We start from the raw sequence: 72,089 nt of genomic DNA, 5'->3' as shown, positions 1-72,089 counted from the left end.
GTTATGGACAGGCAGAAATATTACATCAGAAGGAATAAGTTGTTCTAAAGGTAGATTAAAAAAACCCAAACCAACAGGTGATTGCAGTTGATAGGAACTGATAAGTTACATTTCTCCCTTTTAGATCCAAATGTACAATCTGGCTTGACACAGAAAATATGCTAGGAACAGGCAACAGCTGTGCCCAAATATCAGCAATTTGCTGTACCACTGAAGTGGAGGCTGGGCATTAAAAGCTGCTCAGAAAACGTTCTCCATGATCTGAAGTCATTGTGTATCCCTACTGAGAACTAAGACCAACAGGGTTCACTTGGAGGCCAAGTACATAGGACTGTAGCTTCACACAACAATATAAAGCAGGTTTATTTGGAAATTAGTTCCACCAAGCCAAACTGGATATGATGTTAAATGTGTTTGGTGCGTGTGTTTGTAAATGCAAATAGCACCCACTGAAAGACCCCTGATAATTATTCAGATCTTAGCAGGTTGGTGTGGAAAACTTAACCTGTTCTGCCCAGGCTAAAGTCTTTGCATTGAGAAAATATTTAATTATTGAATGAATTTAAATGCCTCTGTATTTTCTTTCTGCAGTGACTTACAACAAATTAAACAACATACAAAATTTACAACCATATAAAATATACAATGCAGTCTGTTCTCCAAAAAGCGTTAGATTAGCTTCAAAGGATGGGAGTGAAATGATGTTAATGAAAATGAATATTAGGATATTGGCTACTACAATACCAGTCTAACACATTGGTCACAAGTTGATCTGGAGAGAGTGTGTAACCTATTAGAGGTGGAATAAACATTACTCATTAAAGATTTACCAGTGCTTTGGGTAAACCCTAAGCATATTTATTTGGAGGATGGATAGCGGATAACAGAACGAGGTTGAATTCTGACAAGACAGAAGTACTGTTTTGGGGTGACAGGGGGTGGGCAGGTGTGGGGGACTCCCTGGTCCTGAATGGGGTAACTGTGCCCCTGATGGACCAGATACGCAGCCTGGGAGTCATTTTGGACTTACAACTGTCCACGGAGGTGCAGGTCAATTGTGTGGATCTGGTTACTCCCAGTACTTTCCCAAGCACAATTCAAAGTGTTGCTGCTGACCTTTAAAGCCCTAAATGGCCTCGGCTCAGTATACGTGAAGGAGCGTCTCCACCCCCATCGCTCAGCCCAGACACTGAGGTCCAGCTCCGAGGGCCTTCTGGCAGTTCCCTCACTGCGAGAAGCAAAGTTACAGGGAACCAGGCAGAGGGCCTTCTTGGTAGTGGCACCCGCCCTGTGAAAGACCATCAGATGTCAAGGAAATAAACAACTATATGACTTTTAGAAGACATCTGAAGGCAACCCTGTATCGGGAAATTTTAAATGTTTAATGTTTTACATTTTTTATGCATTGTAAGCTGCCCAGAATGGCTGGGGAAACCCAGCCAGATGGGTGGGGTATAAATATTATTATTATTATTATTATTATTATTATTATTATTATTAAGTAGCCATTGAAATTAATGTAACAACTCTATTAAGTAAATGGGCTGAGGGTGAGGACATAAGTCTGGTTTTCGAGTGGTAAAAGGGCTGTCTTCCATGTACAGAATGCTGGGTTTTTGTCTTCTCTTACCATCTGGTATGAATCTCCTTCAGATGCAAAAGAGGTGGAGCAGATTCTGTGGTCTGAATGAGAGAATAACTTAATAGCTGCCAGCTCATTCCTAAATAAGCTTTTTTTTCTTTTTACCCATTTCTTCAAAGCGGGCGTTTTCCTTAGTGTGCAAGTAATTAACACAGAACCAGAAATACTTTTGTTTCTTGCTATGCCGTGGCATTAGAGTGACATAAAATGTATCAGAACACTTACAGTTAGGTAATAGATATTTCTCCCTGCTGACAGCACTTCAGCCCAAGGGCTGGCACAAATGTTATACTTGCAGTTGGACTGACACTGAGAGTGGCCTCTCCATAGTGAATCATCCCTGACCCTTCAGAATGACTGCAAGTACTCACCAGGTGGACCAGTGCCATCAAGTTACAAGTCTCTATGGGTACCATTTCATCTGTCAATTAAAGAGGACAAAGAAAGAGATTTCAGTGGGAGGCTGGGGTAGGGCTCTCAAGAAAATGCAGCCTGCTCTTTGATCTTTGTAAAGCTAAGAAGCCAAAAGGAGTGTGTATTTTGTAAAAAAAGAAAATGTGTTGTGGCTACTTTTCATAATAATAATAATAATACAGTGGTACCTCGGGTTACGAACTTAATCCATTCCAGAGGTCTGTTTGTAACCTGAAACTGCTCGTAATATGAGGTGCGCTTTCACTAATGTGTATCTCAGTGGCGGAGGAACCCTCTCCAGCACCAGGGCGAGGCAGCCCGTACGGAGTGCGCAGGTGGCATCCCATACGGAGTGCGCATGTGCAGCATCCCACACATGCACAGAGGCTCACGCCCTCAGCCACTCTACAGCTGGGGGGAGGCAAGGGCCATCTTGTCACACACACACACCCAGACTGGCACCTGGGATGGCCTGCCCCCTCCACACACACCCTTCCTACGCCCCTGCTCCCGCTGCTGCTGCGCCACCAGCACGCAACTTCCACTCGCATCCTGGGGCAAAGGTCGCAACCAGGAGCATCTACCTCTGGGTTAGCGGAGCTCATAACCCAAAGCATTCGTAAGGGGGACGGTACGTAACATGAGGTACCGCTGTAATAGTAATGATGATGGTGGTGATGATGATGATGATGATGATAATAATAATAATAATAATAATAATAATAATAATAATAATAATAATATATATTTAAAATACTTCACCTGGATTTCCCCAGCCACTCTGGGTGGCTCCCAATAGAATATTAAAAACACGATAAAACATCAGACATTAAAAACTTCCCTAAACAGGCTGCCTTCAGATGTCTTCATAACTATGGCAGTGCTATCAATACAAATCTAACATGTGCGCACACACCTTTTTTCTTTTTGAAGGGATTTGTGTGAGAGAGGAAATAAAAAAATAAAAAATTGCCCTTGAGCACCTTATAGACCAACTAAGTTTGTTCTAGTATAAGCTTTCATGCGCTTGTGTGCTTTCGTGTCTGGTGACTTCTGCTTGAGTGTATCTGAAGAGGTGTGCATGCACATAAAAGCTTATACCAGAACAAACTTAGTTGGTCTCTAAGGTGCTACTGGACAATTTTTTTATTTTATTTTTTTATTTCAACTGTGTCAGACCAACACAGCTACCTACCTGAAAAGAGGGAGGGGGAAGTCAGTGAAGTTCTTACAGATGGGATGTCAGGTTTTTGCTGTACTTACTTTGCTTTTGAGGTGGCTGAAGGGTGTTTGTGGGTGTTCTACAAATCATCTAACCAGCTGTTTGCCTTCCTGGGTGCCACTGATTCAATTAAAGCCAGGGGAAGGTGTCATGTGATAACTCCTCCTTTGGGGCTTTTTTAGATCAGGAAGTGTGGGCAGCCAGGGAGGCTGCAAAGTGATGGAGAAATATTTAGTATTTACTGAAAAGAAAAACAGACTTCTTACCCTCAGGTACCTAGCAATAGTAAGGTGAGCTCAAAACCCTGCAGCAACTGAAATTCTAAATAAATTCTCAAGTGCCCTGAACAGAAAAATGGAAGCATTTTATTTTTTATTTTTTTACGAAAAAAGAAAAAATTGAGGAACTCTAAAGATGGATTTTGGCACAGAACCAGAAAATACTCACTCAGTGTGTCAAACCTGTGAGTTGTTAGGAGCTATTTGTGCTCCTGGAAAATAATCAGATGTGGTTTGCAACATGTGGGAGGATATCTGTATGAAGATCCTGCTCAGAACATGGCATGGAGATGTGGAAGGTCACAATATAATGGTGCTGATCTAATATGTAACCAGAAGTTGTAGAGATACTTGTAGATGCACTGCCGGATGGTCAGGATGGAAAGACATTTGGAAGGGGCTGGGTTTGTCGGCCTTCCCGTAGCATGTGTACTCAGGCTCTAAGACTGTGGGCACACCATATATTTAAAGTACACCCCCCCCCCCAAAAAAAAAATAATTCCTGGGAACTTAGTTTACCTCGTACACAGCTCACAGTCCCCAGTACCCTTAACAAAGTAGAGTTTGCAGGATTCCTGGTGGGGGAGGGAAATGTGCTTTAAATGTATGGTGTGCATGCAGTCGAAATCTCCCTGCCACATTGAGCTTCTTGTTAGCTAGCTATTCATCCTTTCCCTTGGGGCTTAAGTTCCAAATATCTGAGGGGACGTTTTTCTCTCGAAACAATCCCTGGCTCAACAGTAGTGTTCCCATTCCTTAAGAAAGGACAACACAGCTGGACAAGTCCAGGATTCAGTGTCTTGGTGTTTAAAAACAAAGGGATGAGAGGCAAACACAGTCCTACATATCTATTTAGGTGAGGACATATTTTCATATGAATTCTGGAGCAGAATGTAGCTGTCTCACCTCAAACACACACCTCTTTTGTTAGGCTTTATCAAACAGTGTGCAGATTCTGAGTCAACCGTTTGTGGTGAACCATTCTGTAAAGTTAAAATTGGTCCTTTAAAATGTAAGATACAGCTCTTATTTCCCCCCCTGTGCATTCCCCCCTCCCCACCAAGCCCCCAAACGTTTTATGCAAATCAATCTCAGATTTATCTGAGACATATTGCAAAAACTACTCTCAGGAAATATTTGTTGTTGATTAAAATTCTGTGATTGAATAAATATGTCAGATGGTATCTTTGTTATTCACTGGGCCTTTTCCCAGTATGAAAGCTGTGAGTTTCTGGAATGCCTCCATAAAAGATTTCCAAAACATAAAAGTGGTCCTGTTTGCTTTCGCAGTGGTTTGAACAGTTTTCTGAAATGGTGATTGCAACTGCTAGATGTGGGGGTTGGGAGGAAATGGCAACACAGCATGTTTACTTACATGTGAAAACAGCCTTCTCTACACTCACTTCCTTTCCTCATCCAGCCTTATCTGGATGAATTCATTCAGATGCCATTGACTTGATGACATGAGTTTGTCATTGTTATATCCCCAGTCCCCCAGTGATCATGCCTTTTGTGTAGCAGGCCTCACCATATGGCATCCACTTAAAATATCTTGCCCGTCAACTCTACCTGTGTCAGGAATTGATAGTGTGTATAATCAGCTCTCCACTTGTTTAAAGTTGACCAAGGCTCTGCTGATATTTTTGCTCCATTTTTATTGGACTGTGTGCTGCAGGAAGGGTTGAAAAGGCGTATTTCTACAGATAGGGGCATAGCTGGGCCACCAGCTGAAGAGGGTGGAAGGCACTCCATACCACCAAGACCACCTGGGCCTCAAGGGACAACAATGGACCTAGGAGCGCACCCCCCCAGCTATGTACCTGTTCCTTTAAAGAGAATGTAACACTATAAAGAGCAGGCCACCTCCCATCTACCTCGTCTAGGGGACGATGCACTAACAGTGTGTCAGTCTTATCTGGACTGAGCTTCAGTTTGTTGGCTCTCCATTCCTGAGGCAAACCAATGGTCCAACACACCTACTGCCACACCTGCAGATGCAAATGACAAATATAATTGTTTGTCATCAAAATATTTGGCCCACCGGGCCAAAGAGCACTCTCCAAGCATCACCCTCTGGAACCTTCTATCTAAGTAGGACCAGAACCCTCGCAAAGCAGTGCTGCCTACCCCCAACTTGGAGAGCTGCTCCAGAATGATGCCATGGCTGATGGTATCGGAAGCCACTGAGAGGTCAAGCATAATTAACAGGGACACATTCTCCCTGTCTCTCTTCTGACAGAGGTCATCTGATGATACAGGGAGACTAAAGCAGTTTCTGTGCCAAAACTGGGCCTAAACCCTGATTGAAATGGATCTAGAAAATCAGTTTCCTTCAAGAGTGCCAGGATCTGGTCCACGACCACTCACTCAAGAACCTTGCCCAAGCAGGGAAGATTGGCAGCTGGCCAGTAATTACTTAGATATTCTGAATCCAGGGAGGGTTTCTTAAGGAATGGTCTTACCACTGCCTCCTTCAAGCAGGCAGGGACCACCCCGTCTCATAAGGAGACATTAATCACCCCCCTGGCCCAGCCAGCTTTCACTTCCCTGCTAGTTTTAATCAGCTAAGAGGGGCAAAGGTCCAGTGCACAAGCCCTGACTGATCCAAGCACTTTGTCCACATCCTCAAGCCTTACCAACTGAAGCCCATCCAACACAACAGGACTAGCCAGTGCTCTGGATACCCCTTGAGATTCAACTGCTGTAACAGTGGGGTCAAAGTCCTGGAGGATGCAAGCAATCATATCCTCAAAATGCTTTGCGAACAAATCAAGCCAGGCTACTGTGAGTTCTGCTACCTGTTCCAATCCATCCAGCCTCCAGTTCCGAGCCAAAGGTATTTGTTTGAAATCTTCAGACAAGAAGCTATGAAGCTTCTGGACAAAGTGCAACAGGAAATAAGTCACTGTGGTCCTGGGGTGCAAATGCAGTGTCACTTTTGCTTCAGTAGACTTTGCATCAGCAGACTATTTGGAATTGGGTAGCAAATGCCTTTCTCTATGAGAATATTATTCATGGGTTTCCTACGTTTCGTAGAGAGATGTTGTGTGCAAAATACTATCCAGCTGGCATAAAAATGAATCTTTGCACCCAGGGAAATGCAGTTTAAAGAAAGTCTTCTGAAGACAGCATCCAAAGAGCTAAAAATTAAAAAGGCTCGGAATCCAATGGAGGAGATGGATCTTTTTCCTGTAGGCTGTCAGGCTGCTTCAAAAAGAGTAAACAAAGAATATTTCTTACTGACGGGGTCAGTTACAGTTTTCTGTAGGCTGAGAAGGGGATTGCAAAGCCTGTGAAACTGCAGTAGACTTTTGTTCCTCTTCCCCCACCCCCAGCCCAGCAAACGCACATGGCTTGACAAAATGCCACCAGAACATGCTTGAAAACAGTGAGCTCATTGTGAAAGCTCAAGCTTCAGCCGAGTTGGTTGATTGAGAAGCACAACATGCTCAACAGATGTAAAAAAGGAGGGGAGGATATAATTCATGATTTTCTCAAGTGCAGAATGAGTTTCTACAGCCAGTTTCTAAGCCACAGCAAGAGGTGTAAAATATCTAGCGATTTCCTATATGAGTGCACCAGCTATTCCAGACATATGCTTGGGTAGTCTGGGCCACCAGGATTCATTTCCCCTGCTCTGCAGCTTACTTATAGTAAGCTATTTTAATGAGTGCATGGAGACTTCATTCACAATTTTAAGGCCCGTTCAAATGAATTATGAGCCCGCCACCTGCCTGTAGGTCTTGCACGTCAGCGGGAAGGTCTGGCTGGCCACACCAGCTCACTTTTTGGAGCTCAGTCTCAGACCTCCCTGAGAGAAACTGAAATTTCCACAGGCTGTGGGACCATTAACTCCATTTAGAAATCTGATAGCTAAAAAAGAAACCCTAAAAAGACACCCACACACCCACAGTGTTATGATCTTCTAAATCTGAGAAAGAGAAACTCTTAAAAATGTTTCTGCTAATTGCAGAACTGAAACAATAATGTACAGTATTGTAGATCCTGTACAATACAGTATTTGGCAGATACTTTTGCAGTATCTGCAAAAGTCAGATATCAACAATATTATTATTATTTCTCTCCTAATGCTGAAACAACACTATGGTTCCTTGCTCCAAACTTTCCAGCTGCCAGAGGTGCAGCAGGCAATGATGAGGAGCAGGGGCTTCTCAGTGGTGACACCCACCTTGTAGAATACAGTTTCACTTGAGATCCATATTGTCCCTTGACTTTTGCTTAAAACTTGTTTTTTTAAAAAAGAAGGCTTTTTATTAAGCACTGTATTTCCTGTTTCATCATATTTTGTCTGGTATGCAAAACAAATATTATAGAATATTTTCTACCCTCTTGCCTGCTGTTTCCTTTTCTGATCATTGTTTTATTAACAGCTGTTTTTTGTTCTTGAATTGATTTCTTGTTATCTTAGCTGCTCTTTGTTGACCGTTTTTATGTGTTGTAAGCTGCCTCGGGTTCTTTTTTTGGAATGTGGAAGGTATGAGTTTTTAGAATTAGTAGTAGCAGTATGGGTAGTAATGGGAGTGGTAGTCGTAAAAGCATATTGCAATCATGTCTTAAACATGCCAGTACATCAGACCCATATATCAGTTGCTTAACTAGCTGTGTCCTGTAGATCACCAACAGTCTAATTTTTTTATTTTTACAAATCTAATAATTTTGGTGCATTAGGGAACAATTAATTAACCAATGGGGGAAAATGCTATTGTAGAAGAGCTAAGAAACAGTGACTTGACATTATTCAACATTCATTGTTCCCAGTATTGAAATGAGGCCACTTAAATGCAGCTGTTTGAATGTCTACATATTCCCATGCTTCTCATCCAGTAAGTACCATAACAGGAATTGTTACTCATGTGACAGGAAAGATTTAAGAAGTCAAAAGGGCATGGTGAACAACAGGAGACCCAATACCACTGGGACTCTAATTGATCTTTATTAGTGAATCCAGATATCCCTCGTAGTCCTAATCCATTTTTCCCATAGCAAATTAATACTTGCTAACAATTGTGTAATTGTGCCATTCCACAACTAAAGGATGTACTAATGTGTATCTCTCTGTGTGTGTTTAAGTTAATTAGTATACTGTTTGGCACATACTTTTCCCCCACTGAAACATTTCACATAATGATTGGGGTTGGGGATTACGGGTGAGGTATCTCTCTCCCAGGGTGCTATTTCATAAAATAAAAACTCATGCTTTGAAATGTAGGATAACTGTTCCACTTCATAGTCTTCCTGCTTTCCCATTCATCCCCATCTCAAAATACTAGTGATGCAACAGCAGCAGGTTGTGTACCATTGCATGTTTTGCTGCTTTGTTTTTGAAGGTATTATTAAATAGGTTTATTAAACAGATACAGAAGATAAATACAGAGATGAATATAGCAAGCACATTGTTAGTTATGGCATAGTTTGTGCTCATGGATGTTTGATTTGCATAGCTGACACTGGGACAAGATTCTACTTGTGGTTTTCTGGATCAAAGTCATTCCTTTTTTTAAAAAAAAAATAATAATTTTTATTAACCGGCCAATCAAATCAAATCAAATCACATCACATAAATTCCGAATTACAAAGCCGAATTTTAAATTTTGTTGAGGGGACCCATAGTTCAAGATCCGAAGGGGGATTCTGATCATCTTCTTGCTACTGCGTTAATGTCCAAATCAGTCCAAACAAAGTTCATAATTCTATCCAGTCTTATCTTGCTGTTTCCACATCACCTCTTGTTCATATATTTTCTCTTTTTTCTTTATGATCTCTTCTGATAGTCTCCTTAAGCCGATAAACACCAATAATAATCCTGTGTGAATTTTTCCGTTCTTCCAATCCTCAAATCGAGATGGTTTCCATATATCATCGCCTTCATAGATAACAGCGCTCTTTCCATCATTAATTACAGAACTGTCGTTCTTAAGTCCCACTGAGGAGTTTCACCCACAATAGAAAAACAGCTCTATTTCTCTATTTCTCCTCTCAGACTTAAGTCCTCCGACAGAACTTCCCAATATGGCGACGGTACTTTTAACTGCGTCATTCCAAAGCCCTTATACATTCCACGCTCTTCTCAAAACATACTTTGGTTTGAAAGTTTATCTCCACACAGCCTTAAACCCACAGCTTAAGTCCTTAAAACGACATTTCTGGCTTGTGGGGGGGGGGTTCTTGTTTAATCACATATAAGAAAGAAAGTAAGGTTTTTCCCCCTCCCCCATCAGTCCCTTTGCCATACTGAGTCTTGGCGTATCTTCTCGTGATTTATACTTGCTCCTTCGACTCTTCTTGTTTTATCAGAGATCTCTTCTGTTAGCAGTCTTTACTCCCCCTTCTTCCTTGAAATATGTGCATTCGCTTCATCCAAATTGTTTCTTTTGAAGTTCTTGCAGCTAGTGGCGCAGATCAGAGACGGCGTCCAGGAGCGCCGAAATCCCACAGGAGGGCATTGTGCCTAGTGCACCCATCCCCACAAATTCGGGGGTGGTATAGGGCACAGCAGGCAAGGGCAGTCCCACCCCACAATCCTGGGGGGGTAGGGAGGCTATTTACTCCCATCACAGCCTCCAAATTACCTCATGTGGGTCGGAGAGATGTTATTGTCAGCCATCTTCTGATGCGCCCCCAGTGGCCCCCGGATCAAAGTCATTCTTGAGTAAAGCCTTTGTGCATGCAAACACAATGGTCTTAGGACTTATGGTCTTAGTTTAGTATAGTCTATCCTTCTCTCTCTCTCTCTCTCTCTCTCTGTGTGTGTGTGTGTGTGTGTGTGTGAGTGTGTGTGTGAGAGAGAGAGAGAGAGAGAGATTGAGAGAGAGAGAGAGAAATTATGACTGCCAAAAGGGGAGGGCATTTGACTATGGAACACATGTTACCTTTTAGAACAGACAATTGTATTCAGTTAAACCCTACTCAGGCACTGACAGATTTATAGGCACACACAGTATGTGCAGAATTAGGGCCTTGTGCAGCTTAGGGGCCCCTTAGTAAGTAGCATACATTCCTAACTGAGAGGATACTTTTAAAATGTGTCTACAAACAATGAATTGCCATTGCTGCATACTAGCATTTTAGTTGGTCCATACTGTGTCAAATGTCAAGCACGTTTTTAAAAGGTTTTCCCCCAAAATCCTCCACAAACTTCTATAATCTATTTGAATTTACAGAGGCTGAGGAAAATATTTCTGCCAATCTCTAATCAATCAGTTTTCTGCACTACTCAGCTAATCTAAGTCCAAACATTTGCTAGGGACAGGTTGTCTCACCCACCTGTCTCCAAAACAATAGAATAGTAAATTCGTATGTTAATGGAGCTACTATGTCTAAGTCCTGGTTGTGCAATTTCTCCTTCCCTCCCATTGTTATGATGGCAATCTAGCGAGTCTAGTTTTCTGGTAGAATCAGTAGCCAATACATCTGTTCCAAGCATGCTCAGAGCTGTTTCCTTGAAGGCAACACCTACAAAGTAACAAAGCTAGGTGATTAGCTGCCTTGACCAACCTTGTTATTTGATTCTATAGCCTCTGGGAATTGTATAGCCTCTGGGGGTTTTGCTCATTGGTGAAAGAGATTTGTGATTCCATATGGTAGGGGGTAGAATCTTGTGAAAGCAAGAATTTGAGGCCTCAGCATTCTAGTCTCCCCAGTCTAACCAAAAGCTCTTCCATTCAACAATCAACTATGTTAAAGCTTTGTTATAACTAAAGGGGTGGAGGAACCAAGCTGTCTTGTACTTCCTTTTTGAAAACTGATAATAACATTTTTAAAAATAATTATCCCGGGGCATAGTCTAAAAGCACATGAAGCCAAAATTTTGCTGAAGCTAAGCAGGTCTGAGTCTGGACAGTGTCTGGATAAATGACTGCTTGGGTTATCACATGTCTTACCAACTTGACTTCCATAATGGAAGGTAGACAGAATATAAATGTAAGAAAATGAATAAATTGTACCAGGCCATATTGTCCACAATCCCCTCAAACAAAAACTCCTCTTCCTGCCACCTCCCCACAACCCTGAACAAGGTTGAGTAATGCTGTTTTGTGCAAATGAAAAACAAGAAGTACAGGCAAGCCTTATCTGGAAAAATGACAAGTATATGTAACCTGAAATATCTTTCTCATTACTGAATATCACCATGTTCAGTTTTTGCCCTTAGCTTGGCAACACCTTTCTCTATATATTGCTTTTTATACACTACACTGTTGCACAAAACAATAAAAAGAAAATTAAGCAAATAAACAATTACATATCCTCTGTGCAGAGCAGGTTGTATGCTCACTGAGCACAGAGAAACATAAATCATCTTTATAGCAAAGTATTTATGTCAAAGCTGCAAATAGGGTACTTCTGCATGTCTCGTCAGTTTCTGTAAAATTAGCCCTGATCCAAGCATAAATATTTCAGATGTTTACACAAATACCTTGAAATATCTTTTACATGTCAGTGGCCTAATAAACTCCCATTTATAAGTAGGGAGACACATGCACCAAGTGACCAATTTCATTTTAGGAATACGCATCATAGTGTAATACCATTAAGCCTCAGCTTAGGTTGGCTACCATCACCTAATGAGGCTGAAAATATCACACAATTTACCTTAGAGTAATTGTGACTATACAAGCATAAGCAAACTATGGATGCTTTGCTTCATAAGGTGCCCTAGGCTTTGCATTTCATTTTGCTGTACAACAAGGATAGGGACCAGATGACCTGTAGGTGTTGATGAACTACAACTCCCATCTACCCGACCATGGGCCATGCAGGCTGTGGCTGATGGGAGTTGGTCCAGCAACTTCTAGGCTCGTAAATCTGGCCCGCAGACCCTGCCGCCTACTTGGTCAGTTCCCGACGCGCTGCAGATGCATCGGCTTCTGTGTGGGCAGCAACGCTGGTGTGGCTTCGGATTGGCTGCAGGAAGCTCCTGCAGCCAATCCGAAGCCGCGGATGGCTCTGGGCAGGCAGCGACACTGGCGCGGCTTTGGATTGGCTCCAGGAAGTTTCTGCAGCCAATCCAACAGTTCGCTGCCCGCGGCTGAGGTAAATCCAGTGCAGTCCTGGACGGAGAGGCCGGCGGGCAGGCAGAGGGTCTGGGCCGTGCCATGGGCATCATGACAGGTATGTCACAAGGCTTCAGTCTGAGCTTGGTGTACCTGCTGGCCCCACACCTGGTGCCCAGCTCAGCACTGCTGGTGGTGGCACACTCCTCTGCCCAGCTCTCCGTGTGTGTGGCCTGCCCGCTGACCTGGCCACGGACGATGGGCCCAGCGCATGGTGCATGCCATCTGGGAGCTCTGCAGGGATGGGCCGATGGAGCGGCTGCTGCTCGTCAACAACGCCAGTGAGCGGGCAGTGCCGAGATGCGCTCCTGAGTGTGTGCAGAGTGCGTTCCTCCTCCCGGTCCAGAGGCAGCTGTGGGACCAGCTTGCAGGGTATTTATATTTTTCAAAATATAGTCCAGGCCCCCACAAGGTCTGAGGGACAGTGGACCGGCCCCCTGATGAAAAAGTTTGCTGTTCTAGAGGGCCAGTTTCCCCATCTCTGTTGTATAGCATCCAAAATGTCTCCAGAATTCTTTTTTTTCTCCAGCACACTTCCTACTTGTAGAATCATCAGGAGAGAGGTCGATATATTGTATTTGATTTCTATGTGTGTGATTTCTAAGCTTCTTCTATCTATGCCTATGTATTGCAAATTTCATGCAAATCGGTGTCCCATTTTCCCTATTTTTGTGATACATTTCTTTTTACTGCAGGTAGATAGTCATCACCAAAACTTTCCTATTCTACACAAGAAGGTTGGAAACAGAGAGAAGAGGGACACTGGGAGCAAGGTGGCATGTGCCGCCTCAGGTAATTGTTCTTGCATTGGCATAATAACTGTGGAGTGCTAGAAAAATGTACAGTTCTGGAAATGTCCTTGGAACCAGAGCAACAGCCACGAAATAGGCCAATGATGTGATTCAGTAAAAGGCAGCTTTTGGTGTTCCTTAAGAGATGTTCGAGGCAAGCACAGTCGTTTCACATTTATACTCCAGGAAATTTGGGAATAGAAGGAGGGGTCAAGGAAAGAAAGGGAAAAGGATGTTAAAATGACATGAGAGAGACAAATAGCTAAAGTGTTTGTTTAATCTTTCTTTTTTTAAAAAAAAAAGAACTTCTAATGGCTTTGGCATCTGAACTGAAGTGTCTAGCATAGCAACACAAGGGAAGAAAACTGAGTATCATTACCATATGTTTTAGATGTTGTCAAAAGAAAAGCTGGTGAAGCTTAAGGAGTGCTGGGCTTCAAACAGCTGTGGCTGTGTTTGTTGGCCTAATCAGCCATCTAATTATATTGGAATGCAGCTTAAATTTTTTTATTTTTTTTTGACAGCTCAGGGTTCATGTTTCCCAAAAGGCAACTAATTAGGCTACAGAGGAAAAGAAAGTTACCTTTAAAAAATTAATTATCTGCAGGATAATGGAATATGGACTGATTTCTGTCCTTAATTCCAGCCTTACTGATTGCTACAACCCAGGGAAATTATTATTTTTCTTAGGGCATATGAGTGAACGATCCTTTTGTCAATTGCTACATTCTGCTGCTTTGGGATTTGAAATCTTAGACCATGCAAACACCATTCATAAATATAACATGTAGCCATTAACTTCCTCTTGATAAGGCCTTAAAGCTAAACCCTGTATAAATCAACTGAATGTTACTGAAATGTGGAACCACACTGGTTGACTTCAGATAAAGTATCGCACAATTTTTGCATATTGATTTTCTGATACCAAAATACAGTAAATACTGAATAATAAGAGTCAAGGTCTCCATGAAAAGAAAAGAAAGAAGAAGGCAAGCATGACTGTGGAAGAGTGAAATTATAATGGGGCCATAGCTCAGTAGTAGAATGGAAGCTTTGAATGCATAAGATTCCTGGTTTAAATTGTGACATCTCTAAGTATGGCTGAGAAAGACTCCTGTGATGGCCTGGGATTCCGATTCAGAGGCTGAACCAGAGGAATCCCAGCCTGCACAGGAGTCCCCGCCTCCAGGGCCGGCTGAACTGGGGCAAGGCCTAGATTCTGAGGAGCCTGCACCTGTGTCAGATCCTCAGGAGCAGGCACCAGGTGAAACCCTTCTGGCCCCAGAGGTGCTTGAGGACTCAGTGGCTACAGGTGAGCCTCCTCCGGGGCCCAGTAACCCTTCGGCCTCTCCTGAACTACAGAGGCTTAGGGCAGAGAGGCGAAGGGAACTGGTTGCTCCCAGGAGGAGTGCTCGCCTTAAGGCCAGAGGAGGCGGGGCTCCTGGGGACCGGGACCGCCCCTGGCCTTAGAAGAAGATAAAGGTCAGTCAGCCCGGTCCCAGGTTGAGGGAGCAACGTCGTTGTTGGCTTCAGATCTTCCAGTGTTCCTGTTCCCTGCCCGGCCTCCTGCTTCTGACCTTCCAGCGTTCCTGTTCCCGCCCGGCTCCCAGTTTCGGACCTCGCCTCTCATCTTGTGAACTCTGACTACGATCATGGTACCTCCCCCCCGGGGCCAGCACAGTTTGCTCCCGCCACACCCGCACTCCCCCTTCGTTGGGGTGCGTTCGGGAAGAGCCAGAGGCCATGGCTGACCAGGCAGCTGCGCTGGTGGCATTGGCCCAGGAAAACCAGGCCTTGACCCACACCGTTCAGCAGCTAAGCGATGTGGTTGCAGCGCTTCAGCAGCGGTTGGAAGCCTTTCCAGATCCTGGGGCCGACGCCCTAGCTCCAGGCAAGTACCCAGTGGCCTTGCCAGAGAAATTTGATGGGACCCAGGCCAGTTTTCCCATGTTCCTCGCCCAGGCCAAGTTGTACATTCAGGGGCGAGCCCGGAACTTCCCTGACGACCGCGCCAAGGTGCATTTTTTAATCAGTTTGTTAAAGGACCAGGCGGCCAAGTGGGCTTTGCCACTGCTCCGGCAAGACTCTCCTTTGCTAACGGACTATGTGGGGTTTTGTAACCACTTAGAGACTGCGTTTGGTAACCCTCTGAAGGAGAGCCAAGCCAATCGGGCGATTCGTCGGTTGAGACAGGACAAGTCCACAGCTGCCGCCTACGCCACAGAATTTCGGCTGTTGGCACAAGACTTTTCTTGGAATGACTCTGCACTACGGGACCAGTATCTTGAGGGACTGCCGGATGAGATACTGGACCAGTTGGCCATGATGGATCGTCCCACCACACTGGATACCCTCATTCAGCGGAGCCTGCAGATAGACGATCGGTTGGAGGACCGTCGCCAGGCCCGGGACCGCCAGCACTCCCGGCTCCTAGCGCCAGTCCTTCCCAGCAGGTCCACGCCCACAGCCGAGTTGCCAGTCGAGCCAACGCCGCTCGGGGCTGCTCGACCTCGGCTCTCCCCCTCGGAGAAGTCGCAGCGTCGGGAGGGGAACCTGTGTCTTTACTGCGGTGGGGGTGGACATTACGCCCGTTCCTGTCCCGAGAAGCTACCAGTCGCAGGGAGACCGCCAACCTCGGTAGCCGAAGGCCCTAGCAATGTGGGGTCCCAAACCATGCAAGAAGGGCCCTCACCAGTGGAATTGCGACATCTCATGGTACCGGTGCATCTCTACCCTCCAGGTGGGCCCTGGATTCTTACCCACGCTTTGGTAGATCCGGGGGCAACCCGCTCCTATATGGACGCTGCCTTTGCCGCTCATCATCAGGTGCCACTTCAGAACAAGCCAGAACCGGTACAGGTGGAGGCAATTGACGGACGGCTCCTGCGTTCGGGTGCCATCACTCGGGAGACCCAGCCCTTGGTCCTGTGTCTCCAGCAGCACCGGGAGGTGCGAACCTTGGACATTGCCTCCATGCCCCGGTTCCCCCTGGTGCTCGGAATGGACTGGCTGGAGGCTCACAACGTTCAGATTGACTGGGTCAAACGGACCGTGCACTTCCCAGACCCATGTTCCCATGCTCAGTCCGAGATGCTAGCGGCCGCACCCACGGAGGAGGCAGCACCCACGCTCCCAGCCGTGTACCAGAACTACCAAGACGTGTTCGAGAAACGGGGGGCAGACCAGCTGCCGCCGCATCAGTCTTTTGACTGCGGCATAGACCTCCAGCCCGGAGCGCCCCTACCGGTGAGTCGCTTATACTCTCTAACAGAGCCAGAGCGCGAGGCTTTGCAGGACTTCTTGCGCAAGAACCTGGAGCGTGGTTTCATTAGGCCTTCTACCTCGCCCACCGCTGCGCCAGTGCTCTTTGTTAAGAAGAAATGTGGGGAGCTCCGCCTTTGTCATGATTACCGGGCCCTGAATAAAATTACCATCCCAGACCGGTACCCCTTGCCCCTTATCTCGGAGTTGCTGGAGCGGGTGCAAGGGGCACAGGTGTTCACCAAGCTAGACCTCCGGGGGGCCTACAACTTGATTCGGATCCGAGCCGGGGATGAGTGGAAGACAGCATTCGGGACCCGGTACGGGCAATTCGAATACCTGGTTATGCCTTTCGGTTTGTGCAACGCGCCTGCTGTGTTCCAACGGTACATCAACCACGTGTTCCAGGACTTGCTAGACAAGTACGTGGTGGTGTACTTGGATGACATTCTGGTTTACTCCCGTGACCCGGCTCGCCATGAGGGACATGTCCGGACCGTGCTGCAGCGCTTGCGCGAGCACCGTTTGTATGCAAAGCTCAGCAAGTGCGAGTTCCATCAGCGGTCTGTGGACTTCCTTGGTCACCGGCTCTCTCCAGATGGGGTGCAGATGGATCCTGGGAAGGTGGCAGCGGTTCGAGAATGGGCGGCACCACGGAACCGCAAGGACCTACAGCATTTCCTGGGGTTCGCCAACTATTACCGGACCTTCATTGCAGATTATGCTCATCGCACCACCCCGTTGACCCGGCTACTGCGCCCGAAGATGCCGTTTTCCTGGGACAAGGAGGCAGAGGAGGCGTTTCAGGGGTTGAAAGCCTGTTTCCAGAGAGCGCCGATCTTGCAACATCCTGACCCCTCTTGACCCTTTGTGGTGGAGACTGACGCCTCCAGTACGGCTCTCGGTGCCGTCTTGTCTCAGCAGTATGGACCTGAAGCGCCACTCCTACCCTGTGCCTTCTATTCCCGCCAGCTCCTTCCAGCGGAGCGTAACTATACCGTGTGGGAGCGGGAACTACTGGCCATCAAGGTGGCCTTTGAGGTCTGGCGCCACCATCTTGAGGGGGCACGACATCCGGTGGAGGTGAGAACCGACCACCGGAACCTGGAGTACCTCCAGACCACCCGCAAGCTGAACCAAAGGCAGATCCGGTGGGCATTGTTCTTTTCCCGGTTCCAGTTCCGGATCCGCTACATCCCTAGCTCCCAAAACCAGAAGGCGGATGCCCTGTCCCGGAAACCTGAAGACAACGCAGACACGGTACAGCAAGCAGTACCCACCACGATCCTACCACCAGCTGCATTCCTGGCCACCCAGGAGGCGGAGCCACTGCAGGCTCGGGTGCGGGAACAGCAGCGGGTCGACGCTTGGGCCCAGGAACGACTCCGGGAGCTGGCTGAAGGGTCCAGCCCTCAGTATCCGGGGCTGGTCCTGCATCAGGGCCTTCTGCTGCACCACGGTCGCCTGTACATCCCGCCAGGGCCACTGTGGCTGGAGGTTCTCCGGATGACCCATGATGCCCCAGCAGCGGGGCACTTTGGATGGTATCGGACCACCCATCTGGTAAGCCGTGAGTTTTGGTGGCCCCGCCTGAAGGCTGATGTGGCTCACTACGTTGCTGGTTGTGATGTCTGCCGGTGGGCCAAGGGCCCTACCGGGCGACCCCCCGGCCTACTTCAGCCATTGCCAGTTCCACCACGTCCTTGGCACACGGTTTTGTAGTGGACTTACCCCCGTCTCGTGGCTGTACCTGCCTTCTAGTTTTCTCCGACCATTTCACTAAGATGGTGCACTGTGCCCCCTGCCCATCTGTACCCACAGCCAAGGAAACCGCTCAGCTGTACCTTCAGCATGTCTTCCGCCTGCATGGCCTACCTGAGCGTGTATTGTCCAACCGGGGCGTTCAGTTCACATCCCGGTTCTGGCGAGCATTGCACCAGACCCTCGGGACAGAGGTCTGTCTCTCGTCAGCCTACCACCCACAGACCAATGGCCAGACGGAACGGGCGAACGCGGTGCTGGAGCAGCATCTCCGGTGTTACTGCAGCTACCAGCAGGATGACTGGGTCGACCACCTAGCATTGGCGGAGTTCACCTACAACAACGCGGTGAATGCGTCCACCCAGCAGACCCCGTTCCAGGCCAGTTACGGTTATCATCCACGGCTGTTTCCAGATGCGCTGCCGGCATCCGCGGTTCCTGCGGTGACGGAGTGGCTTCAAGAGCTCCAGTCCCAGCAACAGCTTTTGGTGGAGCAACTGCACCAGGCCAAGGAGGCGTACAAGGCCCAGGCCGACCGTCACCGCCAGGTGGGGCCGGAACTTCGCGTCGGTGACCTGGTATGGCTCTCCACTCGCCACCTCCACCCCTCTCGACCTTCGCGGAAGTTGGACGCCCGTTTCACCGGCCCGTTTCCTATCGTGGACCAAGTCTCACCTGTGGCATTCCGTCTCCGGTTGCCCGCAACCCTGAAGGTTCACCCGGTCTTCCACAGGTCCCTTCTGAGTCCGGTGACCCCACCCGACGAGTTCCACCCGAACCGTCCCCGACCACAACCAGTTTTGGTTCAGGGAGAGCCTGAGTACGAGGTGGAATGCATTCTGGACTCCCGATACCGCAGGGGAAAGCTGCAGTATCTCATTCACTGGAAGGGGTATGGACCGGAAGACCGTTCCTGGGAACCAGCGGCCAACGTCCACGCGCCTGCCTGCCTCTGAGAGTTCCATGCGGCGTACCCCGGCAAGCCGGGTCCGGACCCTCGATTGAGGGGGGGGGCTGGGAGGGGGGATGGTGTGATGGCCTGGGATTCCGATTCAGAGGCTGAACCAGAGGAATCCCAGCCTGCACAGGAGTCCCCGCCTCCAGGGCCGGCTGAACTGGGGCAAGGCCTAGATTCTGAGGAGCCTGCACCTGTGTCAGATCCTCAGGAGCAGGCACCAGGTGAAACCCTTCTGGCCCCAGAGGTGCTTGAGGACTCAGTGGCTACAGGTGAGCCTCCTCCGGGGCCCAGTAACCCTTCGGCCTCTCCTGAACTACAGAGGCTTAGGGCAGAGAGGCGAAGGGAACTGGTTGCTCCCAGGAGGAGTGCTCGCCTTAAGGCCAGAGGAGGCGGGGCTCCTGGGGACCGGGACCGCCCCTGGCCTTAGAAGAAGATAAAGGTCAGTCAGCCCGGTCCCAGGTTGAGGGAGCAACGTCGTTGTTGGCTTCAGATCTTCCAGTGTTCCTGTTCCCTGCCCGGCCTCCTGCTTCTGACCTTCCAGCGTTCCTGTTCCCGCCCGGCTCCCAGTTTCGGACCTCGCCTCTCATCTTGTGAACTCTGACTACGATCACGGTACCTTCCCCCCGGGGCCAGCACAACTCCTGTCTGAGACCCTAGAAGGCCTCTGCTACCAGTTTACACAAGTGGTCATGGTGCCCTCCAGAAGATGTTGAAATTGCAACTATTGAATTATTACTATTGGGCCGCTTCAAGCAATAGGATGAATAAAAACTGAATCCTCTTCGAAGAAAAATTGTCCAGACCATAAATATGGTTCAAAAGCTTTACTAACAGAACTTATTCCAAAACAGACACAAAAACAATCAATGTAACAAACAGATAGTTGCATAAAATCATGTGCTTGTCCAAGCACAGGTACATCTTCTTAGTAATATTAAATTACTCCAAACAGACCTAAAATCAAAGGTCTTTCTCTTCCCACAGAGACTCCATTAGCCTGCATTCCAGCCCGAGGCTGTTTTCTCCAACAGAAACTCATTTGCACACCTTTCTTCTATGGTGTCTAAGAACAAAGACAACTCCCTCAGAATGGAGATTTGCAACTGAAAACCCCTCCCACTTGATCTAAGTTAAACACCACCTGAGAGAGCAGACTAGCGAAACATCCTAAATTAATTAGTAACCCATTAGTTACTCAGAAAGTTCTTCTTCTGGAATTTCCCCTATGTTTCTTTACCAATAGAGTCATTTTCCATTTCAATGTACAATTAAAAACTTATACTTAATAGCAGCTCCCATCAGCCCTAGCCAGCATTACAAATGATCAGGGATTATGGGACTTGTAATCCAGTAACACACTGGGCAATTCTGGGCAGGGTGAACAAATGGTGTGATATGGAAGAAGGCCATTTCTTACGTTCCTAACTGTATTATTTTGAGGGTATGCTAAGAAATGGAGAGGCCATTGCTCTGCTCCCTATGTTTCTGACCATTTATATTAGGGATTATTACCCAACGAGCCGCTCCTTATGTAACTTAAAAATTGAACTGTTGCATAACTCCTTGAGTAGCAATGCAATATAGCACTTTATTATTCCCAGCTTTCCCCTCCACGGGAAAGCAGATAAGCTAATAGCAAATAATAGCCCCAATTTCATGACTGCTTGTGTCTGCCAGCTCTTTTTGACAGTTAAATTCAAGCACACAGTGCTTGACACACACAAAAAATCCAGTCAAAACAGTAAATGAAATTGACCAAATACCCTTGGCAGATTAAAAGTATTCATGGGAGCTTTGGTCTCAATAGCAGTGTTGAAGGCAGGGTCAATTTTCATCAGAATCTCAGTCAGGAAGAAGGACTAAGCCACCCTCCATGCTAACTACTGTAACGATCTTGGTTACAGGGGCATGAGGCAGCCATTTCATTTAAAAGCATGAATGTTAATTGCAGCAACACATTTATTGTCATGCCTAGTTTGGTGCATAGTGGTGACGTAAGGATTTTGCATAAAAACTTGGAAATGATTTAGCAATGTCGCTAAAGTTTTAAAAGACCTGGACAGAAGGACATACAAATACTGAGAATGTTTCCAGAATTACAGACTTCTGGGGACTCCATTACCTAAGTTATGTTTTCCTCCCACACTTGGTATTATTGCCTTTAATGGAACAGACACACATTCTTTTTGCAAACCATAGATTTGTTTTCTGAACTCTGCAGAATTAATGGGTCTTAATGCAGATTCCATTTATCTTTGGATCAGGATATGAAAGAGTCCTACAAAGACATTTCCCAACAGTTAAATGCTAGAAGAAAAGAGAAGATGGACACAGGGGTGGAGGAAGGGGAGTGCGGTAGATGCGGACTGCCCCAGATGTCACCACTGAGGGGAGTGACAAAATGCCAGGCAGCACTCACTGCCGGGCCTGCAGCACGCCCAAGCCACACGTCTTTCCTGGGAGAGACACGGTGGCTTGGGTGTGCACAGACTCGGCGCTGCCCAAATGATCCACCCCCTGCCTCCCCCCCCCCCAGCTGTAGGGTGGCTGAGTGGGAGGAGGCAGGCAGACTCCGGAGGCCCCACCCTCGCCCCACCCCTATGGGCAGCTCACCCTGCCCCTGGGCGCACCGCCCCAGGCGCCCGAGTAGCTTCCTCCACCACTGGATGGACCACATTTAATCTGGAAAGTGAATTGCCAGTCCCATGGCTAGAGGAATATACAACTGGAATCTGAGAGTCAGATTCAACTGCATGGTTCCATTAGCAGAAACCACTGCATGGACTCCAGTGCAACAGGACATCCTCCTCACCTCTCCAGAGTTCCCTCGGAAGAGGGATTGATGGTTAACCTACTCTAAGAATTGTAGCTCTGGGATGGCAAGAGGGGTCTTCTAACCTGTATGGGGGAAAGGCAGGGTATAAATGAATAAACAACAACATCAGCACTCAGTACCCTTAACAAACTCCCATAATTATCTGGGGGAAGCCATGCCTGTTTAAAGTGGTACCATAGCACTTTAAATGTATGGTGTGAATATACCCTAAGAGGAATGTCTTGAGGATTGCAGTGGAGGATAAAGAGAGAGGGAGGTTCCTAGCATATGCACAGCACTTCATACTTCAGCTGTCGCTTACTCTAGCTGCTGGCTTCACTGCGTGAGCCTGGCTAAAATATGAAATATAGTAAGACTGTCCCTGGTGGGGAAAACATCCTACTAGAAAGCATTTCAGTGTTGTTCAGCAATATATTTTTTCACCTCATTTAGCCCCATCTTCTCCAAATAATAGCTGGCGACTTGGAGCTCTTCTGCTGCTCTTACACCCAGATGGCACACTGCGTCCAGCCATTGTTTCCAGTCATCAGGACTGTTTCATACACACCCTGACAGCTGCAGAAGTTTTCAGCAAAAACAATAATTTGACTTTTCCTTTCCATCCGCTTGCAAATGGTTTAAGCCTGATCTATCAAAGGAGATAGCCAGCAGTTTTGCAGAAAGGAGATGGGGAACGGAGTGGGGATTCCTGCTGTGGTAAAATTTTAGCACCACTTGTTTCCTATTTTAAAAAAATGGGACACTTGTGGCTCTTTCAGGAGGGTTTGTGTCATTGTGGAACATAGTGAAGCCACGTAGCGCTTCATTGCCTGCATTTTCCTTTAAGAGTTCTTCATGCTGTCCTTTCAACCAGAGGGAGAATCACCAGAAGTGCCTGAATTTGGCACTGCTGGAATCTTTAGGATTGTGACCGTCAAGCCACTTGCCATATAATTCTCCTTTGCTCACAGTCACTGAAATACAGTGTAGGGTGAAAAAAAGGAACTACAGTGAGGCTTAATGTGAGGGTTGTATTGTACCTGGCTGAACTACTTGACTGAGATATAAAAATCCAATTAAACAGACTGCATTTTGCAACACTGCCATCTTGCATACATTGCTAAACAAGTTTGACAATGAAACCACAAGGCCATAGATTATGAAAAATTACCATTGTGTTGGACATACCCCGGGGATGACAACCCAATCATAGGGGCATAAGCCATGAGGCAGCTAATTTAATAAACTTGGTGGGATGTGTAGGATGTTTTGATTTAGTTTTTTTAAAAACCAGAATGGTCTTTTAGATTTTTTTTTCTTAATGCTGGTTTTAATGTAAGTTTCTGTTCATTTATAATCATTGTTGCCATGAGGTACCATAGTGAAAAAGTGACCAAAAAATGTAATAATAATAAAAAAAACTTAAAGAAGGGTTAGCTCTAAGTTGGTCCACCCCACATCTGCTGTTCCAGTCATGGGCTTAACTGGAAGCATGTATGGGTGTGGGAAGCTACTTGTCATGCTAAATTTCTCACAATTCCCCACAGTATCCAAGTAGCAACATAAGGTAAAGGTAAAGGGGGACCCCTGACCATTAGATCCAGTTGTGACCGACTCTGGGGTTGCGTGCTCATCTCGCTCTATTGGCCGAGGGAGCTGGCGTACAGCTTCTGGGTCATGTGGCCAGCATGACTAAGCCGCTTCTGGCAAACCAGAGCAGTGCACAGAAACGCTGTTTACCTTCCCTCCAGAGCAGTACCTATTTATCTACTTGCACTTTGACGTGCTTTCAAACTGCTAGGTGGACAGGAGCTGGGATCGAGCAATGGGAGCTCACCCTGTCACAGGGATTCGAACCGCCGACCTTCTGATCGGCAAGTCCTAGGCTCTGTGGTTTAACCCATAGCAACATAGGGAATGTGCAAATATGCTCTTTCTCCTTTGTCAGAGGCCGTATGCTTTGGAATTCCAACTTCTGGAAACTGCAGAAGTCCTGCTCGTTTCCTACAGGCATCTGGTTGGCCACTGTGAGAACAAGATGCTGGGCCACTGACATGATCCAGCAGGTTCTTCTTTTGTTCCTGCATAGGCAGGAGGACCAGGCACGTTAGCATTGATAGGCAGCTACCAAAAACTGCCAGGTGCATTGCCTGCCCAGGTAGATGTTCCACACATATACTGTTCTATGCAAATGTTCTTATCTTGTGGGTCAGTTGACTTGAATGTGATACATGGAGACAGCCTTCCCCAAATTGGTTGCCTCCATGGGACTACAGCTCCCATGATCTCTGACCATGGGCCATGCTGCCTGGGCTGATGGGAGTTGTAGTCTAAAACATCTGGGGAAGGCTGACATGAGGAATTGGCAAGCCAGTGACTGATGTCCTGGGCAGGTGCACCACCAGAAGACTGTGCATGGGACAGCTTATGTGATAAGTGCATTTATATGCAATGGAACACCACATGAGAGCATTACATGAGCATGTTCCATGTTTCTTGGCTGCTGTCAATGTGTTTTGGCTCCAACTCTAGCTCCTGAGAGAGCACAGCTGTGATGAACCCCTGCATCTGCTCTGCTGCTCTAATTCTTCTCTGAGGAAACCAGGCACGGGCTGATTAGGCTCTGATGTATAGGAGCTAGTAGGACAATTACTATTATTATTATTATAACTACTATTATTATTATTAGTCAACTCAATTTCTCTTCTGTTCAATTATCACAATACATTCAATCAGTGCATTGAGTGCAGGAGATGTGAAAATAGGAATCGTTCAATTTTAGAACTATTCGTTTTAAAGAATTACAAGACTAAAGAAAGTTGTTGTGTATGCAGGAATTCATGCATGTGACAGAACTATCATGCATGTAAGAAAGTCAGACTGGGCTGCTGAAAGGTGGCACTTTGGCTTCTGTAGAAGGTCGGCTCTCTTACACTTTACAAGCTTCTCCTATGCTTCCAAAATGGAGAATTGCTCCAGAAATAAAAAGGTCTCTCTGTTACATATGGGGATTTGCATCATTTAACCTGTTTTGAGAAGGCAGGTTCTGTTTTAAAAGCACACTCCATCCTACTTCCAAGGGCAAAGCTGCTGTGCCATCATCTGTCAAGCTAAGTGTCTGCCTGTTTTGCAGGGAAACCAGTGGAGAATTACGCAAGCCCTTCTTTTGTCGACTGAGAGAACATCCCACAGCTGTTAGCCTTGTTTTGCATGTTTTGCATATTTACATACCCCAAATATTTCCAAACATCACATCCCAGTGTTTATTTTAAAATCCATCACTAGCATGTCTGGCAATACAGGCCTTTGTGGATTATATATTCCCAAGGTGAGATTTTCTGGAAATTGATTTCTTTCTTTTTTAAAAAAAGTAGTAGATTCAGCCTTGCTTCCAGTAAAGTCAAAGTCAAAACTAATGCAGGCATTATAAGGCAGTTTTGCTCAGAAGAAACATGTTTGTACCAAAGAGGCTTTCCAAACCAGCCTCAGCAAAAGTGAAGATGCAATTATCTGTTCCAGTGATCAGGCTCCATTCAGCTTCTATTCCTTATCGACTTCATTATCCCCTCTGATGGTACAAGTTGTAGCCTGCACCTTCAAAGGCAAGGAAGGCAAACAAACCACCCAACCAAGCCTTTCCTTTTTCTTCACTGTTGCCACCAAGTAGATCCCTTTCTTTTTCTTTGGCTGTCTCCACTAAACAGCCCAACTCAGGCTTCTGGACTTTCAGCAGCCCACCCTACTCCCAATAAGAGCTAAATGCAAGTTTCTGTAATTTATCCCAACACAAATTACACTATTTAGTAAGTACTTAGTAAGGCCAAATAATAAGCAATTTTCCAGTACTGGTAATTATTATTTGGGTAACTACTTTTTTTCTAAAATAGTAACCCAAATAAAAATAAACAGATTTCAAGACATCCAGCTTTACTGATTCTAACCAAATCTATACTTACCCATTTGCATTCATCACTTCAGCTTCTGGGTCCCTTTGTGGTCCTCTCCTGGTTCCATTAGCTTCAGTTTCTGACTTCTCAACCTTCTGACTTCTCCACCACTACCCTATATAAGTCTAGCTTGACTCATATACAAATATTTTCCTGAGCAAAACATTTTATTGTATTTTTAACCTTCCTGTAAATGTTTGACCCTCTTAGGCAAGACAGCCTTTGAAGCAAAAGCAACCAGTTGACAAGCCAAATTTGACAATGGAAAATTCAAAACCCCCCCAATGTTCAAAGTCATGACTCTTCTGAGGATTGCTTCTTCTTTTTTTAATGAACAGAGACATAAGAGGCAGAAATCAACAGGCAAAGTTTTTCCTGCCATAGAGGTGCCATGATAAAGAAGTTCATTTCCTGGTTCCTGCCTGTTATGTAGTCACTGTTAGGCACAGAAGTGATATCCTTATCCTCATCTCAGCATGAGGAGATAAGAGGGCTGTTCAAAGAGGCTTTGATGGGGACTTCCAGGTTAGCGCCATCAGCAATAGCGGAATTCCTCTGACTGGGAGGAATTTGCTTCGTGGAAATTTGGGTCTGGCCGCTATGGCGAAGGCGGAGACCCACTATAAATCACAGGCGGGTGAAGCCTGTGAACATGGGATTCGGCTGGCACCTTCTGCGCCTCCCCTACTCGTGGGGAAACCCGGTTTCAGGGATCCGGAGCGACGCAGGGTGAGTGGCGCGGTGCTTCGAACCGATTGCTTTCTTCACAGAGTGAAGACGCACAGCTGTTGCCGGAGAGCGCTGACTTTTTCCTGTGGACAATTTGATTCTAAAGCAACTACCCGTGAGTAGAGTGAAGAATTGGATTTTTAAAACATCTTAATTTGGCATCGAACAGGGGAGGTTCAAAACAGGAAGTCCGCCTTCCCCTTTTGTAAATAGACTGAAGCAAAGAGGCTGCAAGCTAAAGTCTTGGAAAGCCTACTCTAAAGGACTAAATTTCCATCAGTGAAGGATATCTGCCCCCCCCCTTGGAAGCAGGAGAAGAGGGGGGAAGTGTTGGATCGTATATGCCTGCAGGAGAGAGTGAAGGAAGTTAGAACACTACCGCTCCGAACCTGGAAATGGGCTGCCAGTAAGATTGACGTGTTTTGAAATGTTTATTCACTGCAAATAGAGCGTTCATTGACAGCTTGCCAAATAAGAGAGATACATTGTTTTGACTGTCTCCATCTGATTTTAAAAAGTAACTGAAAACTGAAACTAACTAACTTTACTGCTTGAACTGCATTTCAAAAGGGGACATTACGGACTGTTACAAATTGCAACTGTTTCCCTCTAGAGGAAGTTTTTGAAACTGTCACAGGAGCTGGATTAGGTAATTCCCAGCTGTAAGATAAAAACTGTGGGACTGTGGGACTGACCTTGAGCTCTTTAAGTGTTATGGCAGATGGAAAGGGAAAGATAGACCAGTCAATTCCAGAAAAAACAACAAGGTCTGGGAAGTCTTGGCAGCAACCTAGGAGAGCCTCAACATCAGGTCCCCCTGCTCCCTCAGCGGCTGCATCAGTACATTCTAAATCAAGAGGAATGTCAACAGAAGAGGCATTAGCGGCTGCATTGGGCAAGATTAATGACGCATTGGAACAGCTTAATAAGAAAGCAGACGCGACAAATGCGAAAGTGGATGCGACAAATGCGAAAGTGGATGCTGCAACTATTAAAAATGATTTAAATACATAAAGTATAAATAATTTGAGACAAAAGGTGAATACTAATACAGAAACCATCCAGAAATTGATACAGGAATCTACTTTGATTCGACAGACCGCAGAGGAAGCCAGGGAAAAAGTTGCTGTTGTAGAAGATAAAGTAACACAACTGGAGGCAGAGAGAGTCCCAGATCTACAGAGGCAACTTAATGACCATAAGCTGACCCTTTCTATGATTGAGTTCAAAGAAAAACAGACAAATTTGAGGATTAGAGCTGTACCTGAACTGGAGAAGGACAGTTTGATAGAATTTCTCACGCAGGAATTTGCTGATTTTTGGGAATTGGACTTGGAGCAAGAGGAATTCAGAATTGTGAGTGCCTTCAGACTCGGAAGAGGGGGGAGAAGAGTAGAATAAGAGACTGTTTGATCACCCTCCGAACTAAAGAAGAGAGAGATAGAATTTTGGGTTGGCACTATCTGAAGACTTTGGAAATACAACAGTCAAGAGTGGAAATTTTTAAAGACGTTCCAAAATAACTTTTGCATCTTAGGTCTGATTATAGAGATTTGGTCGACCTGCTGAGAAGGAGTAAAATTATCTTCAGGTGGGAGTTTCCCCAAGGTCTATCTTTCAGTTTCAAAGGAAGGAAGATAAAAATAAGATCAGTAGAAGATAAAGTGAAGTTTTTGGATAAATACGAAGAAGATCTCCAGAAGGGACTTGGGAAAGAGCCAGAAGCACTGGATAGAAGACCACCAGACAGAGGACTAGAGCAAAGAGCATTGGACAGAAGATCATCAAATAAGGGAATATTGGATATATCAACATATTCCTTTGGACTGGATCCCCCCGTGAATGTGACACCAACAACATCAACAGAAGAAGAGCAAGCATTGGGTGCAGTTGGAGGAAAATCAGAGTAATTACACCATGGCGTTGCAAGTATTGAGTTGGAATGTTAATGGACTGAACTCCCCAGAAAAAAAGGCGGAGAGTCTTCCATTTATTGAAAAAAGAACATTTGGACTTGATTTGTCTACAAGAAACACATGTGATAAGGCTACACAGGAAGATATTGAGCAATAAAAGATTGGGCCATGAATTTATTTCATCGGATAAAGTTAAAAAAAGAGGAGTAGTACTTTATGCAAAGGAGAGCCTATCACCGAAATTTATGTTTAAAGATGAACAAGGAAGATTTGTTGCAGTTGAAATTCAATCACAAGGAGAGAAATTTTTGATAGTAGGTATCTATGCACCAAATGAAGGAAAATCGGAATTTTTTAAGAAGTTACATGAGACTCTAATGGACTATATGGATTATAATATTATTTTGATGGGAGACATGAATGGAGTGGTGTCTACAAATATGGATAAGGCACAGAGACAGGTAGTCACCAAAGATCGTAGACTACCAAAAACTTTTTTTTGACATGACTGAAAATATGGATTTAGTTGATATTTGCAGAATGAAGAATCCTTTGGGAAGAGAGGGAACTTTTTTTCTCTGAAGCTAAAATGACATAGACAAGAATTGACCAAATTTGGATAACTAGAGGTCTGGTTCCGAAAACTAGCAAGGTGGAGATATGCCCCAAAACTTGTTCTGACCATAATCCGGTGAAGATGGAGATGAAATTGACGCCAATTGGTTCCTTTAGATGGAGGATGAATGATACTTTGTTTAGGAATGAAGAAGTGACCAAGAAGGCCCAAAAAACCTTGAGAGACTATTTTGAGATAAATATGAACACTACAGTGGAAAAAAGAGTAAGCTGGGATGCAAGTAAAGCGGGTATGAGAGGATTTTTGATACAACAGAATGCAATTAAGAAGAAAATGAGAAAAAGGATAAAATCCCGGAGAAAATAAAGGAAGGAGAGAAGAAACTGAGAGCAAAACCAAAATCACAGGAGATCCTGAAAGAGATAAAGTTATATCAAGTACAATATATGAAATTGATGAATCAAGAGATAGAATGGAAGATTAAACAGATGAGACAAAAGACATTTGAATCGGCAAATAAGTGTGGGAAATTGTTGGCCTGGCAAATGAAAAAAAGACAAAAACTTAATACTATTACGAATTTGGAAGTGGAAGGAAAAAATATACAGAACCCGGTGGAGATCAGGAAGTGCTTCCAGAGGTATTTTAAACAACTCTATACACAGGAGAAGCAGAAAGAAATGGATATTGATCGATTTTTGAAAACAAATGGTCTACAGAAAATCTCTCAGGAAAATAAGTTAATGTTGAATTATAAAATAACGGACCAGGAAGTGGAAGGGGCCATACAGAACATGCAATTGGGTAAATCTCCAGGACCGGATGGTTTGACTTCAAGATATTATAGATCTTTGAAAGAATGGCTAATACAACCATTGAAGCAAGTCTGTAATGAAATATTGGAAGGGAAAAGGGCACCAGAGTCGTGGAAGGAAGCTTATATTACACTTATACCAAAAACAGAGACTGAAAAGACACAGCTTAAGAATTACCACCCCATATCGTTGCTTAATGTGGATTATAAAATTTTTGCAGATATTTTGGCTAAAAGATTAAAAAAGGTGCTAGTAGAAGAAATTCATAAAGATCAAGCTGGCTTTCTCCCGGGCAGACATTTGTCTGACAACATGAGGAATATAATTAATATTCTAGAAAAATTACAAGTGAATATCAATACCAAGGCAGTCTTGATATTTGTGGACGCGGAGAAAGCCTTCGATAATATTTCTTGGAATTTTATGAAGAAGAATTTACAGGGGATGGGGGTAGGTCAAGGTTTTTAAAATGGTATAGGTGCAATTTATTCAGAACAATAGGCAAAATTAATCATGAACAATGTAGTGACAGAAGAGTTTAAGATTGAGAAAGGAACACGACAAGGCTGCCCAATCTCTCCATTGCTTTTCATATCGGTCCTGGAGGTATTGTTAAATATGATTAGAAAGGACCAAGAGGTTAAAGGTATACAAGTGGGAGCTAAACAGTACAAACTGAAAGCATTTGCTGATGACTTAGTATTGACTTTACAGGAGCCAGAATCTAGTACCAAAAGGGTACTGGAACTGATTCAAAAATTTGGACAGGTAGCAGGCTTCAAGCTGAATAAAAGAAAAACTAAGGTTTTAGAGAAAAAATTAACTGTGAATGAGAGAGAGAAGTTCCAGGAGGAGACAGGATTAACATTGGTCAAGAAAGTGAAATATTTAGGGGTTAACATGACTGCCAAGAATGTGAACCTGTTTAAGGATAATTATGAAAAATGTTGGATTGAAGTGAGAAAGGACTTAGAAATATGGTCAAATTTGAAGCTATCATTGTTAGGTCGAATTGCTGCGATAAAAATGAATGTATTGCCAAGGATGTTGTTCTTGTTTCAAACATTGCATATTATAGACAAGATGGATTGTTTCAAGAAGTGGCAGAGAGATATTTCCAGATTTGTCTGGCAGGGCAAGAAGCCTCGAATAAAATTTAAGATATTAACTGATGCTAAAGAAAGAGGTGGATTTGCCCTGCCAGACCTCAAACTTTACTATGAATCAGCTGCTTTTTGCTGGCTGAAAGAATGGCTGCTTCTTGAAAACACTGATGTGCTGGATTTAGAAGGTTTTAACAATGTATTTGGTTGGCATGCATATTTGTGGTATGACAAGGTAAAAGCACATAAAGCGTTTAAAAACCATATTGTTAGAAAAGCACTGTTTAATGTTTGGATAAGATATAAGGACGTGTTAGAAAATAAAACCCCAAGATGGTTGTCACCAATGGAAGCGAAGGCACAGAAAAAACTCAATATGGAGGCCAAATGGCCAAAATATTGGGAAATTTTGGAACAAGATGGAGACAGAGTAAAACTGCAGAGTTTTGAAAAATTAAAAAACAAAGTGCGAGATTGGCTCCATTATTACCAAATAATGGAGGCATATAATTTGGACAAAAAAGTTGGCTTCCAGTTGGAAAAATCAAAATTGGAAACAGAATTGTTAGATCCTAAAATTAATAATTTGTCAATAATGTATAACTTGAAATGGAACACTCAGGATGAAACGGTGAAATCTGCTATGATTAAATGGGCACAAGATGTTGGACATAACATTATGATGGCTGACTGGGAACAGTTATGGACCACAGGTATGAAATTTACGGCATGTAATGTCCTAAGAGAGAACTTAATGAAAATGATTTATAGGTGGTACATGACACCAGTCAAGCTTGCAAAAATTTACCATTTGCCCGAAAATAAATGTTGGAAATGTAATGAGACTGAAGGCACATTCTTTCACCTTTGGTGGATATGCCCAAGGATTAAGACATTCTGGGAGATGATTTATAATGAAATGAAAAAGGTATTTAAATATACCTTTCTGAAGAAACCAGAGGCCTTTCTCCTGGGCATGGTCGGCCAATTGGTGCCAAAGAAAGACAGAACTTTCTTTATGTATGCAACAACAGCAGCAAGAATACTCATCGCGAAGTATTGGAAAACACAAGATTTACCCACCCGGGAAGAATGGCAGATGAAGCTGATGGACTATATGGAATTGGCGGAAATGACTGGCAGAATCCGAGACCAGGGAGAAGAGTCGGTGGAAGAAGATTGGAAAAAAATTAAAGATTATTTACAGAAATGTTGTAAAATTAATGAGCTTTAGAAAAATGGTGGAATGAAGTTATGTGGCTTTGGCAGAAATGTTATAAGGAACTAGGTACAGATAGATTGTTAATGTATTAAAGGGGAAAAAATAAGGTTAGAATATGTTAAGATTAATTACAGGACAGAAAACAGAGGAAGATGGAAAGGAATTGCTGAAACAGTTAATTGAAGTGGAATACAAAAAGGGAGGCGTGAGGAAGTCAATGAAACAAGTGAATGAAAGCTAAGATTGAAAATATTGGAAGTGTTTTTAATTGTTTTTGTTTTGTTAATTCAATGTTTTATGTAGTGTTTTTGTTTTTGTTTTTGTATTGTATTATATTGATTTGTTTTAATTTTCTTTCTTTATTTTTGTAATCTTTAAATTCTTAATAAATATTATTTTTTTTTAAAAAAGAGGCTTCAATGGGTGGGAGTTCCTTAGACTTGGTGACTGGATTGATACAGTATTTCAAAATCCATATTGGGACAGTACTTTTCCTAGGCCAACCAAAATATCACAAAACAGTGTGCATGATCTCAAGGCCTGCTAGAAACAAGTAGCATGGGATCAACCATCACTTTGCTTCTTGTTCCCAGCACATCTAAACAGCCTTATTTGAAGGTCTGCTAGCTCCTCCTTCATTCCACCAGAAGACTGCAACCAGATGCAGATTTCATGGTTTAAACATTACCCAATGTTTTTTTCTCCCCCTGCCTCCATTGCTCTATTTATCATTTAGCTTGATGAAGAATACTGGAGATCTCAAAAGCTGGCATACTATTTTCTGACATTTTGGTTGGCATAGTGAAATTATTGCCCTAATATTGATTCTAGATTTTTTTTTCTTATTCGCCAACATGGCTACTTTTACATTTTAGATAAACAATTTTTTATTCCTTGGGCCCAAATCTCCAGAGTCTCAGACATCTTCCTCCTGACTGCAGGGGGGAAGGGAGGAATCAACAAATGTCTTTAACTTTTTAATGGGGGGGGGCAGACTTGGAAAAAGAAATTACATACCCTCCAACATTTCTCCGATGAAAATAGGGTCATCCCGTTCCATAATGATAATTTTACTATTTATACCCCACACATCTTACTGGGTTGCCCCAGCTACAACATATATAAAAACATAACAAAACATTAATATTTTTTTTTAATAAAAAAAAAACAACAAAACCTTTCCTATACAGGAATGCCTTCAGATGGCTCAGGGGTTGGATGACTTCATACCTTCCAATATTTCTCCAATGAAAATAGGGACATCCTAAGGAAAAGTGGGACATTCTGGGATCAAATCAGAAACCAGGATAGCTTCTCTTAAACAGGGATGTCCCTGGAAAATAGGGACACTTGGAGGGTCTGAAATTGCCCATTACAGTTTTCAAACACATAAATCAAGAGGTTCTTATACTACATGCCTTTAAAGTTTAAGACTTTTTATCTATGTTTGATGCAAATCCTTGTGGTTTTATGAGAGGTTTGCATAAATATGATGCATAGCATAGATGTGCTCCTAGATAAATTTCAGAAGAATAGGCTCAGGGGTCAAGGAGCTGTAAATATTTTGTTAAGTACATTAGCTTTTTAAAAGTAATTAATTTATTTTCTGGTCAATCTGCACCTACGTAGCAAGAAGTGCAAAGTTGACTATGTTCTTTCAGGGAATGCCTGAGCCTAACCACAGAGAAGAATCCTAAACAAACACAGTTCAGATGCTGGTGAGATGTGAAGGAGAGCATCTCAAAAATAAACATATTTGAGAAATAGAGCACAAGAAAAGAAAAGAAAAGAATACAAGAGGGAAGCACTTCAAATGAACAAAATGAAAAGGGGGACAGACTCTATGACTCAGTGATGCAAAATACAGTGGTACCTCTAGTTACGAACTTAATTAATTCTGGAGGTCTGTTCTAAACCTGAAACTGTTCTTAACTAGAGGCGTGCTTTCGCTAATGGGGCCTCTTGCTGCTGCTGCGCCGCCGGCACACAATTTCCATTCTCATCCTGGGACAAAGTTCTCAAGGTAACTCTTCCAGGTTAGCGGAATTTGTAACCTGAAGCGTTTGTAACCTGAGGCGTTTGTAACTCAAGGTACCACTGTACTACAGTTGCATCAGTGAGCAACAGAGCCTGTTCTCCATTTTGTTTTGCTTGACTCAGTTTTTCCCTGCTAGCACAAAATATCAAAACCAGTTTCAGATGTACAGATATTGGGTACAATCCAGCATACATTTGAGCATATGCAGGTCCTGTTAAAATCCATGGATTCAAAGTGCATGCCCATTATCAAGGTCAGAAGCTTTCTATCACAGATCCTTAGAGTATGTAAACAACTGATTATTTGAATCTCATGCGGTCCTTGAAAATTCAGAACATACAGGATGGCTATATATTCCAAAGAAACAAATCAAAATATTCCCCAAAGAAAACACAATTGGACTGGGACGAATTCTTACCAGATGTCTTGGTCTCCATTTGGCATACTGTTTTAGCAAGTTAAAGGCAAAATGGTGTTTAAATTATGGACTATAACCCTAAAAAGAATAATTCATATCTTAGGCCATTAAAGAACCTTTTAAGGAGGGTAAAAGAGGAGAGTGCAAAATTTGGTCTGAAGCTCAACATCAAAAAAAACTAAGATCATGGCCACTGGGCTCATCACCTCCTGGCAAATAGAAGGGGAAGAAATGGAGGCAGTGAGAGATTTTACTTTCTTGGGCTCCATGATCACTGCAGATGGTGACAGCAGCCATGAAATTAAAAGACAATGAAATTAAAAGCAATGACAAACCTAGACAGCATCTTAAAAAGCAGAGACATAACATTGCCAACAAAGGTCCGTATAGTTAAAGCCATGGTTTTCCCAGTTGTGATGTATGGAAGTGAGAGCTGGACCATAAAGAAGGCTGATCGCCGAAGAATTGATGCTTTTGAATTATGGTGCTGGAGGAGACTCTTGAGAGTCCCATGGACTGCAAGAAAATCAAACCTATCCATTCTGAAGGAAATCAGCCCTGAGTGCTCACTGGAAGGACAGATCGTGAAGCTGAGGCTCCAAAACTTGGGCCACCTCATGAGAAGAGAAGACTCCCTAGAAAAGACCCTGATGTTGGGAAAGATGGAGGGCACAAGGAGAAGGGGACAACAGAGGACAAGATGGTTGGACAGTGTTCTCAAAGCTACGAACATGAGTTTGACCAAACTGCGGGAGGCAGTGGAAGACAGGAGTGCCTGGGGTGCTCTGGTCCATGGGGTCACGAAGAGTTGGACACGACTAAACAACTAAACAACAACAACAACAACAAAATGCCATTGGGATCACAGGGAGAAGAAATGTCTCTGATGTCTCTGAGAGCCTAACAGCTTCTGAAGCTTCTAGATAAAACTGCGTAATTGTGAAATTTAACCTTTTTTTTGGGGGGGGGACATAGTTTCTGAGCTGGCATAGCCCAGTCCCCAGTTTGGGAGTATGCCAGGATATCAGGAAGGTGTTAGATCTTTTGGATCTAAGCCTTTTCTGGTCTGCATTGGCACATCCCAAGAAGGCCTGTGCCACTGGAATTCCCTGCAATCTCATCCACTCATATTATGCATCTCTTTATGTATGAGATGGTGATGGGACATGAATGAGTTGGAATTCAGTTAATTCCACAATGGCATCTCTGGGTAGTAATTGTGTTTTAGTCTGTTCCTAAAAATTAATTATGTGCATTAAGGAGACACCTTCATGTACATGGTGCAGAACATGTCACACAGCAGCAGCAACAACAACAACAACAACAACAACAACAACAACAACAACAACAATATAAGGTGGGATTCAGATAATTAGTTCCACTATCAGAAGCCCACACAAGGACTTCTGCTTTCCCCTTTATCCAAGCAGGGAGGCATGTTACTTGTGAGGACATTGGGGGCAAACTGCTATCCACACTTTGGCCAGTTATGTGTTCAGGCAAACACCTGGTGTCACTGTAGCAGTATTCTCTGCTAAAGAGACAAGTGGCTTTGAAAACAACAGATATTTGTGTCGTTGGCAGTGGGAACTTCTGTGGCAAAGATCTCCAGCATGATATGTGCATGAGATTCTATGGCATTTGATTGTTGCGGTTGTAGTTTTCAGACAGCCCTATTTCCATTAATAGAAATGTCAAGTGGGCTTTGAAACAGATCTACCAATGCTGCTAATGTCACATCAAGCTATGCTAAATTAGAGACCTAATTTTTATATGGAAATAAAATCAGTACTTTTTCTCCCTCCACTTGTGAGTCATGGAACAACATGGATTAATGTGTGTAGTGTTCATAGAATCATAGAATCACAGAATCATAGAATCATAGAGAGTTGGAAGAGATCACAAGGGCCATCGAGTCCAACCCCCTGCCAAGCAGGAAACACCATCAGAGCACTCCTGACATATGGTTGTCAAGCCTCTGCTTCCTCCTGTTTTTAAAATCAAGGATGGAGAACCTCATCACAACCTTTATACCAGGAGGTTAGAACGTCAGTCAAAAAGGATTACTGGCTCTTTGCATCTTGATTTCTAGGGCTGATCTGAATATGACATGTCAAAACCATGAACATTTGTCAATAATATGGCAACAACTACTGTCAGAAATTTGCAGGCTTACTGTTTCCTCTAACCACTCAGTGTTTCCTTTTGCAATATTTTGAATTTTACATGTATCAAAAGCTTCACAAGGCCAACAGAAGAGCATTTGTTAGTGAATTTATTTGCAAATATCCTTATTTCACAAATTAATGTATTTGGAATGAATGTATTCACAATTAATGGAATTGTGTCCACTACAGTGATGATACAGATCATCACAAATGCAAGCCTGCATTGTTAATGTGAACTTTGGATTAATATTTGTATCAGCTCTAGTCATCTTTTTATGCTGGTGCCTTAAATGTTTCAAGAGAATATTCTGCTCTCTAAATAATGAATACCAATCCCACATCTGTGTTTAATTAGTACTTTTGCACCATTCATTTTGAGATACTAACAGAAGTATAAGCACACAACTAATTATTGCCCTTTTGAGTTTTCATGATTTAAATCAGGGATGTTGAGGAATCTGTGGTCCTCATCATGATATTGCACTACAACTCCTATCATCACTGATCCATTGCCCATGATCTCTGGAGCAGATAAGAATTAGATTTGAACATCTGGAGGTTCACAGGTTCTCCATCCTTGATTTTAAAAACAGGAGGAAGCTATTAGTGCAGCTTTGATTTATTTTTCCAGCTCCATTATTAGGAAAAGGATCAGTGCAAGTGCTGTTTAAGAATCTGATCCTATGTATGTTTACTCAAGACTTATGATCCAACTGAGCCCTAAAGGTCTTATGCCTTAGTAAGTGTTCATAGTGTTGTAGCCTAAATCGCATTTAGCAGGAAGATATCTCCATTTCACTTTCATTTTGTAGGCCCTTTAATGTTTATAGTCAGCAGTAAGTTTACATTGGGAGTGTGTCATACTGACATAGTAGAATTTGCTGTTTACGTAGCAGAAAAACATGTCAAGTGTGCCACACTTTAAGTGGGACATAGACTAATTGGAATCAGTTCAAAGGATGGCAAAGGAAATGGTCCGGAGTATGAGGTTTATGAGAAAAGGTTGAAGGGACAGGTATGCTTATCTTGGAGAATCTGAGTTGGGGACATGATTGCACATCAAAAACTTGAAGGACCGTCACACAGATAAAGACAAGGATTTGTTCTTTGCTGTCCCAGAGAGCAGGGCTAGATATAATGATTTGAAGTTGAAAAAGTGTAGATTTGTGTTGAACATTACTTATTAACACTAAGAGCAGTTCAGTTGCCTAGAAGGATGGTTCTCTCACTGGGATGCTTTGGATTTGAAGTTCCTGCTTCCCGCATCCATCAGAACCATGGCCTGCACCCCTGTAACTATGATTTGGTGAACCCCTGATAAAGGCAGAGGAGGAGATGATTATATATCCTCTGGCTGTGTCTGTTTACTAACAATCCAGAAACGGAGTTCTGTGACTCTGCATGCACAGAGTGCCTTCCCTTCATCGCTTGACTAATCCTGCAACCTTTTCTTCACACTTTGGGAAATGGCAAATGCTTGTGTTTATTCATTTTCACAACCCACTTGCACAGACAGTCCCACAGACATGCACTGATGCATGTATGGAGCTGAAGTAAAAATGCATAAGTTCCTATACGCACACAAAACTCACTACTCCTGTGAGGAATCGTGACAAAAGCAGAAGCAGTGCTTATCGTGTACTGAATCACTGTCTGCCATTCCACTGTCGACTGACTGCAAGTAGTTATCCATACTTGGCTCCAGAATGAGGTTTGTACCTCCATCAAAGCATGTGCAACCCCCATGACTCTGTATATTATGTATGATGTACAGCAATGTCTTAAATTGCTGATGTCTCATACTGAAGTTTACAAGCCACCTATATCACCTATTACATGTCCTCCATTGGAACATCTATTTCCTCAGCCCCCCCCCCCCCGCCCCGGCAATGCAAAACATTTTAGTATTTTGAAAGCCAGATGCAAGACAGTTAAAGTGTGCTGGTTTATGTAGGGGAGGAGATGCTTTTTAGGCTGTTGAAAAATGTATTGTCTAATATTAATCATTCCAAACCTCTTTGTCAGGGTATATCAGTAGAATTTTTGGAATGGGTATTTGGTTTGCTTTCACCACAATGCTACAAATGAATTGTTCCCTTAATGCAAAACAGCCTGCTTGAGAAAGTACTTCAGTACTGTACTGCAAGGGATTCCAGTGCATTGAGATTGATGAAATCCAGATAGGCTTTGGAGGTGATCCTACTCGCTGGTGATTCAGAGCTCCAATCTTCTCAGAGATCTGACGCAGGCTCCTTTGTGACCTTTATGTACCACTGGAAAAACAGTGACTTGGCAGATATTTCCAGATGCATAGCGATAAAAGCTGAAGTGAACAAAGCTCTAAAATAAACTTTTCTAAAATAATAACAATAGATTAGTACTCTGGTAGTCATTTTCCTCGTGATATTTCAGCGATTCTCTTCCTAGGCCCAGTCAGATTCTATACTTTTGACATTTGCAGAAAATCAAAACCAGAAACTTCATGTGTTCTCTTGACAGTCTGCAATGTTTCTTAAACACTGCTCAGAGGCTTCTATTAAAAAATGAACCCCTGCCTATCCCAGCCACAACCCCATACACACCCATGCTGCAGTTGGCACCAATGTAAGCTTTTTCCTTGAGACTAATTGCTGCATGGAGAAATATTTGTTGGGCTCAGTCCTGGGGTGGAAAGGATTAAACCTCTCTTTCCAGGGGCCCCTGAACCTGTAATCAAAGAAAGGGGAAACCAACCAAAGTAGTGCCTAGTTTTGCACTAACTTCAGCAAGTCGGCAGCATCAATTTTGCAATTTTGAGTATCAGCACTGGGGCAGCAGAGATTTTTACTGCTAGCGTAGGCACAAAGGGACACCACCATCATGTGTCTGAGCTGCAAACCACCATTATGATAACAGCAAGTTTAATCTTGACAGGGATTTTTATCAGTGCCTTTGGAGGTTCACTGAAACAGACCTGACCTTCTTTCTTGGTCTAGGCACAACTGTGTGATGCAAGTAGAGAGGTTTTCAGGTGTTTGCAGAAGCAAGTGGGATAGATTGTATAACTCCACTGTGCCTGGACAAAATAGGGTACTGCTTCATAATTACGGTATAAACTTTTGTTTATGATATCCCAGTTCAATGGTGTGATATGTCTGAATTACCTGGCAGAATATTGCAAACAAGAAGCAATTGGTGACTAGCGGAGATTCACATTTAAGATATACTAACTAGGAGTACTAACTGGGATGTGGGTGGCAATGTGGGTTAAACCAGAGCCTAGGACTTGCCAATCAAAAGGTTGGCGGTTCAAATCCCCGCGACAGGGTGAGCTCCCATTGCTCGGTCCCTGCTCCTGCCAACCTAGCAGTTTGAAAGCACATCGAAGTGCAAGTAGTTAAATAGGTACCGCTCTGGCGGAAAGGTAAATGGCGTTTCTGTGTGCTGCTCTGGCTTGCCAGAAGCGGCTTAGTCATGCTGGCTACATGACCCGGAAGCTGTACGCTGGCTCCCTCGGCTAGTAAAGCGAGATAAGCGCCGCAACCCCAGAGTTGGCCACAACTGGATCTAATGGTCAGGGGTCCCTTTACCTTTACCTTTAACCAGGAGTTGCCAATGTAGTGCCTTTGGGCACAGTACTGTAGTGCCTTTGAAGTATTTTCCTGGTGCTAATGAAGCCTTGATTAGGAAATGCCAATGGCGGTTAACCTTTTAACCCTTTAAAAGATGAAGGAGGAAGTTGGAAGTACGATGATCTGTTGGAATTTCTTTCAGCCCTGTGTGTTTTTCAACGTTCAGGTTAATTATATTGGACCAAACTTTTATCAGCTTCTTGGAAAAGCAAATTGTGTGTTCCTACACTGTCTGTCCCTGTGGTGCAGGGAGACACTGATCTGGAAGAGGAGGGGAAGTGGTCAGGAGGTGCACAACCCATAACACTCACTCAGAAATCCTAATGCACCCATAGGCACAACTCCTGTTAAAAAAAAAAAAAAGGCTGGCAACTCCTGCATTACACATAATTGAAATGAGCAGAATGTATTTTATTTTTTGTAATAACCACCATCCCAAAGAAATCGAAGAAAAAGACTGCACACAACAAGGAGCTTTTGTTTTATTTATCCAATCAGGAGGAACATTCCCTGCATTGGAATTTCCTTCAAGTTGAAGCAGCAGTTTGTAGCACTTAGGGCTCATCCAGACTTCCTTTTGTGCTGTGCTTTCCGGAAACAGTTATGTGCTTTAAAGCTCTGTGTCCAGTGTGTGTGTGTGTGTGTGTGTGTGTGTGTGTGTGTGTGTGTTTTCCCCGGCTCTTTCTCTGGGAAAACCCACATTTTACCGCCGAATTGGAGCAAATGGTAATCTGTGGAAAACCCAATTGCTGTTGGCTCTGATTCAGTGGTATAATGTGGGTTTTCACGGGGAAAGCACCAGGTCAAAAAACAAACAAGCAAAACCAATGTTCAGACACAGAAATTTAAAGGCTGGAGCCGTGCCTAGAAATGTGGCACAAGCAGAAGTCTAGACGAGCCCTAATAAGTCATGTTTGCATTCATGCTGCTTCATGTACCTGCTTTAGACCTCAGACTACTGAAGAATCTCACCACAGGTTTGACTTTAGCACATATTCTAGAAATGTCTTGCTGATTATGGATCCATGGGCAAATTCGGTTTAGCCAATGACTTCCTAATTTATTTGTATTGAAGAGTAGTGAAGCCGGCACTCAATGGACTGCCAGCTGACACCAGATTGTGGAAAATGAGTAGCTTTATTCCAGGATTTGAAAATACTGATTTTTTTGGAATATACAAAGTTTTTGCACCAAAAAGGGGCCGATTCAGAATGCAAAAGCCATTGGTGGAAAGGTTCCCCCACGACCTATCAATACTTGCAAAATATGCTTCAGACTCTATAATTCCTGTTAGATTTTTTTTCCTCATCACAAGAATGGTTCATTGGAAATATCACTCCCCCCCCCAAAAAAAAAAACCCAACCCAGCCCAATAGTAGTATGTTTGGTTATAAGCTAGGTAATTAATAGTCTTGATACCTATTTGTGTGCCCCATTGATATTCAATGATTTTTTTCAGTGAAGATCCTGTTTCTATGAACAGCACAGTAGCTAACAGGCCAAAGAAATGGCCCTAGCTGTGCTACAAGGTGCTGTCCCCAGAACTGTGGCACCAGTGAAAGCTTACTGTGCTGTGTTCATGCTTGTACTCAGACAACTGTACTAGTGTCTTTGTGCAAGGCATTTAACATGCTCCATAGACCAGTGCAATTGTTGGCTAGCTCTGGTCTGGATCCAAAGAATGGTATGGCTAGGGAAAGATCTTCTAAATCAATCTACCCTTCAAGAGGAAAACAGTGAAAAATTAAATGGTGCACACAGTCCCTTGAACACACCTAAACTTGCTCTTGGAATCCCACTCTATGTTCTAGCAGGTTATAGGTGGAGGTTGGCAGGAAAGTAGGGTATGTACCTCAAGCAACAAGGTGCTACATCTCTCTTCAGCTACTGTCATGTTAACACTGCAGCTGAGATTAATTTAAAGGCTCAAGGCTACCCATCTGTTTAGGATTTCAGTTAAAAGCGTCTGTACTTCATTGTTTCTGCAACATATTCTTATCAGGTACCCAGTTCAAAGTTGTCATCAGAAGCAGCAAAGCAAATAGTCATTTTTCAACGAAAGATCACTGCCGTAGACACTGTTTTACATTTGAACAATTGCTTAAGCGAAAGGCAAAGTACATTCAAGATCTTGTGGGGTTGTTATATATGGGGGATTGAACCGTTTGATCATGACAAGATACTTCAGGTCATAACAACAAAATCTCATACAACCACATCAGACATTTAAAAACCTATGCATTTCAAAAGATTTGCCAGTGCGTCTCTGAGAGCAAGTTCTTTAAAACAGAACTTAAAATTTTCAAAACTTTAAATTTTAAAAAATACATTGTTCTAAAATAGCCCACCAGTGCTGATGCAAACTTTCTGTATTTCTACAAAAATAGATGCATAAAGAACTACAAAAACTGCATTCCTGAAGGAGGACTCTAGGTCAAAGCTAGGTCTCTCCTGACAGTCAAGGGTATGCGTTAGTATATAGACAATGGCACACATCTAAGCAAAACACTGTTAAAAGGAGCATAGAGAAGTTAGATTGGAGAAATGCTTTAGCAGGCTCAGATGACAAATGATATACAAAAGAAAGGTTTTCGATTTTTTTCTTATTGTCCTGGGACTTTAAAATGACCTTCTGGAGGTAAAGGCTCCATCCAAAAAAACATATGGCTGGTTTGCTCATCATCTGCTTAGTATAATGTTTATTGCCACTGTGAAGAAACAGTAAAACATAATAATACTGTAGTATCTCCTTCACAAGATGGGAACTCTTTTAACACTGGTTACTGGTAAAATCCATTTTTTGGTACTTCAGAACCATGATGTCTCCTTACTTTTGTCCTGATGTTGGATGCCTATTTTGAAAGGGAAGAGGAAATAAGTTTAAACTTGCATTGTTTGAGTGGCTTAATTTGATTAATCAGTCATCATCTTACATCCCACCTTTCTCTCACCATGAAACCTAAGGCAACATACACGTGGTTCCCAGGTGGTCACCCATCCAGGCATCGCCCATACCTGCTTAGCTTCAGTTGGGTGGTGGCCTCAGGCACCATCAGATCATACTCTGGGACAAATGTTAATTACACCTGTGATAGACTGTACTGTAGTTGACTCCCCACCCCCCGTCCAATTTCAATAAGTAGTACTGTACTAGACTCAAAACATATTGATTTAAATCATCTGACATAAACATTGGTTTGGTTTCATTAAGAAATGACATTTATGTGCCTGAGATGCATCATAAACTTCAGTTTAAAGTAGTCTGAAAGAAGAAGAACTGCATGTACATTCATCCCACTTTTGCTTCTGGTACACACATTTGGCAGATTTTTGCATTATTTCTGAAACCTGCACTGCCTGCTTGACCAGAGGTGAGAGTAGGATAAAATCTGGCCAACCGACTGACCATTAGGCTAAGTAAAGTGGCCACCTCAGATCCTGAGGGGCAAGGACTGAAAAGAGATGCACTGGCCACACATCCTCCAAAGGACCTACTTTTCTACATGGAATGAAGAGAGGCTTCAACATGTCTTTCACCTCAAGGAGCAAAATGTATTTGGACAGCCCTAATAAGAGAAGAACCCCCATCAGAAATGTGCCTTTCAAACCACTTTTGCCTCCCCACCCCCCATTATTTTTCGTTGTTAAAAACATATAGGAGAACAAAACAGTAAATGAATACAAAATGTAATATAAAAGGCTGCCCAATGCAATAAAAAATTGAAAGAGACAATGAAAACGAGCAACTTCCTAAATGCATTAAAAAAATAAAAATAGTTTCCCCAAAAACTTTGCCAAAAAGATGACTCCACTAACAATCATTGAAAATTTTAAGCAAAGAGACAATTATCTGTTCTATCTTAATAAATTAAACATAAATATTTCTGTGATATTATTATGAAAAAATGGGTACCTTTTTGTAATGTTTTGGAACATACAAGTTCCTTGATAATGTCCAACCTTATACTGATCTCAACCTGCTGTAACAATATTTCTTTATCAATATTTCTTTCTCTATTTTGCCTTTTAATAAAATAAGTTATTAAAAACATTTACGTAAAATTAAAGATTCTGCTGAAGTTCCTGCACTAAAGGGGGTAGGATGGGAACACTCTTGAAATTTCTTACTGTTGAATCATTTCCTTATACTTTTGTGGAACTGGCCCAGATTAATTTACGTGTAGTTTTGTAATCTTTTAACATCAACAAGGCTATGTAAGGGTATTCATATCTGGTCTGCTGCATCCTCAGTTAATGAATAGGTCCTTCTCAGGAGCTAGGAGTAATCTAGGCAGTGATTCTTGAGAGCAAATTCATAGTCTTAAAAGACACAATTTACTTTTTTCCCTCATTAATGCTCAGTGAGATAGATAGATATAGATAGATAGATGATAGATAGAGATATATGCACGGAATCTTGTCCCTGATAATGTTAGTTTTCATTTTCAATCATTATGGATGTAGGTAAATAGAGATTTTCCTGTATTGATGCAGACTCAAAAGAAAACTTTGCCACTTGTGAATATTGGGTGTGGGGAGATGAGTCTGGAGCAGCTGCTTCAGTCAGAAATGTTTGTGTGAATTCTCCCTGAGCCCCAGTGTTTATTCAATGGTTACAGATCTTTTGTGTAGACTGTGGAAATCCCTTCCCCCAGGCAGTGTTCCATGAGTGGACATAACATTTCAAAGCTCTCTATGAGTCATCACAATTGCATATAACATCTACATGCTAGCTCTGTTGGGATTAGGGCAATGAACACGGTAAGGAGCACTTAAACACCACAAGCCCCAGTCCAATGGGCAGGGGTGGTAGAACTTTTAGTTCAATGTCTAAAGAGCCACAAGTTCCTCTTCTTCCACCATCTTTCCATCCCTAAAGGATTAATAAAAAGTAAACGCACAGGAACTTGTCACTGTTTTACATATGTGGGGAAAGCCTACCCTGAGTTCAAATAATAAATAATAATAATAATAATAATAATAATAATAATAATAATAATAATAATAATTTGTTATTTATACCCCGCCCATCTGGCTGGGCCTCCCCAGCCACTCTGGGTGGCTTCCATAAAAACCAAAAATACAGTAAAATATCACACGTTAAAAACTTCCCTAAACAGGGCTGCCTTAAGATGTCTTCTGAATGTCAGGTAGTTGTTTATCGCTAATTGATTAATATATGGCATGCTATAATATGGTCATTACCATTTATGTTTGTGTCCAGGTAAACCTGAACTCAGTACTGCATGCATAATTAAATGTTACGCATGCATTTATGGACTGGATCTATCACTGACGATGCATCCTCAGTTTTGACCCCTGTACCCAAGCTCTGAAACGGAAAAGCTGGACCAGGCCATTAGCATTCTATTCTTATAACAATAGTTAAATCAGAGCCATCCCTCACTCAACCCCCATACCAAAATATTAATTCATTTCCTTCCTACTTTCACTTACCCATGAACAAATTGCAGCCCCTTTCAGGGTTTTTGAGCCTTTCCTTTAAAAAAATATATCTTAAAATAAGATTCCTTATTCAGCCTTGGACAGACAATCCAATTGTCTAGACAGCAAGGAATACTGGAATTGCTATCAGATGCACCTTTATGTTGCCTTCTATGACAAGAGTCATAGACAGCTGAAATTTGCTCATAAATACACCTTGCCAAAAGGCAGACCCCATGAAGGGGCTAACAATTGCTCCTAGTCATAGCAGACGATCACTTTACATCCTGGAGCATGAAATTTAATTACTCTTGTGTCATCTGTACAGCTGCAAACATAATTAATGGCCATAAAATTGCCCAGATCTTTTAAGGATTCGGCTGTGCTGTTTTTTCTTAATGTCCCGAGGCAGCAAAAGCAGTGCTGTTTTACTCTCTCCCCGATAAAGGAGAATGTGAGAATGAAGCTTGCTAGGTTGTAGCAGTTAGTTCAAGAATGTGAGACAGGGCATTTGCACTGCACTGTTCACTGAAACCCAAATCCAAAGAACCTTCTAAAAGAAACGGACTATCATCTAATACTATGTGAATGGTACAACTTATATATATATATATATATATATATATATATATATATATATATGATGTATACTTGTGAGAGCCATCTACTGTACTATTTCCCATATAAACTCTTATATTAAATTTGCAAACAGTAATGTCAGAATTGTATAGAAAAAACTGGGTGGGTTTCCTATCCTTGATGGCAAAAACTGCAGTCTGAAAATTGGAACAACAGTTTTATTTTTAAGTACAGGAAAACCAATTTAAGATGTAGCATTGCTTGCTAAAGTCTGTAGTCTGCTACGCTATATTAACAGGCAAAGGCAAACAAGAATTACACATTATATGTGAGCCTCGATCTTTTGCCCAATCTGCCCTTGGCTTAAGCATCACTTGAACTAGGTCCTAAACCAGTAAGTTTAGCCTGAGGTTCTGCCACTTCTCCACACCAGATCTGGGAGAAGTAGAATAAGCCACTTTTTTCAGATCCATGGCTGGCAGGGCTCACTGCAGTTGAATGAGCTATGCAGTTGTATGGGCCAGTTCTATAGAGTGATTTCATGGGACATGTGCCCCTTTCCCCCCAATTCACTTTTCAGGTCAGCAATGACTGCTTTGCCCTTTGATACAGTTGAGTTATACTAGTGTTCTCCACTAGATGTGTAAAAAGACAGGCACAAGTGCTCAAACACTCTGGGAAATGAACAAGGTTCTTTGGATGCCACCCTCTGGACCTCCCATGGAGGGGGCACATGGAGATGATGATCACAGGATCTGAGGTGGCTTGTGTGAGGAGAGGTGATCCTTGAGCATATTAGGCTCCTGAGATGCATAAAGCTTTGCAAGTCAAAACCAGCTGCAAACTCACCTGCCACATATCATAACTTACTGATAGCTAAGTAAATGAAATGTCTCCAATCAAAGGCAGTATGATGCTGAATACCAGCCGCTGGGAGACAAACAGCAGGCCGGGCCTTTACCCCTTCTATCAGTTAGGAGTGATTTACAGATTACTACCTACGCCAAGTAAGGCCTTTGATTTAACCTGACTGCTTGGGATCTTCAGGGTTTTTTTTTTTTTGTGGTAATGACATCTGCCTTGAAGACAAAGATATCTGAATGAAAGTTGGTACACATTCAAGAAACAGCTCCAGCTTGACTCTAAATCCATTTTAGGATGGCTGTGTATCATACTTTATGGAGGATGGCTCTGTTTGAAGGGCTGTCAGAGGACAGTCCTCATGAAGAAGTCCTCTATTTAATGTGTGAGGAACCTCTGGCCCTCCAGAGGTTGCTGAATTACAACTGGGGCTGATGGGAGTTGTAGTTCAGCAACACCAGGAGGACCAAAGGTTCCCCATTCCTCCTCTATTTGAAGGGCTGTCTGTCTACTCATGTCACGTTTAAAGGTAAAGAACCAATAGATTGGTAACTTATTTCTCATCAACAGTTAGCATCCAGACAGGAGACTGAGCAGGCAAAATGATCACCTGGCCACAGTCTTTCCCAGATGTATTATATTTCTATTATTTGTATTTATACATAAAACCAGTATAGGTAAAGGTAAATGTGGTGGCCCTTTGGTCTAAACCACTGAGCCTCTTGGGCTTGCTGATCAGAAGGTCAGCAGTTCAAATCCACACAACGGATTGCTCTGTTCCAACTTCTGCCAACCTAGCAGTTCAAAATACATACTAGTGCATGTAGATAAATAGGTACTGTTACAATGGGAAGGTAAACAGCATTTCCATGCACTCTGGTTTCCATCATGGTGTTCCACTGTGCCAGAAGTGGTTTAGTCATGCTGGCCACATGACCCAGAAAGCTGTCTGTGAACAAATGCTGGCTCCCTTGGCCTGAAGCAAGATGAGCCCCATTGTCACCTTTGACTGGACTTAACTGTCCAGGGATCCTTTACCTTTTTTACCCAATCCAGTAAATGCAAATCTGTGTCCTCTTTTTTGGTGATGCATAGCTTCTTTTTTTAGCAATACACAAGTGACCACTTTAATCTATTTTCAAGGGACCATGAAACATAATGCATGAGAGACAGAATGAATATTGAATTACCACAAGATAACGTGATATGTATACTTAATATGCAATTCTTTGTGGTTCAAATGCTAGCTAGACCTGCTGGGATGTCTGCAGCAGGGTAATGGATGAGACCAGATGTCATTCCAATGGTACAAAGTATGGAGCTCACAGGGAAAAACTTTTGTCTTCCAATTCAGAGAGCATCTCAAAGCACTGAAATGAGATTGTATAGGTGCAGCAGAGCCACATCTATAAAAGTAATTTGAGAAAAAGTGTTTTGTGCTTGGAATAAATTTATTTGGAAGACTGCCCTGTAGAATGACAGCTTTCTTTTATGCTGGGTTGTTTTGGGGAAGTTTTATACATAACATTTGGGTTGGAAAACACTTTATGATCTCTTGAGTCCACATTGAGTGAATTCAGAACATCTCATTCTCAAACAGGATTGAGTAAGAAACCAGATTCATTGCAGGCTTACAGAAAGAAGAATCCTAAATTTGTCTAATTTGAAAAAAGGAACAAGGAAGGGTATGTAGAACTGCAAAACAAGTAAGCCAGTATCTGGTTCCTACTGACTTTATATAAGAACAGGATGTTTGTGGTTAAATTTTTGCTACACACAACAGAGCTCTGAACCTTGGGATTGTTTGCCTATATTAAGTGTGTTATATGTTTTGTCTGCTTTATGATTTCAGTGGGAGTAAAGAACTAATTCTTCAAGATCATCATTGCAAATCTTAGCATTCTTGCAACTTCAACCCTTTCTAACTACATCAGGGATTCATATCAAACAGATCAGGTGAAAGAATCAGGGTGGGGAGCTTGTGACCCCCTCAGTTGGTCTTGGACTATAACTCACCATGGTGGCTGATGGGAGATGGGGGCCCAGCAACATCTGCAGTGCCACAGTCCCCACCCCCACCCGAATTAGTGGAGGTCTTGAGAATTTGCTTGGTTACGACATACGTTTCCTAACATACGAACCACGTAGAAGAGAAAGCTGCAGCTTACCTGCGTCAAACCCAAAAGTTGGCACAATGTCAACTGTTCCATGGAAGGCTCCTGCCCATGCTGAGGTAGCACTGGAGACAGCAGTAGGATCTGTCTTTGTTGCATCACACTGTGGTGGAGGAATCTTGCCTGCGCAAACTGAAGGCATCAGCAAAGATCTGTACCGTGGGTCAAGGTGCGAAGTCGGGTGGTGATGATGATGCATGTGTGCATGAGGATGGTGGCGGTGCATGTATACATCATGCATGTATCCATATGAAGGGCTCACCTGAGATGCTAATGGATAATGCCAAGATTCTGGCATACTCGGCGGAGGAGGTGGAGCAGTCTGATGCAGAGTATGTCCTGGCCAGCTGCTGGGATCTGCTGCTGAGAAGGTGCCTGGTGCAGTAACAGGAAAGTCATGATGAACTCCACTTAAGCATGGTGGAGGTGGAGTTTGATAAGAACTGGTCCAAAACGAAGCTGGGAAACCACTCCTCTGGCTTGCGATTGTTGCATTCTCTTTTAAAAGAAACATCAAAAGGATGATAAATTCTTCCATGGATCTTGAATAATAAACAGCTTTGCTAACATGAATAAAGAAATGAACGTAAGTTCCATAGACAACTATTTAAAAATGTTGATGAAAGCACAAGTAACTGGACCCTGCCAGAAAGTCGTCTTCATGTGCCTCCTCAATCTAAAGCTTGGAGGACAACTATGAGAAAGAAAGCCTTTTTGGTGGTGGCCCCCTGACTATGGAATGCTCTCCCTAGGGAAGCTCACATGGTTACAACTTTTATGTTCTTCCAGGCCTTTTTAAGATATATATATTTAATTCACAGTGGCAGTCTTAATATATGCATTTAAGGGCTATTTAAGTTCTTTGCTATACAGCAGTTTGTGGTTTTGGTTTCATTGCGCTGCTTTTGTATTTGGGTTTCTGTGCTGTTCGTCTCTTAAGTTTATTGTGGATTTATTGTGCATGTTTTTTTTTCTATTTTATTAAAATTCTTTTTAGACCCCAGGGCTCACCGAAAAGGGCGTAAGTAGCTGGCCACTTTAGTGTCTAAATCAGCAAATTTTTTAATGTGGAAACAGCTGATTTTAGAACTAAGCAGATTGCAATTCAAGCACAGCTCAAGTCCAATGCCATTATATTATGAAATCACATACTTTAAATCCCATCTTTCTAAGGAGTGGTAAATGATTCTACTATGTAATGATAGTGCTGGCAGAGATACTACTAGTATTCTTGTCCAAACCTTGGTTTGAAGTAAAGTAGAAAGGAAGATGCTTTGGGGGGAAATAAGGGAAGCTAGAGATGTTGCCATGGAAGAGTATACCTATAGCTGATGGTGAGGAAATAAAGTCACAGAAATATCACAAAAATAAGAACATTTCAGTGGGGGGGGGTGTGTATGTATGTGTGTGTGTGTATATATATATATATATATATATATATATATATATATATATATATATGGCAGTTGCAAAGGTTTATTTGTTTTATTAAGCTAAAGAGCTTTCATATCTAAAAAATTACAATTTTCAATGGATTTCTTAATTGGCCTTTTATTTTTATTTTTATTTTTTTTTAAAAAAAGACTTCAATTTTAATAAAAGTTAATCAACTGTACATCAAAAAATATACATGTGCCCCACTGAAGCCCTTACTGTATGTATCCCAGTAGAGAGCTGTGCAGGGACCAACTTAAGCATTCTACTTAGAACCTATCACACCTGAGTTCAATAAAACTCCAAGATGCCCTGAAGAAAAACCTTATCTAGCCCAGCGTACTTTCTGATGAGGATGGCTCAGCAGAAAATGAAGGCTTTGGAAGGAGAACCGCAGAAAGGGAAGCAACACAGTCAAATCCATTTCTCCCCTCCTTAGGGAACTCTGGAGACCTTAAGTTTGCCTTCGCATATAACTGATGGGAAATGGTGTTCAGCGTCCAAGAGATACAAGTGCACTCCTCTGTTCTGTGCTAAATGTGCATGGAGAATATTAGGTCTGTAGAGCTTTAAAATAACATTCTTGAATATTTGTGAAATGTCATCATGCTTCCACACCCAATTCATAAACATTTCACCTCTTGCACAACCAAATTCTTGGAGACAACTTCTTAATCTCTTTTGGTTGTTGTTTTTAAGCAAAAAAACTCAGAAAAAAACAATTTTGATGCTCCTTACTGGGTGAGGTGATCTCTTGGCATTTTTACATATATATTTTTTTAATTTCTTAGAAATCATCTCTTCTCTGGTGAGAGTCACCTGAGAATTGTATTAGGATGGCTAGTTAAGATGCTAAAGCAGGGGTGGCAGTAGGTAAATCTGCATCTACCAGTAGATCTCTATGTAACTGCAGTAAATCGGAAAGGATTTATCACTCCTAATTGTTAAGCAGTAGCAGCAACAAAATGGCACACTCATTGTACTGCCAAGCATAAAGAACTTAAGGGTGGATCATGGGGCTTTAGTAAACAAAAAACAAACAAACCCCTAAGTGGATACAATATGCCTGCAGTCTGCCCACACTTGTGCTAAAGATAGCCAGAGGAGTGCAGTTCCTTCTCAAAGCTATTCAACAATGTAATAGTTCAGCTGTAAATGCAGGACACAATCATTTCAGGCATTAAGTGTTCATATGTTCTTTGATTTAGGTTTTGAGATTTCAATAAAGTACTTAACTGACTTGATAATATTGATACTGTTTTTACCCATTTTGGTAGTGTAATGGTTGTAAGGGGGTTACTTGTGCGTAAATTGCCTTCAGTTTAGTTTGATTGCTTGCCCAACCATGCTTAGGCTCACAGCTCGCCCTCTGTGACCTGCTAGTCACTTGCAGAATCCGTCAGTGGGCGTTTCTTGAATCTTTTCCAGCATAAAAGCTGTTTGACACCAAGTCTCCGCCTATGTTCCCTGCGCGGAACTCATCTGCGCAAGTAAGGGGAAGGCTGGGGCGTGCCAGCGCTCTCTTCACTAGCTTCTGGTGAAGGGTCTCGGAGCCCTGTGGCCAATTCCTCCATCTCCCTCTCTTCTCTGCTGGTGTTACGCTGAATTCCTTCCCCCCAGCTGGTCCCCTCTCCGGCATCGCTCTGGAGCCCTGCCTCCGCCTCTCGCTCTGATGTCAGTTCCCTGACAGGTAGTATTCAGTTGCTTGGAGAAAACCAAATACACCCCAACTATCACTCCCATTTCATTTTCCAGTTTTCATTAATTCTGTAATACTAAGCAATCCCATCTGTCTGGAACGGCCAGCTCTTTCCGAAGTCATGATGCTTATCCACCCACCAAATTATATAGCATGATGATAAGATAGCAATTCCTGCATTGTCACACTATAATATCTTGCAGGAAAGTGACATTTTTAAGGTGTGAATCTTAAAGAATTTTCCACATGGCAACCTCCCATTCTCTGAGACTAATTCTGTAATGTGAGAGTCACACTCAACGCAACACATAAAATCCACAAGCATAGGATCTCCCTGTAGGTTTTATTATTACCAATTGGGAGCCCCATATTTCTGCTCTGAAGATTTGAAAAGTGGAGCTGGACAAAGGGGGGCAGTTAACATGTCTGGTACCTGCATGGTTTCCCCATTGCTCTAGTTACAATTGGGAGGGGCAATTCAGAAAGGTAAAATAGCATCGGAGAAGCAGGTTTTGCACTCTCTCCAAGTACTATTTCTCTAGTTATCAAAGCCACTGCACGAGGCTGCTAGTTAAGAAAAAGAACAGAAGAAAATGCTAGTTACAGATTTCCTGCATCATATCTCTTTTCATGGTGAAAGGTAGGAGCTGGTTTCAACCAGACAGTTCCACTAGTGGGAGCCAATGCAAGACGTCAGAATAGCATTCAGGAGGAGAGTGCAAAGGGGTTCCCCCCCATTGGCTCTAGAAGGGTTAGGACAGGCATGTCCAAAGTCTGTTAATTTGGCCCCCTGGCCAGTTTTATCTGGCCCCTGTGGCAGTTCATTTATTGGGGTCAAATCATTAAAAAAGCTCAACAAGTTAAATTCTTTTTTTAAAAAAGCTCAGTAACTTTGGTCGGCCCTCACGCGTGTTCACTTCATCAAATCCGGCCCTCTTTGAAAAAAGTTTGGGCACCCCTGGGTTAGGAGAATCACTATAACAGCATGCAGGAGGACAGGAGAGATTGTTCCATCTGATAAGGAATAACGCTTACACTAGTGGAACAATCATAATAGTGTGATGTTGAATTCCTCTCCTAATTTTCCCCAGGAATTTCCAAATTTTGCATGTGGCTAATCAGACTGCATGGGTAACACTGGTTCTGAAGGTCAGCTTTTTGTGTATCTGTGTCCTGCCATCCAGGTATTGTATGACAACCTAATTTTTAAAAAGAATGTATACCTGAAGGCGTATATAAAACCCAACTTGTGTGCTCACAAAACCAAAGGAATAAAGTGAATGAGATGTAACCAAGTTTTGCTTATAAACCTTACCTCTCCATAGCCCTGTCTTGCTTTTGGAAATGGCAGTCTCTGGACTGAAGCGACTAGCTTGGTTTAAAGCTCTTGAGAAGTGTTCATCCACTACTGACCCAATATCACCCTGAAAGTAAGTGAAAAGGACGCAGCGAGAGTTAAGGTACTCCATATCAGTAGGCTGGTCTTTCTCATCTTCCTCTTGTTTATTAGGAAGGGTCACTTCCAGAGATTCCTGCATCTTGCTGTATACAGCTAGCTTACTCTGGTACAAGGGAGGAAAAACAGAAAGAAAGAAAGTAAGATAACTTCAAGTACAGACCACAGAAACAAACATGCATTTAACGTATGGCAATGGAGATACATTTTATATTATTATACATTTACTTGTAGCCAGCCCTATCTATTCTGTAAGTGCCTGCCACAGAGAATGGTCATCCATATTGCGTCATATAGGGATGAAGATAAGTAGAAATGCAGACCAAATGAAATTAACTGACCTAACAAACACCACCAAGATTAATGCACAAATCAAAACATAATCCCTTCCATTATTCAGTGGCCAGTGAGGCATCCTCCAGATATTCATAGACTCATAAACTGTCAGGTTGGAAGGCACCCTTGGGGTCATCTTGTCCAAACCCCTGCAATGCAGGAATCTCAATATGTTTTTGAGGACAACTCCCATAATGCCTCAGCACTGGCCATTCTGGCCAAGCTAATGGGAGTTGTAGTCTAACTAAAACTTGATGGCTCAGCATTGACTATGCTTGCATTTTACCAACAGAGTTGTGCTGGTTCTTGTTTTAAATGACTCAAGTGGCTCAAGTTCATGCTGTTATGGTGCAGGCCTATGCACACCTATCTGGCAGCTTTGCATTGAACTCAGCAGGAGTTCCTTGTGATAACCATGCTTTTAATGGTATTACACTGTTCCTCAATCAGCCATCTGATGAATTATTACTCTTGTTCAAGTGATGGATTTTCCCAACCCTAACTTATGAGCGGAAAGCGTTATAAAATATTTCAGCTTTATAATTCAGTTTTAGGCATTCTTCACTATCCTCCACTTGTCATAGCTTTCCTGGGCTTAGATATCATTTGTGGAGGAGGAGGATGCTACACATAGATGTGGGTAGCAGAATCGAGCCATTTGTGAGCGGGGAGAGGGGGAGTCTAAGCATTGCCAAAGATACAAAACAAATCTGTGCTCTTCCCTCATTCAAGCAAATGCTGCATTTTTTTACATAACACCAACTTATAAAAACATTGCATATAAAAGATGATTAAATGTGATGAGATTGCTGTGAGATAAACAAACCCTTTTAAAGTTCATAAGGGGGGGGGGAAGAAACATAATTAAAACCAATGTTGGATGATGAAAGCCTCTGCGTATCTCTCCACAATTTTACTGTCAAATCAAACGAAAATGTCAAAATAAATTAAGTGTGAAGATCAATTTTACATGGAACATATTTTTCAGATGTTCCATGTTACGAATGTTTTCCAAGAAGCCCAGATCCACACCCCTCTGGCAGTGAGCATCCCTTTGTGCCCAGCATGGGGGAGAGAAGGGAACGGGTGTGACTGTTGGCTGCATGACCAGTGGCTGTTCATCTTAGGGTACAATTGCCAGCCATGCCACCTGCTATGGAGGCCTCAGCATTTGGCTGACTTGCTCATGCAGAGCTAGTTGGCTGGGGGACCAGGACACATACACCAAAGTGGAGGCTCCTCTGCTTTGGTCTCCACCTGATTCTTGTCTTACCTCCTCTCCCACTCTGCTATCATATGTCAATTATCCAGGGCTATTAGTTCCCCTTTCTCATATGAACTTGTTGTGCATATATTTTGGTTCATGGCAGTTTGTGCTTTTGTTTCTTAACTGCGACAACTGGCACTTAAGCATTAGACACAGACCATAGTTTGGGAAGTAAGGGGCTTCCAGGAACTGGCAAACGGATGAACCCCCCTCCTTGGTGGTGGCAGGCAGCAGGAATGGCTCACATGGTATGTTTGTTCTAAGTCACTCCACCCCTCAGTAATTTCCCCTTTATTTGCAGAAGGAGTTGTTATTAGCATCAGATTGTCCCTGCTTGCATTACACCATCCTCAGGCACTCTGCAATCAAAAAGGTTGCAGGTTTTTAACTCAGCTCTCTGTGGGCTTATTATCCACACTTACCTTTCATCCACTGGTACAGCCTGTGCTTTAAAGCTCGGGGTCCGAGCACTCTTTTCCCCTCTGGAGCTTCCCCCTTGAAAATCTACTCTTTAATGCTCAATCGGAGCAAATGTTAGTCTGTGGAAATACCAAACCGACATTCGCTCCGATTGAGCAAGTTTTCACAGGGAAAGCTCTGGAGCAAAATGGGGGGGGGCAGTGGGACACGGAGCTTGAAGGTGCCGACCTATGCCTGAAAAGAGTGGGGCAAAAGGTATGTATGGATAAGCCCTTAGTGTTTCCCATTCTTCCCCTTCACCCTTTGTGCAGCACAATGTTTGCCACCATTCTTAGGCTCTCATAGAAGTAGTCTGTTAAATAGCATTTAACCCAGGCTTTTCCATCCTAGTGCTGCCCAGATGTTTTGGGCTGCAAACTGCCATAGGACCTAGTCAGCACATCATGCTGCCTGCAACTGATGGGAGTTGTAGTTCAAGAACATGGGCACATGAGCGGCTGGGAAAATGGATCTGAGGATGTGGGAGAGTATGCAAAAGAGGAAGAGTCCAGCATTTTATAACTTTCACTTATTTCATTTCCTTCAGCTCAGCAGCATCACAATGACCCATATTCAAAAGTTAGTATTTTCACTTTCTTAGAAATACCACATTGTTACTCACATCACAATAGAACAGGGTGAGCAACTACAGCCCTGGGGGCAAAATGTAGCTCTTCCTCCAGGCCCCTTGGTACTCACACCCCACCCCCACCCCCAGTTTACACACCCTCTTACATGGCAAACTGTGTCATATATTAGCAATATATTAGCAAAAACAACGGGAAGAAAATTGCTTTGCAGTGTTCACTGTCATACATTATCATCTCTATTTTTCATCATGGGCCAGTTTGGGCGTCGTTACACTCCCTGCAAATGTAACAGTTTGACTGCCCTTTGCAGATTTCATTTTATTGTTATTGTATTCCATTTGAGTTTTCAGCTTATTGAGATCATTTTCAAATGGCAAACCAGGAAAATTTACATGTGAAGGGTAGGCCAAGGGGACAATGTGGAAACTTGTTCCTGGGATCCAGATGCTACTGCCTGGAAGTCTGCTAGCGTTTGTATATAGTAGGTGGAATTCAGGAAATTAAAACTCATATCCAGAGCTGCTGCTCTATGCAGGAATGCTCTTCGTTTCATTGTCAAGGCTCTCTCACTGCATTTGCATTTCAATCTTTCCTGTTTCTCATCCCAAGAGTTATTGCTGAAAGTTATTTTGGTTAATTTTAGAAAATGAAGCTGAATCTTTGATATTCCTATTTTATCCTGAGATGCTAACACTTTACCAGCCTAGTGGCAAACTTTCTCTACATACATAGAATGTATATAAAGGGTACTACTTAATATACATTTTCAAGCAACAGAAACCAAATGAATTCCACCCCCCCCCCATAAGTTTTCACAATAGGACAATTCCTAAGACATCTCTTTGAGCTTCAGTGTTGTTCATGTTATGAAGTTAGATTTTTGTTGGCAGCCTTCAAGAGATGGGAAAATCCTAGCCATAAAATAAACTTTACTAACACTTTTAAAGCAAATTATTCCTTATGGTCCTCTTCCAAGCACCTTGATGTGAGTACATACTAAGGCTTCTCCATTCATTTCAATGAATAAATCGACTAAAATGAATGGAGAAGCCTTTGCACACGTGAGAGTTCTGAGAGTGCATTTCATAGGATGGCTGCTATTGCAACCCGTGCCATTTGACCAGTACTAACAGATGACCCTTTGTCAGCAAAGTGGCAACAATAGGGCAGAGTCAACATTGCTGTAAGCATAACCATGCATCATCTGTGGCATGAACCATAATAGCAGCAGGGCACGCCATGTTGCATAGCAGAAATAAGCAAAGCCATCTTGCAAAGATGCCACAGAGCAAAACTAGGAATTATTCCCCCATAGGTCTCTCTGCCATCACTAAACACAGCCTCACTGGTACAACACCTTACAAAAACAGACCAAAGATCTATCTAGCCTGCCAGGCAATAATCGTCGCCTGTTTTGGTTCCTCACTGACTCCAAACCTCAAGGTATATAGGCATCATGACTGGTAGCAAGTGACAGCCCAATTCTCCATGAATTTGTCTAATTCCCTTTCAAAACCATCAAAGTTGGTGACCATCACAATGCTTGTGGTAACAAATTCCAAAATTTAACTGTGTGTATTTGACTGATCAGCTTCATTGGAAGACTCCATGCCTTGATATTGTGGGACGGCAAGAAAAACGTATGCCCATGGTCTCTATTACTCATCTTTTTTCTAAACTACAAAGCACCAAACTATGTTACCTCCCCTTGCAGAAGAGTAGCTCATAGAATTGCACAGTTGGAAAGGATCCCAGGGGTCATCTAGTCCAACCCCCTTCAATGCAGCTATTTCCTGGCACCTGCTACATTATTCTTTTAAACTGGAGATGGAAACTGGCACCTTCTGCATGCAAAACATGCCCCCTTGCACTGAGATACAGTCCATCCCCATATTATAAAGATATCCTGGGGCTTTTGAAAACAGATCCCCATAAGCTTTAAAGCCTTTCCAGTGATGAAAAATAGGACAAGCTCAATTTGCAGCCCCAATAAAATGAACTGAGTAATAAAAGGACAAGAACAAGTGTCTGTCTGTCTCTCTCTCTCTCTCTCTCTCTCTCTCTCTCTCTGTGTGTGTGTGTGTGTGTGTGTGTGTGTTTAAAGAGAAAGACATTTACAAATAGTGATGTACAAATTGCATGTCGAATGCAATCACCCTGAAAATTCCTAAGTCTGTGCATTCACATAACTTACACAACTGGGAATTTTAAACTACAACCTTTTTTCAAACTGTGTGACATATTTCATAAAGGAGGCATTTAATGCCATCGTATTTGGAAACAAAAAAATACAGGTTTTAGCCTATTGTGGTTCTCAGCTCTTGGAAAGCTCTTAAACCTAGCAGAAGTTTCCATGAACTGAGGGGGGAGCAGTATTTGATGATTTGCCTTCCCTGTTGCAGCCCACTGTGCCCACCAGAAATCTGCTCCAGAATGTTGGAAGGCCCTCTGGAGCACTGCAGGAGGTGACCGGGGTGGGGGCAGTTATAAAAGAAAGGTGTGATTTGCAAAAACTCTCTTCCTCCCACCTCTCATTTACGGAAGCCTCCACTAAAGGAAAGAGCCTTCCAAGAGCAGACCAGTTATATACATAACCAACTGATGTTTTTGTTTACGGTTTCAGATTATTCTCTTGCCACTGCTTGGATCAATGCTTATAAAACTTCGTAGGGATGAGGTGAAGTGTCAGAAATTGTTGAAGACATAACTGGATATCGGCAGCAAAGTTTAAAGCACACTTCCTGTGAGTGTTGATATGAATAAATTCGCATTGGTATGAAAAGGATGGTCAGGCCACAGGCCAAATGTGTCTGGCTCAGTGCTGATGTCCATCTGCTGGCGATTGCAAATGTTTGGCCCTCCTCTAACATCTTTTCTCCTTCCTTTCTCCACCTACAGCAGCATGCCCCAACCCCTCATCCCCTTCCCACCAATTAAATGCAGCCTGTGCATTTAAAATATCACCTGGTTAGCAGGCATGACAAGTAAGTAAATACGGGGATATGGAACAAGAGATTCTAAGTACAGCATATGACATAATCTAGTGCAATTTAGTCACTGCCTATTTTCCATAGGTAGCAATGGCCAACCCCGGTAAGTAGCAGGTAAGCAGTAGGGTTGGCCATTGCTGCCTATGGGAAATGAATGCCAGTTTCTTTCCAATCTATCATAAGAACCATCCTAACAAGCATGCAAAAGGAATTACCATCAACCCCACCCAGTATGGCTAATAGTCAGGGGTGATGGGTGCTATAGTCAAACAACATTGGGAGGGCCACAGGTTGTTCATCTAGGGCATGCTGCAGTCTAAAGGTGTACACTTCACCATACCAGTGGTTCAGTGGAAAAATATCTAAACATGTGCTGAAGCATCCCAATTGAAATCAGTGGGATCTGAAAGTTCACTTTGGCATGATCAAGGCAAAAGTAGTGAGTAATCTATTGTACAATTTTAGTTCAGAAAACATCAGCTTGTTGCAATATTCATGATTAAATTATAATTAACAGAAAATGAATTTGGAATTCTTTTCCCATTGTATTTTGTCAACACCAAAAGCAGAACAGACTAGACAGAGCCAAGGGAAAAGGGAAAAAATGAAACTGTCTAAATCTGTTGTTTATGTTAGGATTTATGTAAGCCATGGTTGGGGTTATTAACATTTTATTTTATTTTATTTTTATAATTTTCATTTATATAAATTATAACAATTATTTAACCATAGTTTTAATATTTTCAAGTTTCGACTCCCTTTCCCCTCTTTCTGCGGTTCCTTACATTTATTTTCACCCTTTCCTGCATACTTCAAATTTCTTTTAATCATCTGTTCTCATATATATATATCTCTTAGGTAGAGGTGAAGGAACCCCTGACCATTAGGTCCAGTCATGGCCGACTCTGGGGTTGCGGCGCTCATCTCACTTTATTGGCCGAGGGACCTGGTGTGGCCAGCATGACTAAGCCGCTTCTGGCAAACCAGAGCAGCACATGGAAACGCCATTTACCTTCCCGCCGGAGCGGTACCTATTTATCTACTTGCACTTTGACATGCTTTTGAACTGCTAGGTTGGCAGGAGCAGAGACCGAGCATCGGGAGCTCACCCCATTGCGGGGATTCGAACCGCCGACCTTCTGATCGGCAAGTCCTAGGCTCTGTGGTTTAACCCACAGCGCCACCCACGTCCCATATATATCTCATATATGTGTTTAAAACTGCAGGTTTTCACGATAATCCTGCCAATGTCTTGATCAGTTTACAGTTTGTTTGTAAATACTCAATAAACCACTTCCATTCCTTTCTAAAATGTTTGTTGTCTTGATTTCTTATTCTTCCACTAAGTTTTGCTATATCTGCATACTCCACTAGTTTCTGTATCCAATCTACTTTTGTTGGGACCTCTATATCCTTCCACTTTGGGGCAAATAACATTTTTGCAGCTATAGTCACATCCATAAATAAATTTCTATATTGTTTGGGTAGTTCTAATCCTATAATTCTCAAAAGAAAAGCTTCTGGCTTTTTTTACTAATGTTATCTTAAACATCTTTTTCAGTTGATTACCGGTATATATCATCATTTCCCAGTAAGCTTTAACAAGATCACCACATGTGAAAAAGGTGCCTTCTTTCTCTCTACATTTCCAACACTTATTTGACTTTGATTTATACATTTTTGCCATTCTACTAGGTGTTATGTACCATTTACATAGCATGTTCTATGATTTTGACTTAAACCATAACATGCTGTAAATTTTATATCTGTATTCTATAATCGCTTCGATTTCTATATTATGCCTTATATCTATTGCCCGGTCTATCACTGAAGATTTCACTTGTTCGTCCTTTGTCTCCCAACCCAAGAGCATCTTGTACATTTTAGACATCACTTTAACATTACAATTTAACATGTCTCTAATTGTGATAGTTGTTCCCAGTGTGGTGTAGTGGTTAAGAGTGGTAGTCTCGTAATCTGGGGAACCGGGTTCGTGTCTCTGCTCCTCCACATGCAGCTGCTGGGTGACCTTGGGCCAGTCACACTTCTTTGAAGTCTCTCAGCCCCACTCACCTCACAGAGTGTTTGTTGTGGGGGAGGAAGGGAAAGGAGAATGTTAGCCGCTTTGAGACTCCTTAAAGGGAGTGAAAGGCGGGATATCAAATCCAAACTCTTCTTCTTCTTCTTCCCCAAACCCCCACTTCATATCCTTTCTAAATATTTCATTCAAATGATGCTGTTACCATTTTGTTACCATTCCTGGTAAATCCTTAAACTCTTTTAATTTAAATTCTCCACCCTCCTCTCTTAGCAAATTTCTATAAGTTGCCCAACTTTCCGGCATATTTTTCTTTTTCACTGCTATGGCTTCAAAAGGTGAAAGCCAAAGTGGTGTTTTAGTTTCCAATAAAAAAATTGTATTTGTCCCATATTCTATACAAATTTTTCCTAATTATATGGTTTGTAAAACCTTTATGTACTTTCACCTTTTCATACCACAAATAAGCATGCCAACCAAAAATATTTTCGTGACCTTCCAAATCTGGGGTTGTTATTGTTTTAGGGTTTGTTTGTTTTTTGCCTGCTACGGGCTTATAAAATATTACACAGGCAAACAAATATTCCAAATCCCCTAAAATATCACTGGCAGTGTATTCTGAATTTTATTGACTCCAAATGTTGCCATTCTAGAACCATCAAGCGTGCAAAGGTAAAGGAAGTGTGATTGTTTTTACAATTTTTAGTCTTAGACCAAAGATTCCCCAGACACATTTCCCTGCATGTCCACTTCCATTAAAATCTATGCACATGCACCTGTGAAACAGATGACCAGCACAGCTGGTGAAGCTCTGAGAGTGCCCGCCACCTGTTTGAAGGATAGGCTAGATTCGGTCCTCTTCTCCCTAGAAGGAACCAGTGCTTTCAACCTCACTGTGCTGATGCCATCAGGGATGTATATTGGACTGAGTCAGAACATACCAGCATACAGCCATAGGTGCCATACACAGAAGATTTTTACAGTGTGCAGCAAAAGCTGCAAGGAATGTGACCCAGCAAAGAAAACAGTGTGTGGAAGCTGCTCCAGGCACATTACCTCTGCTAGATAGCAGTGAGAGTTGGGGTTCTTATCAATGTTATGAAATATCAGAGTTATTACCCTCAGGTTTTATTAAATCAGAAATCCATAAATACATGAAAAGAGCACAATCACCTCTTTACAAACTTGCCAGCTTGGAAATATAAAAAAGTGGGGGGGAGGGAGAGAACATGCCAAACAGAAGTAAAGTATTTCCTAAACTAAACTGTGTTCAGACAATGAAGCATACCTGTGTTCAGGTTGTCAACAATTAAAGTTAATCACTGTTTTCTTATCGCTTTTAAGATTCATATAGGGAAAAAATGAAATAAAAACCCAAGGAGAAAAGATCAAGGCAGGAAAACATAGGGACGGTGGCATACAGAATAATTTAGATCTAACAATTCGCTAACAAAGAAATTTACTTGCTTAAATATATGCTACGCTCTAGGACTCAGTAGTCTCCTAAAAAGAAAGCGACTTCTTAATTTTTAAAATACATAGATGAAAAAAGATGCTCAAAACCTGGAACTGTAAAATGAAAAAGTAGAGATGAAGAAATTTAAGGTATATAAACCCTAAATTTTCCACTGCCACGCTGCATTTCCAAATATGATAGCAACTGGAGCATCTGTTCGTATTTGATCTCTTAGCAAATAATACTTGAAATTGTGGAATGCTTAAATAGTAAAACTACAAATCAGTAAAATGGTTTCAGTTGCAACTGTAATAACCCAGATTGCAAAATAAACTTCAGTATACTTCAATGATGATGGTGATGGGAAGACATCCCAAATTCTACACGCTCTTACTGTCCGTGTATAATGGACCTGAAAAAGTTAGCCAAGCATTGCTCAAACTGCCTTGGCAATGAATAAAGAGGAAATAATAAACTTGAAAAAGGGATTTTGTATTTTAGCCCATATTTGTGTCTCCCAGGCAAGCTGGTATTAAGGGTCACTTCCCATGTACGGAGAAAACAATTTTTGTGGATAATAATGATAAAACCTTATGGAATGCAGCAACAACCAAAAAATGTATTCTCAGATGACTGCATTGGGGCCAAGTCAATATTAGTCCCACTTCACCCACGCACAAGCATAGTCTAAAAATGCTGTCAGCCTGATAAGAATTTCCTGATTTACTTTGTTACATCAGATTCTTAAGTTAAAGGGTAAAAACAGCCCTTGCCGCTTTACTAGAAGAACAAGATGTTTGACTGTCTTTAAACAACAACAACCCTCTTCTCCTTTAGATCTGCAAAAGAACTTAGTACTTTAAAACAGCACTGTAACAAAAAACAGAGTATTGGGGCTTGTTTTATCAAGTGAGGTGTCCTGCACACCAATTAGACATACTGTGCAACTTTGTGAATGTTTACTCAGAAGTAAGTTATACTGTGTTCAGTAGGACATAGTACATGTGTTCAGGATTGCAGCCATAGTAATAATATGCAGAACATACAACTAGGCCATTGTTATAGTTAATTACAATGAATTATGCTTGGTATAGAAATAACACTGTTTACACTCACAAAGCAATGCTCTCAATTAAAAACCCAAATGAAGCAATTAAAACAGTAAAGGTTGCAATCCTATACAGGCTTAACTCCCAATGAAGTTAATAGGGCTTACTTTTGAGTTGACCTGTGTAGGATTACTGAAAGATTTGTGGCACCTCAAGGTAACAGATTTGTTGCAGCATAAGTTTTTTTATAAGAGAGCCCACTTTATCAGATACATCTGATAAAGAGGACTTTCTTCAGTTCACAAAAGTGTAAACCCAAATTAATCTGGTAGTCGTAAAGTACCACAAAACTCTTCTGTTGTACCTTTTGCTCCAACATACAGACTCATTTAACTCACTGCAATTACGAAAATGACTTTCTGGCTATGCTCTTGAACGGGGCAACACCTACAACTGACCAGGACAATCCCAAATTACATTGTATGGACAGAAAGATCTCCCTCCAAAGCAACTGTGTTCTGAGTATGTCTGTTAGAATCAACGAGACTAACTCCCAAACAAACAGATCTCGCAATGCATCCCATTGTACTTAGAAATAAGTTCCACTGAAAGCAATGGAGCTTGCTTTCGAAAGCATACCTTCAGAAGTCAGAGTACAAATGCAATCTTCCTTAAGGACACCATCCCAGCATTAATTCAAAATTAATTCAGGGGTGGGAACCAGATGAGCAAAACCAAGGTGCGATGATCCAGCGCCCCAAACGTGTCTGCGCCCAGCGATCTCGTCGGACGCCATGCCTAAGTAACACGGACGAGCTCTCTCCTGCGCTTTCCCGTGGGCAACTTTGGCCAGGACTCAGCCCTGCGCGATTTTTTCTAGGAGCGGGGCCGAGCGCCGGGGCTGCCCTGGCCCTCAGGTGCCGGGGGACGGGCGCAGGCGGCCGAGGAGAAGCGCTCCCTGCTTACCTGGAGAGGCTCTCGCAAGCGGAGTGGCTGTCGAGAAAGCGAGCCCCGCAAGGGTCCGGCCACAGAGTCGAGGCAACCCGAGTCACTCGGCGGGAATCCGCAAAAGGACATACACTCCAGACCCTGGGGTCCAAAGCCGTCTCAAGTATATTCACACGCACGCCCAACTTCCCCCTCTCGCGCGCGCTTTTAAGACGCACAGACACGCGTCGCCGAGGTCCAGACGTTCGCCTCTCTCATTGCCGCCTTTCCCCTCCCAGACCCACTTCCGCACAGTCACGAGCAAAGGAGGTAACTCGCCAGAGGGGGCAATCTTGCGGGCACCACCGTCGAAGAAGTCGGTTTCTGCTATCTGAGTTTCTGGAAAGCGCCAAGAAACTTCCGCGTCAGATCCTAAGGTGTCTTGGAGCGCCTCTGCTGCTGCTTTCAGGGAGCGGGAGGTCGTGAAAACCCGCTCCGTCTAGGTCCCAGTCGCCGCCTGGCACTCTCACGCCCCACACCCCTGACCCCCAGGTGTGCTCTCTGTTCACAGGCCGGCGCGCCTGACATTCCCCCCTCGGCTGGGGCTCGGTCCCCCACTCCGCCCCCCCGCCCAGGTACACACACACACACACACACACACACGTGGTGGCAAACAGCCCCGATGCCTTGTCTGTCACAAGTAGTGACAGGCAGTGTGTGCCGCACCCAAGGGAATGTATGTGCCTGCGACGTGGGAGAGACAAAGCGGGCGTCTGTGCGAGAAAGAGCGGGTGACCGTGAAGAAGGACATAAACATTCCTAAAATACGAGGAGTGACGCACATCGACGTTTATGTCAACACTCGCTTAGAGGCACAAATACTCAAGGCACAGCTTAAGACATCGCGCACGCTGGAGCCTCGTTCACACGTGCATCACCCCCTGACGGCTGCATCCGTCACTCGCACATACTGAAGTCAGGGCCATGCATGAGCTGGCGAGCTGGCTCGCAAGTATGTCAGGTTCATCGCAGACACGTGTAAAACCAGCGGGAGAGTCGCTCGGAGAAGCGGCTGGCTTCATCCCCACTGAGCCGCCCCGTCTGGTCTTCTCCCACCCCGCTCCTAGAATGGAGCCTGTCCCGCCCCCTGCGCCCCCGGCGAGGGTCTCACCTGCTGGCTGTGCGCGAAGGGCGGCGCAGGAAAGGCGGCGGGGGCGGCGGGACCCGCAGCTACGGCGCCGGGCAGCTTGAGCTGGGGCGGGCAGCACGTCGCCTGCGGCTGGTGCCTCACCACGTCGGAGCAGCTCATGGCAGCCGCCGCGGGACCGGCTAATGCCAGCGTCCGGAGAAGCGGGAGCCGAGCCTTCCAGCCGCCGGTGCCGGGCGCCGCGCTGCCTTCTCCCATCCGCGCTCGGGCGCGGAGCCTCGGGCTGCGGAGGCCAGTGGCGGAGGCGCCGTCATCTTCGGGAGTCTCGGGGAGCCGCCGCGGCGCTTAAATAGAAGCCGGGTTGCCTTGGGCGGAGGAGGCAGCGCAGCCCGGGGAGGCAGAGCAGGGGCAGCACGCCTCCGCCGCCCTGATTATCATAGACACAATGAGGGGCTGTCGCGCTCTGCCAATAGCTGCCCGGGCGCGGGGGAGCCGCGGCCCAACTTGGCCAACTCCGCCCCGCCGCCTTCCGATTGGCTCAAAGTTGGTGTCCGGACAGAGCGGGCTGGGAAGGGGATTGGCCGAGAAAGAAGGCGCGGAGAGAAAAAAGAAGGCGCGGACTCCGCCCCTTTTGCTGCGTGAGTTTCCCACTCGGCCCGGGAAGGCAGCGGCGCCTGGAGAGAACGAGGGAGGCGTTTGGGAAAGCGAGGCAACCGATGCGCGGGAGAAGGGGAGGCGAGCTGGGCAACTGGGGTCGGGCTGACAGAGCGGCTTTGTCAGGGACCTGGTCGGTAAGGGTGCAAGTGCAGGTGAGGTGAAAGAAAGTGTTGGGGAAAAGGGGGTAGGCAGGTCGCCAAAGACCCTTCACCTGAGTCCCTGTAATGAAGGGTTTTAATTAGACAATATGAGTCCTGCCAATGCTTTCTTTCTTAAAATATATTTAGGGGCAGTCTCATTTTGACTCAAGAAAATCAACATTTTTTAGTTCAAATCGGGGAAAATAAATACAGTAAATGGACAAAAGTACTAAAATTCACAAAATGTTTATGGGTATGTGTCCCCCTGCATCCCCCCCCCCCCAGAAGAAAGCACTATCTCATGAAGCAGGCAGGGCAGGCTCAAGACATTTTGGCACCTAAGTTGAAGATCTGCATCAGGAACAAGGGTGGGAAGAGACCAGCAGCGCCTCCTATTGGCCAGCAGGGCAGCAGCAGCAACAGGTGATGCATTCCTTGGAGCACAGATCTGTTGCCACAGTGGATCTTGCCACCTGAGGGGATTGCCTCACCTTACCTCATGGGTGTGCTGGCCCTGTTATGAAGAATTCCAGAAAAGCTCTTCTTCTTCCTCATTTCTGCATAATAAGGAGATATTTTGCATGGCATTTTTAGTATTCATTTACCCAAAGAACATCTTTCTTTCCTGTTAAGGATTCCTGTTCCTCAGCTTGCAAACTTGCCATTAAAAGAGGTAAGAGATGATATACAGTACAGTATCTTCCCTTAAATGTTTCACAGTAATTTCAAAAGGCAACATTGTTCTTCACTGAATGCAAGCAGAATATAAACCCTGAAGCAGCACTCGGAAGGAGCCTTATTTTGTATCCAAATGCAAGAACAAGTTTGCACATGCTCACCCAAAGCAGCGTTTAGCGTGAACAAGCAAAAGTGGGGGAAGTAGCTTTCTCCCTCCCTGCCAGTCTTGTTGCGATTGCCGTACCAAGGGCTAAGCAACAGTTTGCCTTAGCATTATGTCCAAACACAGACTGTAGCTAAGGTTGGTTACTGGTTTACACTAATCGTTCCTCTGTGAGCCCGGGTTCAGATGTAATACTTAGCCAAGTGTAACATAGCAGGACTGGGAGAGGGATGTTGGAGCCACGATCTTCACTCTGGGAGCCATCATGTTTACATGTTTATGCTAAGGCATGATCACGTGCCAACTGGGCCTCACTGAGACAGTAGCATTGTCCTCAATATACAAAACTGAAATTCTGCATCATCTGTGCAATGCGATGAACCAAACTCGTAGCTTCCAAATTCAAGCTTTTTCATTGTTGCACACTTGTTAGAACTTCAGACTGAAGATTATGCTGATCTATAAGGACATAACATGAATAATTTAAACAAACCCTTCCCATACAAAATTAAGATAATGTATGCTTTCTCATCTGTCTCCCGAGAAATCTCTATGTGGGACAAGAAGCTACAGTTAGAACTGGATATGGAACAACTGATTGGTTCAAAATTGGGAAAGGAGTACAACAAGGCTGTATATTGTCTCCCTGCTTATTTAACTTATATGCAGAATTCATCATGCAAAAGGCTGGGCTGGATGAATCCCTAGCCGGAATTAAGATTGCCGGAAGAAATATCAACATCATCAGATATGCAGATGATACAACCTTGATGGCAGAAAATGAGGAGGAATTAAAGAACCTTTTATTGAGGGTGAAAGAGGAGAGCGCAAAATATGGTCTGAAGCTCAACATCAGAAAAACTAAGATCATGGCCACTGGTCCCATCACCTCCTGGCAAATAGAAGGGGAAGAAATGGAGGCAGTGAGAGATTTTACTTTCTTGGGCTCCATTATCACTTCAGATGGTGACAGCAGCCACGAAATTAAAAGACGCCTGCTTCTTGGGAGAAAAGCAATGGCAAACCTAGACAGCATCTTAAAAAGCAGAGTCATCACCTTGCCAACAAAGGTCCGTATAGTTAAAGCTATGGTTTTCCCAGTAGTGATGTATGGAAGTGAAAGTTGGACCATAAAGAAGGCTGATCGCCGAAGAATTGCTGCTTTTGAATTATGGTGCTGGAGTCTTGAGAGTCCCATGGACTGCAAGAAGAACAAACCTATCCATTCTTAAGCAAATCAGCCCTGAATGCTCACTGGAAGGACAGATCGTGAAGCTGAGGCTCCAATACTTTGGCCACCTCATGAGAAGAGAAGACTCGCTGGAAAAGACCCTGATGTTGGGAAAGATGGAGGGCACAAGGAGAAGGGGACGACAGAGGACGAGATGGTTGGACAGTGTTCTCAAAGCTACCAGCATGAGTTTGACCAAACTGCGGGAGGCAGTGGAAGACAGGAGTGCCTGGCGTGCTCTGGTCCATGAGGTCACGAAGAGTCAGACATGACTAAACGACTAAACAACAACAACAATGCTTCCTCTTTTTCAGATATGTCCTTTGTACGGCCATCAGAGCATTTTTGCTAAGGTTATGTAAATTCCTCAAAACTGAAAGTGAATGGGAGTTCAGTAAGACTTAAGTGATTTAAGAAGGCTCAAACACTTCCCCATTTCTGTCAGGTGATGTTCTACTCTGTGCAGGGCAGCTGCAATCTTACAGGTCTTTTTATGTTGGTCCTTTTATTTATTATAATTATAGGGTTAGAAATAAAGCATTTAAAAAAAATAAAAAAGCATATAAGCTAATATTTTTTATTCTAGAATGTCAGAAATAAAATCAGTTTTCTCACAAAATTGTTGTTTGCCTCATTTGCTGCTTTTCTCACTTTTATGCAGTTTTATTATTGACATTTTTGCCCTGTTCAACTATGAAGCATGAATAGGATAGGGTGGCCTTTACTCATATGAAAATTTCGTATTTAAAAGTCCCCGATCTTCCTGCACTGTATGGGGGAAAGTCCTTTGAGGACTTTTATCCATTGTCTTTTGAACATCAGGAGAAATTTCCAAATGGCTGGGGACCCTGCTTTATTGGGGTCCCCAATTGCAAAGAGGCTTACTTTATTACTTATTTAGACTACACACACACACACACACACACACACACACACACACACAAACCATATGCAATGTACTGAAAACAAAAACAGCTACAGACAACTTAATAGCAAATGTTACAAAAATACAGACAGTTCCTGTGAAAATGCTGCAGTCATACAAATTACTGATAAATATAGAAGAATATCAATTCCTTCTGCTTCTAACACACACCCTGTATAATGCAGTGATAGGGCTAATATCTGGTACACTGCAGGGTTAAAGAAGGAAAGGACAGAATAGTTAGATAAGGAAAATGGGAGAAAGAAGGGTTTCCGCCCACCCAACCTTCTTAAAAAGAAAAAGGTCCTTCTCACACGACCACCCTCCTGTAACAATGGACCAATCTGTCTTTGATCCTTTGCCCCCAAAATCCCAGAGTGTGTAACTTATGCCCACTGATTTCATTTTCCTTCTCTGGGGCCTGGCTTTGGGACTCTATGCCCAGACATTTTGCTGGTGCTGCATGTTGTCTTTGGGCACCAGGTAAACCCTTTTTATTTCCCCGTAAATGATTTATTTATATCACAGTATTTATATAGCTGCTGCATAACAGAAATTCTTGGGGTGGATCACAATGCAAAATAGGAAATAAAAAACAATGTAATATTACAACATAGCACAAAACTGTAGCCAAAAAAAAAAAAGGTTTTTAGAAAACAAAACATTAAACCAACTCAGACTGTGAAATATTTGCTGTTTTAAAGAGGTGCTGCCAAAAAGAAGGCTCTTCAAAACTGGGGTGCCTCTGCCAAGAAGGTCTCATGCTGCTGCTTATCGGTCTTATTTATTAGACAGAAGCACCTGGAGAAGGGTCCTCTCAAGAGGGCCTTGATGTTCAGGTTGAAAGAAGATGATCTTTCAGATAAGTTGGTCCCAAGCAGTTCAGGGCTTCAAATTGAGACTCAGAATTGCCTGGGAGCCACTGTAGCTGACAAAGCAGTAGCACTGGTGTAATATGGTCAAGCCATGCAGCTCCAGTTAATAATCTTGTGACCCTATTCTAGACCAAATGCAGTTTTCAAATCATTTTCCAAGGCAGCTGTTCTGCTCTACTTTAAGATAATTGATTTTTATGTCTTTTTTTTTTAAGGAATGCGCTGTTAAAAGAGCAGAGTATTAAAGTTACTAGTCTTAATAGAGTTAGTAATTTTAAAAGTAGACCCACAGAAATAAAGAAGCCCAAGTTAGTCATACTCGTTAATTTCAATGGTCCTGCTCTTGAGGATGTCTAACGTTAGCTACAACCCAATAGAAAGCTGCTTGCTGTTGCTTTCAGAATGAAAGATAATATAGACTTTTATATTGTATTTTATATCAATTTTACAACAATGCCAATCAGAGCACGTTTGAGCAAGGTGAGAAAATGTCTGGGACTGGGAGCTCTTTCTGCGCATGCACTGCTTATCTTTATTTTCTTATTTCCATTAGGCTGCAGCATAGATGGGGAGTCCATTAATGGAGAGATGAGAGAAGCCCTTGAGTTATTTGTAAATGGAATTGATGCAGGGAAACAGCAGCAAAAGAGCTTTCATATATCTCTGTATCTACTACAGTATTAAGAGTCTAGTTCTGGCTGCTAAAAGGGGGGGATTTAGCATTCGGACTGGTTCTATCCCCTGTCACTAAGCACT

At 43.2% G+C, this 72,089-nt stretch overlaps 1 protein-coding gene across 3 annotated transcripts; it reads right to left on the bottom strand.

The window, feature by feature from the left end:
- Positions 1-41,425: 41,425 nt before the first annotated feature.
- Positions 41,426-67,097, bottom strand: VGLL3 (vestigial like family member 3). 3 transcript variants are annotated; one of them, XM_081858539.1, is made up of 4 exons: positions 66,689-67,097; positions 54,265-54,511; positions 49,811-50,314; positions 41,426-43,609 (listed from the first exon to the last, which is right to left on the bottom strand). In XM_081858539.1, exons 1-4 carry the CDS (start codon positions 66,920-66,922, stop codon positions 43,566-43,568), a joined length of 1,029 nt encoding a protein of 342 aa, XP_081714665.1. In that variant the 5' UTR covers positions 66,923-67,097; the 3' UTR covers positions 41,426-43,565. The 3 variants fall into 3 exon arrangements, with proteins under 3 accessions (XP_081714665.1, XP_081714667.1, XP_081714666.1); XM_081858541.1 differs by having other exon boundaries at positions 54,265-54,373; XM_081858540.1 differs by lacking the exon at positions 66,689-67,097 and adding an exon at positions 65,557-65,671.
- Positions 67,098-72,089: the final 4,992 nt, after the last annotated feature.

Source organism: Podarcis erhardii (genome assembly GCF_964252035.2).
Source record: "Podarcis erhardii genome assembly, chromosome: 4".
NCBI lineage: Eukaryota > Metazoa > Chordata > Lepidosauria > Squamata > Lacertidae > Podarcis > Podarcis erhardii.
This window is presented reverse-complemented; position numbering and strand designations above follow the sequence as displayed.

Excerpts from the sequence above, each read along its gene's own strand:
- VGLL3 (XM_081858539.1), bottom strand. The coding sequence starts at position 66,922 with ATGGGAGAAGGCAGCGCGGCGCCCGGCACCGGCGGCTGGAAGGCTCGG. Across the intron at positions 54,512-66,688 it reads CCTTCGCGCACAGCCAGCAG|AGTAAGCTAGCTGTATACAG; the intron begins GTGAGACCCTCG and ends CCCTTGTACCAG. Across the intron at positions 50,315-54,264 it reads CAAGACAGGGCTATGGAGAG|AGAATGCAACAATCGCAAGC; the intron begins GTAAGGTTTATA and ends TTCTTTTAAAAG.